The 71,313-nt window shown below is 47.3% G+C and overlaps 2 protein-coding genes across 4 annotated transcripts; both read left to right on the top strand.

Annotated features, from left to right (window-relative positions):
• Positions 1-30,229: 30,229 nt before the first annotated feature.
• Positions 30,230-35,832, top strand: LOC147105308 (uncharacterized). The gene is made up of 3 exons (XM_086011549.1): positions 30,230-30,350; positions 30,438-30,542; positions 33,309-35,832. The coding sequence occupies exons 2-3, from the start codon at positions 30,439-30,441 to the stop codon at positions 33,745-33,747; spliced, it is 543 nt and encodes a 180-aa protein (XP_085867675.1). The 5' UTR covers positions 30,230-30,350; position 30,438; the 3' UTR covers positions 33,748-35,832.
• A 12,121-nt stretch (positions 35,833-47,953) lies between these two features.
• LOC147105307 (uncharacterized) lies at positions 47,954-61,797 on the top strand. Of its 3 annotated transcripts, none has more exons than XM_086011548.1 (3): positions 47,954-48,103; positions 55,039-55,122; positions 56,959-61,797. In XM_086011548.1, exons 2-3 carry the CDS (start codon positions 55,052-55,054, stop codon positions 57,368-57,370), a joined length of 483 nt encoding a protein of 160 aa, XP_085867674.1. In that variant the 5' UTR covers positions 47,954-48,103; positions 55,039-55,051; the 3' UTR covers positions 57,371-61,797. The 3 variants fall into 3 exon arrangements, with proteins under 3 accessions (XP_085867674.1, XP_085867673.1, XP_085867672.1); XM_086011547.1 differs by lacking the exon at positions 47,954-48,103 and adding an exon at positions 48,130-48,352; XM_086011546.1 differs by lacking the exon at positions 47,954-48,103 and adding an exon at positions 53,401-53,745.
• Positions 61,798-71,313: the final 9,516 nt, after the last annotated feature.

The raw sequence follows: 71,313 nt of genomic DNA, 5'->3' as shown, positions 1-71,313 counted from the left end.
CTGGGTGGCTGGAATTTGCCACATTTGGCACCGATGTCATTTAAAGCAATGCTTAATACTCAAATCATTTTTTTCATTTTCCTGATTTTCTTTGAACACTTTAATTTATTAAAATGCTAGCTGGAGTGCCCGGCGGTGCCGAGGGTTTTTTGAGGGCATGTTGTTATGAAAAAGTAGAAATAATTTTTATATATATAAATGAGTTTGTCTGTCTGTCTGTCTGTGTGGGAAGGAGAGAGAGAGAGAGGGAAAGAGAGAGGGGGGAGGAGAGAGAGAGGGAGAGAGCGAGAGAGAGAGGGGAAGGAGAGAGAGAGAGAGAGAGACTGGGGGGAGAAGAGAGAGATGGGGAGAGAGAGACTGGGGGGGAGAGAGAGACTGGGGGAAAAGAGAGAGAGAGAGAGACTGGGGGGAAGAGAGAGACTGGGGGAAGAGAGAGAGAGAGCGACTGGGGAGAAGGATATATATAAATGAGTTTGTTTGTCTGTCTGTCTGTCTGTGTGGGAAGGAGAGAGAGAGAGTGAAAGAGAGAGAGAGAGAGGGAAAGAGAGAGGGGGAAGGAGAGAGAGAGAAAGGGGAAGGAGAGAGAGAGAGAGAGAGAGAGAGGGAAGGAGAGAGAGAAACAGAGAGAGAGAGAGAGAGGGAAGGAGAGAGAGGGGGGGAAGGAGAGAGAGAGAGAGAGGGGGAAGGAGAGATAGAGAGACAGAGAGAGGGGGGAGGGAGAGAGAGAGAGGGGGGAAGGAGAGAGAGAGAGTGGGAAGGAGAGAGAGAGAGAGAGGGAAGGAGAGAGAGACAGAGAGAGAGAGATGGAAGGAGAGAGAGAGAGAGAGAGGGAAGGAGAGAGAGACAGAGAGAGGGAAGGAGAGAGAGAGAGAGAGGGAAGGGGAGAGAGAGGGAAGGAGAGAGAGAGAGAGGGAAGGAGAGAGAGAGAGAAAGAAGGAGAGAGAGACAAAGAGAGAGAGGGAAGGAGAGAGAGAGCGAAAGAGAGAGACAGAGAGAGAGAGGGAAGGGGAGAGAGAGAGAGAGGGAAGGAGAGAGATTCAGAGAGGCCTTGGTGAACTGAAGCCCCCGTGCGCCGCCGCTCACCTGCTCGCTTCCCTCTCCCCCGGGCTCTCGGGCCGCGCGGTTGATACCGCGGGGAAGGGGTAGGCAGTTTATCTTGCGCTCACCTGCTCGCTCCCCTCTCCCCTGGGACCTCGGGTGTTTGATGGGACAGTAGAGGGAGCTTTACTCGGTATCTAACCCGTGCTGTCGCTGCCCTGGGAGCAACAACAACAAAACCCCTCTTCCACTCTTACCAGTCATCTGAGATGCCAATGTTTGTGTCAAAGGCTACCAGATTTGGAAATTGAACAAATGTGGATGAAACTTCAAATGAAAGGGGGGGGAAAAAACACCTTGGGCTTGTTTCAGACACTACTTCAGATTTTTGAAGGAGAAAGCCATTAAAAAAAAAAGTGCACTATTATTGCTGGAGAAGAAAAGTGACAGTTAATTCCAAAAATAAAAATACAAAGCGGAGAGAGCTTCAATGAGCTGCCACAGGAAAGATGGCGGCGGTTTGCCAACAGCCGGCCATTGGGGCGGGGAAGGCGGGAAAAAGCAAGAGCACGAGTGGGCGACGTGCGAGTAACAGGGAGCGCGCCAGAGTTTGAAATCAAACAAAACCATTGGAGAAAGCACGTGATCGCTTTCGCCCGCCCGCTCCCTCCCTCCCCGGGCTGGGACACTGAGAGCGGACCGAGTAGGGTGAACCTCATGGGCGGGGGTGGGGCAGGGTGTCACGTGGTTCTCGGAGCCGGGTTTGCCAGACTCCCTCCGGCAGTTGCTGGCCTGGGACACTGAGAGTGAACCGAGTAGGGTGAACCCCGTGGGCGGGGTGGGGTGTCACGTGGTTCTCGGCGCTGGGACACTGAGCCGAGCCCCGGGACCGGGCCGAGGGGGGGAAAGGCCAAGTCCCCGGCCCGCGGCCGCAAACGGAGCCTAGCCCCGGGTCCGGGCCGAGGGGGGGAAAGCCCGAGTCCCCGGCTACAAACGGAGCCGAGCCCCGGGACCGGGCCGAGGGGGGGAAAGCCCGAGTCCCCGGCCGCAAACGGAGCCGAGCCCCGGGACCGGGCCGAGGGGGGGAAAGCCCGAGTCCCCGGCCCGCGGCCACAAACGGAGCCGAGCCCCAGGACCGGGCCGAGGGGGGGAAAGCCTGAGTCCCCGGCTGGGGCCTCCAGCTCCACAAGGTGGGGAGACCTTCCCTGGAAGAAACTGAGTTCCTTCATACTTGAAATGGATCACTTCATTTCTAACTGTTCCTAAATACTATTTAAAACTGAATTAATTTGTTCTGTTCCTTTGTTCCCTGTATTAAAGTTCAGGTTTTTAAGCACCCCATAGCTAAGAAGACAACTGCACTACATGATCTGGCATTAAGCCATATAGAACAGGAAGGTGGCAGCTGTTAAAATGTGAATAAAACTAAAAGCTGAGGTAAAGATAGCCGAATTAACGGCAGTTTGAAAGATTAGGCCACGCCCACACACGTCATGAAAGGCCCCCCGTGATGCAGCACGCTCCCCCCGTAGGATTGGTCAACCTTCACATCACTCAACGCTAATGAGCGGTAGGATTGGTCAACCGCTAATGAGCGGAATTTTGCCGTTTTTTGAACGTTTTTTGTATACTGTCCGAACAATTTTTGTCTGACCAAAAAGTAAACATGCCTATGATGCTCCCCTAATCATAAGCTTTCTTTTGATATAACATATGTGTAGGTACGCTCTATAACTTTTGAGTGATGCCCGGACATACATACAGACAGACAGACAGACAGACAGATCGATCCTTTTATATATATAGATAGATAGATTGGAAATGGGAAAAGGTGTTCGACTGAGTGGGGCAATTGGAGGCAGGAGGTCGTGTGATAAAACAACAAGAACAGACTAAACACTAATGAGACACCATGGATAAATAATGCCATTAAGGAAAAATTGAGGGTAAGGAAAGAGGCATACATTAAATACATGGATGGCAGGGGAGAGCATGGCAAGGGAGAATACGAAGAGATTCAGAAAGAAGAGGATGAGTTCATTGAGTGTCTTAGGGATGGGTTTCTTGAGCAGTATGTAACTGAACCGACCAGGGGGCAAGCAACCTTAGATCTGGTCCTGTGTAACAAGACAGGATTAATTAAAAATGTCCTAGTAAAGGATCCCCTTGGAATGAGTGACCATAACATGGTTGAATTCCATATTCAATTAGAGGGTGAGAAGGTTGGATCTCAAACAAGCGTGCTAAGCTTGAATAAAGGAGACTATGAAGGTATGAGAGCAGAATTGAGTAGAGTGGGTTGGGAAACTAGATTAAAGGGTAAGACGATACATGATCAGTGGTGTACATTTAAGGAGTTATTTTACAACTTCCAAAAAATATATATTCCACTGAGAAGAAAAGGGTGTAAAAGAAAAGACAGCCATCCGTGGCTAAGTAAAGAAATTAAGGATAGTATTCGACTAAAAACAAGGGCATATAAGGTAGCCAAATCTAGTGGGAGGATAGAGGATTGGGAAAACTTTAAAATACAGCAAAAAATAACAAAAAGATTGATTAAGAAAGGGAAGATAGATTATGAAAGTAAATTAGCAAAAAATATAAAAACAGATAGTAAGAGTTTTTATAGTTATATAAAAAGACAAAGGGTGGCTTAGAGGATGAGACCGGGAAATTAATGGTGGGAAATATGGAGATGGCAAAAACACTGAATGAATATTTTGTATCAGTCTTTACAGTAGAAGACACTAAGAATATCCCAACACTGGACAAACAGGGGGTTATAGGGGGGGAGGAGCTAAACACGATCAAAATCACTAAGGAAGTGGTACTCGGTAAAATAGTGGGACTCAAGGCGGATAAATCACCTGGACCTGATGGCTTACATTCTAGGGTCTTGAGGGAAGTGGCGGTAGGGATTGTGGATGCATTGGTAATAATTTTCCAAAACTCCCTGGACTCAGCAAAGGTCCCGGCAGACTGGAAAACTGCTAATGTAACACCCTTATTTAAAAAGGGCTGGAAACTATAGACCGGTTAGCCTAACATCTGTGGTAGGTAAAATTTTGGAGTCCATTATTAAGCAGACAGTAACAGGACATTTGAATAATCATCATTTAATAGGACAAAGTCAGTATGGTTTTATGAAGAGGAAGTCATGTTTGACAAATTTGCTGGAGTTCTTTGAGGAAGTAACATATAGGGTGGATAAAGGGGAACCAGTGGACGTAGTGTATTTAGACTTCCAAAAGGCATTTGACAAGGTGCCACACAAAAGATTATTGCTTAAGATAAAAAATCACGGGATTGGGGGTAATATTCTGGCATAGATAGAGGATTGGCTATCTAACAGAAGGCAGAGAGTTGGGATAAATGGTTCATTCTCAGAATGGCAATCAGTAACTAGTGGTGTTCCGCAGGGGTCGGTGCTGGGTCCCCAACTCTTTACAATCTATATTAACGATTTGGAGGAGGGGACCGAGTGTAACATATCAAAGTTTGCAGATGATACTAAGATGGGAGGGAAAGTAGTGAGTGAGGAGGGCATAAAAAACCTGCAAGGGGACATCGACAGGCTAAGTAAGTGGGCAGAGATTTGGCAGATGGAATACAATACTGGAAAGTGTGAGGTTATGCACTTTGGCAGGAAAAATCGTAGAGCAAGTTATTATCTTAATGGCAAGAAACTGGAAAGTACTGAAGTACAAAGGGATCTGGGGGTCCTGGTGCACGAAACTCAAAAGGTTAGTATGCTGGTGCAGCAAGTGATTAAGAAGGCCAATGGAATGTTGGCTTTCATTGCTAGGGGGATAGAATATAAAAATAGGGATGTATTGCTTCAGTTGTACAAGGTATTGGTGAGACCGCACCTGGAATACTGCATACAGTTTTGGTGTCCATACTTAAGAAAAGACATACTTGCTCTCGAGTCAGTACAAAGAAGGTTCACTCGGTTAATCCCGGGGATGAGGGGATGGACATATGAGGAGAGGTTGAGTAGATTGGGACTCTACTCATTGGAGTTCAGAAGAATGAGAGGCGATCTTATTGAAACATATAAGATTGTGAAGGGGTTGGATTGGGTGGATGCAGGGAGGGTGTTCCCGATGATGGGTGAAACTAGAACTAGGGGACATAGGCCTGGAAATTCAGTGGCCTGCGCCACCAGTTTGCGCCCAAAGAGGGCTTTTGCGCCACTGTGCAAACCTACCGCGATATTTAGCGGGGCGCTAATGGCGGCGTTAGCCAGTAGCGCTGCGCCGCCACTGATGACGTCATCGGTGTGTGCAGCACCCCGCTATCGCCCCGCTGGCCATATTTGGTTGCTGCCGCCTCCCCCGTGCTGGCCGCAAACAGCGACCGGTACACGGGGCCTACCTGTGCCGGTAGTGGGGCGAGTTAAGGTGGAGGTGCGGCCGGCCGCTTTTTCGGCGGCTGCCTGCCCGCACCTCCTTCCCCGGCCTCCTACACCACCCCCCCCCCCCGCGGCATTGCCGGCTGTTTCCAGAGAGCCCGGCACTTCTCCTTGGTGCCGGGCTCATTTGCCGGCACTCGCGAGCGGGGATCGTGCTGTTGCAGGCACCTCCCCCTTAAGAATGAGAGGAAGGCCTGCAGTATCGCAGGCTGCCGTGCCGCAGCGGGTGGCACTGCGGCACTTTACACGCCGATATTCAGTTTCAGCGCCCCAAGCGGGGCGCCGGAACCCTTGTTTAGCGGACGGCTTCCACTTGGGGCGCTGAAACTGAATTTCCCGCTGGCGCAAGTGGCTCCGCGCGCAGCGGTAATTCCGGCGCCCAGGCGAGCTTAACGCCCCTAACTGAATTTCTAGGCCATAGTCTTAGAATAAGGGGCTGCGCTTTCAAAACTGAGATGAGGAGGAACTTCTTCACTCAGAGGGTGGTAGGTCCATGGAATATGCTGCCCCAAAAAGCTGTAGAAGCTACATCATTACATAAATTTAAAACAGAAATAGACAGTTTCCTAGAAGTAAAGGGAATTAAGGGTTACGAGGAGCGGGCAGGAATTTGGACATGAGTCTAGGTTCGGATCGGACATGGCCCTGTGGGTAGCGGAGCGGGCCCAGGGGCCGTGTAGCCTGATCCTGCTCCTAGTTCGTGTGTCTAATTATGTTAGATTCAGGAGATGGTTCTGTGATAGTAGATTGGCAGTAATGATCAGATCAGCCATGATCTTATTAAATGGCGGAGCAGGCTCGAGGGGCCGATTGGCCTACTCCTGCTCCTATTTCTTATGTTCTTATGTTCTTAAGTCAAAAGATCAGTTAGGAAGGCAAAGAGGAACTATCAAGGAACATAAAACACAATAGTAAAATATTTTACAGGCACATCAATAAAAAAAGGAACATAAAAGCAAAATACTGCAGATGCTGGAAATTTGATATAAAAACAGGAAATGCTGGGAATACTCAGCGGGTCAGCCCCTCTTTTATTTTTTTCAAATGGCAGCTGTTGATGATTCTGTCATTCCCATTTACACTTCATCTCGACTCATCTTTTGTTTCTTAACTTGTCCCATTACCATCTCCTTTTGCCTTGCACCATCATCCCTTTTGTCTTTTAATCTCTCCTGCCTTTCATCCTATCACGGACCTTTCCTTTTGTTCTTTCCTCCCCTCCCCTTTCCCTGCCCCTACACTTGCTTAAAAATCTGTTACATCTCTAACTTTTTCCAGTTCTGACGAAAGGTCATCGACCTGAAACGTTGACTCTGTTTCTCTCTCCACAGATGCTGCCTGACCTGCTGAGTATTTCCAGCATTTTCTGTTTTTTATTATTAATGAAAAAAGGAAGTTTGGGATGGGAATAGGGCCACTAAGTGATGGACAAGATAATACCACAGGCAGTGATAGATAGCATTTACCAGGGAGATAGAACAGGTGGACATGACATTGGATCATGAGATTAGTAATGAAATAACTGCATTTAAAATATATATAGATAAACTAATCAAACTCAAAGAGGAAAAAACCCAAATCCAGATGGATTACATCCAGGCATTTTAAAAGAATCTAGGGAAGAGATAGCAGAGGCATTACTACACATATTTAATAATTCATTAGAAAAAGGTGTAGTGCCAGAGGACTGGTGGATAGCTAACGTAATACTTATATTTAAGAAGAGAGATAGAACATGTCCGGGGAACTATAGACCAGTCAGATTAACATCGGTGGTAGGAAAAATAATGGAATCCCTCCTAAAGGAGAAAACAGAAGAACAGCTAGAAACCAAAAATATAGTAATGAATAGTCAGCATAGATTTCAAAAGGGAAAGTCTTGCTTGACCAACCTCATTGAATTTTTGGAAGAGTCAACAGAGAGAATAGGCAAGGGTAATGCAGTAGATGTAATTTATCTAGATTTTCAAAAGGCCTTCAATAAGGTACCCCATAATAGACTAATGAACAAGGTCAGAAAATGCAGAGTCTGGGGACAAGTAGCAGAGTGTCAGAAATGGGGATGTTCGCTGATGACTGCACAGTGTTCAGTGCCATTCGCAACTCCTCAGATAATGACGCAGTCCATGCCTGCATGCAACAAGACCTGGATGACATTCAGGCTTGGGCTGATAAATGGCAGGTAACATTCGCGCCACACAAGTGCCAGGCAATAATTATCTCCAACAAGTGAGAGTCTAATCACCGCACCTTGACATTCAACTGCATTACCATCACCGAATCCCACACCATCAACATCCTGGGGGTCACCATTGACCAGAAACTTAGCTGGGCCAGCCACATAAATATTGTGGCAACAAGAGCAGGTCAGAGGCTAGGGGCTTGATTTTAATAGCCCTGAGGAGGCGGGTTTGGAGGCGGTTCTGTAGCGAAAATTGGGAAAAAATAGCTTCAGACACCCAATCCGCCTTCATCCCGCCCCCGCCCGATTTTCGTGAGTGTCTGTTTAGCCGCTCCCAAACTGACCCGACTGGAACCTGTGGGACAGGTAGTTAAGGCAGTTAAGAGCCTGTTAACTGCCTTGCTAATCCTATTTTGATAGTGGTTTCCCATTTTCGTGCCTCTGGCTCCTGTTTCCTGTCTTATCAGAAACAGGCCAGCTGCAAGGAGACGAGTTGCTGGAGGACATGATTTGTATTCATTGGTGCATCACTTTAAAAGCGCCCCTGAAACATGGCTGACATTCAAATGCAACAACCTTGTTGTTGGAGGTTTGGGATAAGATTTTGCTAATCTACTGATTTTGACTGTTCAAGCTGACAGCCATCTGCAGTGTGACCTGATAGGAATAATTTCAGGCCACTTCTAACGTGCGCTTGACTCAAGTGAAATCTATAGCTACGGGATGGGAAACATTTACATCCTCTCACCTTGGTCGTCAGATTTGGAGGAAAAGCAGCCGCGGCAGCACCACAACCAGCCACAACAGCAGCACCAGCACCAGGAGCGCCAACCTGATGCTGCACAGGGCAGAGGGCCTCAGCGCAGGCCCACACCTCACCACAGGAGATACCCCCAACACAGGGTTTACAGGTAGAGCATGACTGAGCAGCAGTGCCTAAGGAGGCTGAGACTTTCAAGAGACGTAGTCGCTGACATCTGCACAATGCTGCACCAACACCTGGAGCCCAGAGGAGCGGGTGGACACCCCTTACCAGTGGCTGTCAAAGTCACCACCGCACTCAACTTCTTTGCTTCCGGCTCCTTCCGGGGATCAGCTGCAAACATAAGCAGCATCTCCCAGTAGGCCGCAAACACCTGCATCACGCAGGTCACTGATGCCCTCTTTGCAAAGGCCCACAATTATATCCACTTCTCCACGGATGGCCCAAGTGTGACAGCGTGTGGTAGGCTTGCCAATGGTGCAGGGCGTCATTGACTGCTCACATGCAGCCATTAGGGCACCCCATCACAACCCAGCTGTATTTGTCAACTGCAAGGGATTCCACTCCCTGAACGTCCAGCTGGTGTGTAACCACAGGAAGATTATCCTGCATGTTTGCGCAAAGTACCCTGGCAGTTACCATGACTCCTTCATCCTGCACCAGTCTACTGTGCCTCAGCTCTTCCATCTGCCAACCCAACTTTCCGGATGGCTTCTTGGTGACAAGGGCTATCCCCTGAAAAAGTAGCTTATGACCCCGATGAGGAGGCCATCAAATGATGCTGAGGAGCGGTACAATTTGAGCCACATATCCAACAGAAGCATCATCGAGCAAACCATCGGCTTGCTCAAAATGCGCTTCCGATGCCTGGACAGATCTGGAGGAGCCTTGCAGTATGCACCAGCCAGGGTGTCCAGAATTGTCGTGGTCTGCTGTGCTCTGCACAACATCGCACAGCAGTGCGGCTTAGCGCTGCCGCATGAACACGTGGCTCAGCACACAGCCTCCTCAGAGGAAGAGGATGAGGAAGAGAATGAGGAAAAGGATGAGGAAAAGGATGCGGATGAGGACGGGGAGCGACGCTTTGCGGGGCCGGATATGGCCAATCCAGCAGCAGGCGAACACATTGCTGGCCGTCAGGCAAGGGATGCACTCATCCATGCCAGATTCGCGTAAGTTTACACTTCAACCATTCATTTTGACAGTTGTTCTGTCAGTGTTTTACAGCATTGAGGTGATGCAAACACTGACAAGCACTGCACAAAGGTACAGGGCTGCACCCAGGCTCTCGCATGACTCCTGGACAGCACAGCACGCAGGGAGGTTCTCTTCTCTTCCCATGGGCGGAAGAGACCTCCCCAGGACACAACACAGCCTGGTTGCACATTGCACAGAAGGGAACAAGCAGGGATGTCATCAGGAGGGCCAGGCTGCAGTGGCGCAAGCCTTTCAATGACCCCAGTAGATCACGAAACGTTACTGCAAAGTCACACTCAACCTCAGCCTGCTGTGCCACTCATCACATCGCCATCACTCTGCCTTCCCTACCCTACCCCTGCACATCCTTACTCACACCAACTTACCTTGTACCTCCACCCATCCCTCTCTCTCTATCTACATTATCACTTCCCCATCTCAGTAGCCACCCCTCACACTCGCCCTCATTCTAGTGCAATCATATCAACTAACAACACACAAGGGTAGGCATTTGAGTGATTTATGCAATGTTCATATAAATTTTCTGTTAATGTGTTGTCAAACACTGAAATCTATATGTTCAACACTTTTCCTTATTGGACAGATCTGTGCTCACCTTTGGAAGTGTCTTCGTGAATTCCAGTGAATGTTGAGACATAACATCACCCACCAACCCCCACCCCCAATTGTGATGGGTATGAAAGGAATGACTTGGACATTGTAGGGATGCTTTATGGTGCTGGTGTTGGGTGGTGTCAACCTGGCACATCATGTGACAGCCAGGGTGTACAGCGTCAATGAAGTTAATCTGGCCATGGTGAGGCCATCCCTGGCCTCCCGGGTAGCAATGTTGTCGGGCGCTGATGCCCTGTGTCCTGTGCAGCATCAGGTGATTGCGGAGAAGGGTGGTGTTGTTGTTGGTGATGTTGGTGTGCCTGGTGATGTTGGTGTTGGGGCTGATCGTGGAGAGATTCAGAGGACCAAAGTGAGATTTTTTCAAGGGCACCGATGTTGCTGGAATAGATGGCAGCTGAAGTTAAGATGACAGAAGCGATCTATAAATGGTGAGAGAGCTTGCTCCAAGGAGGTGACAATGGATAGAGAGTTTACACCAAACATTTCCAAACTGCATACAGCTCAAAAGTGGCTTCCAAGTCCTGAAGGCTCAAGCTTCTGACATTGAAAAGTGAGCAGCTGTGAAATAGTAGCTTTCAGACCACTTTTGTAGCTGTCACCTATTCACAGCAATGGGGAGACATAGAGAACCCGACCTACTCACCTGATGTGATCTCTGAACGACGTGAACCCTGTTAAAAACGTGGTAAAATAGAAATAGGCTGGCAAAATAGTAGTTAACAAAGGTTTAACAAGCATTCAACTATTTTAAATTCCTCCTGCCTGCTTGGTGTCAGGTCTGTTCTGAAATCGCAGATACGACACTTTGGAAACTTACATGGAGGCGAATTCGGAGCGGTCTCCCAGCCCGCTGTCAATCATTTTGATTTTAACAGCGGACCCACCTCTAAACCCGCACTCTGAGCACTGGCAAAATTCAGCCCAGTGTTTCCACGTGGGGAAGAGCATAACTAGAGGCCATCAATATAAGATAGTCGCCAAGAAATCAAATAGGGAATTGAGAAGAAACTTCTTTACCCAGAGAATGGTGAGAGTGTGGAACTCGCTACCACAGAGAGTAGTTGAGGCAAATAGTACAGATGCATTTAAGGGGAGGCTAGATAAGCATATGAGGGAGAAGGGTTATGCTGACAGAATTAGATGAGGAAAGATGGGAGGAGGCTCGAGTGGTGCATAAACACCGGCATGGACTGATTGGGCCAAATGGCCTGTTTCCGTGTGGTATATCTGATGTAATCCTATATAAAATCTCCAGGAATACATCAAACAGGTGTATACAATGCTAACTGTGAGGTAGACTGGGACCTAGACATTCCAGATCCCAGCCTTCCCTGGAAAATTCCAAGGGGGAATTGCCTCTGCCCACTTCAAACAAGGCCAGTGGTGAAGGAGGGGACATTAGCTGGAGTTTGGAGTCCCAGGCTGGGAGTTCCCATGTCCCCATTTGGTAGGACAACAGCAGGTTGGTAGGCTGAGTGAAAGCAGGCCTATGCAACAGCAGAAGTAGGTGTAATGTATATACCTTTAAGGGGGGGAACTACTTTTTACAGCTCATGTATACTGTAGTACCGGCAGTGACCACACCTGTATATAGCACTGAGTAGTAATCTGTACAGTTCAGTTCCAGAGTGAGCCACGTTGAGTAAACACCTGTTGTACCGTTCTCCTGCAGTCTGTGTCTTACTACTGACGGACACAACATTGGCGACGAGGCAAATTCGATCCTACCTGCAACTCTGCATCACCTCCCAGGGATTCGTTCCTGGAGACCAGTAGATTGGAGGTCAAGGCCAGAGACACGGGCGTCGACCACGGGCAACCGCCCAGTCATCCAGCAGAGACTCGAGAATCGCGGGGGAGGCTGTTGAGAGCAAGGCTTGGCTTTCCAGTCGCAGTGGTACAGCGAAACGGGCTGGCAACAGGTAGTGCGCAGACCCTTCCCGGACAGCGGTGGGCTAGAGCCCGACCGAGCGGAACAGCAAAGGGCCGAGCAGCATCGACGGGAGAGAGAGAGAGAGGGCAGATTGCACAGGGCGCAGCCGGAGTTCAGGGGCTGAGCAGCGTCGAGGAGAGGGAGAGAGACATGCAGAAACTCGCGAGGCGCCACCATTGCCACGAGGACCGCCGAGAGCGGCATTGGCAGCAGCGCAGGAGAAGCGCGCGAAAGCTACAGGGCGCCGCCATTGCCACGAGGACTGCCGAGAACGGCGTTGGCAGCAGCGGGGGAGGAAAGAAAGCGCGGAAGACGCCATTTTAAGCCATTTTAAACCACACCCAAAATGCCGAAGAGTGGCAGTATCACCGCATTTAACAATGAAGTCAAAGATTGGACTACATATGTCGAAGGAATAGAGGTATACTGCAAGGCAAATGAGGTGTCAGATGACAAGAAAGCGCCGGTATTGTTAAATTTAATGGGTGCAAAGACGTATGGCTTATTACGAAATCTAGTAACCCCAGCGAAGCCAGTGGAAAAGAGTTTTGGAGACATAGTGACGATACTACAGGAACATTTAAACCCCACACCGCTGCTGATAGCAAAAAGATTCAAGTTTCACAAATGGAACCAGCAGAAGGATGAAAGCAATGCTGAATATTTGACAGAACTGCGCAAACTATCGAAACACTACCAGTTTGGAACGGGACTGGCAGATACCTTAAGGGACAAGTTTGTGTGTGGGCTTCAAAGTGAAGGAACCCAGAAACGGCTTTTATCTGAAAAGGACCTTACGCTGGACAAGGCTTTCAGCATTGCGGTATCATATGAAGCAGCAGCACGGGGCGCTGCAGAGATACAACAGAGACCGCAAGAATATGGCACAAACAAAATGTCATACAGAACAGAGAAGTGCTATCACTGCGGCAGAACAACACACGATCACAGTGATTGCTGGTTCAAAGACAAAGTGTGCAGACAGTGTGGAAAAGTAGGACACATAGCACGAGTCTGCTGGTTGGGAAAGAAAACCAGCAATAAGAAATCTCCAATAGAAAAGTACAAGAAGGTACATAAGGTGACGGAGAATAGTTCAGATGAACAAAAGAGTGATACCGACTCCGAAAGCAGGGAGCTGAGTTGTCTGAAATTACATAATGTGATCAAAACGGAGGATCACTGAACTATTTGGGTCACTCTCAAGATAGCAGGAGTCCAGGTAAAAATGGAATTGGACACAGGATCAGCCCTAACAGTCATAAACCGATGGGACTACGAGCGGCTATTCTCACACATACCCTTGAGAGACACAAAAATTATTTTGAAGACGTACACGGGGCAAAAAGTCTACTCCAAAGGAAAAATAAGGGTGACCGTTATATATAACGGTAAGGAAACACCAAAACTAAACCTGTATGTATTGCAAGATGGAGGACCACAATTACTGGGATGTGAATGGATCCGGAAAATACAGCTGGATTGGCATTCCATACAAGCACTGACTGTGGCTGCCAAAAAGGATGACGACGTCACATCTGGGCGACTGTCAAAGATCCTAACCGACGTGCAAGAAGTGTTCCAGCAAGGACTCGGAACACTAAAAGGCATGACAGCAACAATTAAAATTGAAGAAAACACAAGCCCAAAATGTTTTAATGCCAGACCGGTACCTTATGCGATCCGCCCAGCTGTCGAAGCAGAGCTGGAGAGTTTGGAACGTTCAGGAGTACTGTCCAAGGTAGACTGGAGCGAGTGGGCTGCACCCATCGTCCCTGTGATGAAAAAGTCGTTGAGCAGCACGCCTGGGGAACCAAGGAAGGTTCGCATCTGTGGGGACTTTAAGGTAACAGTGAACCCAGTCCTTCACACTGTGCAATATCCACTTCCGCGGAATGAAGATATTTTCGCCTCGCTATCTGGAGGGAAACGCTTCACTAAGATTGATCTGGCCCAGGCGTATCTGCAAATGGAGGTAGAAGAAGCATCAAAAAATACCTCACAATCAACACCCATAAAGGTCTCTACCAATACAACCGGCTGGTATTCGGGGTAGCATCAGCTCTGGCTATTTGGCAAAGGGCAATGGAACAAATCCTGCAAGGGATCCCAGGGACCCAGTGTTATTTGGACGACATCCTGGTCACGGGCGAAAATGACAGAGATCGCCTTGCCAACCTGGAGCACGTGCTCACTAGATTGAAGGAATATGGGCTCTGAGCTAACCGCCCCAAATGCGAGTTTTTTAAAAAACAGACCTCGTATTGTGGCCACGTTATCGATAAAGAGGGGTTACATAAGTCCCCAGAAAAGATTGAGGCAGTAGTCAAGGCTCCAGCACCGGAAAACGTGTCACAACTGAAGTCGTTCCTCGGGCTGGTAAACTACTACCATAAGTTCTTGCCAAATTTGTCTACAATACTACACCCACTGAACACCCTACTGCAAACTGGAGTGTCATGGAAGTGGAGTGACGAATGTAAACGAGCTTTCCAGAAGAGCAAAACACTAATCACATCGAAAGAGGTATTGGCCCATTTCAACCCAGCACTACCAATTCGGTTGGTGTGTGATGCGTCACCCTACGGCATTGGAGCGGTGCTGTCGCACAAATTCTCGGACGGCTCAGAGAGGCCAATAGCCTTTTCATCATGGTCACTAACCTCAGCCGAGCGTAACTACGCCCAGATTGACAGGGAGGCCCTCAGCCTAGTGTGGGGAATGAAAAAGTTCAATCACTATCTGCACGGGCAGAAATTCACCTTGCTGACTGATCGCCAGCCTCTTGTCTCCATTTTTAATCCGAAGAAGGGCGTTCCGGTGATGACTGCGCAACGACTACAAAGATGGTCACTCTTTCTAGGGGCGCACCACTATGAGATTGAATATAAGGGCACGAAACAGCATGGAAATGCTGATGGGCTATCACGCCTGCCGCTGCCTACTGCGGAGGAAGCACCAGCAGTGGATCCTGTCGAAATAGTTCATTCGACTATAGTTGAATACCTACCGGTAACTAATGCTCGTATAGAAAAGGAGACCCGAAATGACCCGACACTGTCTCGGGTATATGATTTGACGGTGAAGGGATGGCCAGCACATGGCGACTCACTGTTGCCAGCATTCTCGACAAGAAGAGAACAGCTGTCAGTGTGCCGGAAGACCTTGATGTGTGGATCCTGAGTGGTAATTCCACCCAAGTTAAGGGATAGAGTGCTCAATGAGCTTCACGAGGGTCATCTGGGAGGGGTAAAAATGAAAAGCCTTGCCAGGGCTTATGTGTGGTGGCCGGGAATCGAGAAAGAAATCGAGGACCTGACCAAGAGCTGCTCAGGATGCCAGAAAGTCCAAAATGCACCACCACATGCCCCTCTACACCCATGGGAGTGGCCCTCATCTCCATGGCAACGGGTGCATATTTGATTTTGCTGGTCCATTCATGGACTCAATGTTTTTAATAGCCGTGGATGCACACTCAAAATGGCCTGAGGTCATCAAAATGTCCTCCACCACCACGGAGAAAACTATTGCAGTCCTACGGACCATTTTTGCCAGGAACGGCTTGCCAGAACAGATTTGCTCCGATAATGGACCACAGTTTGTGTCCGAAGAGTTCCGGAGGTTTATGAAGAAGAATGGGGTAAGGCATTACACATCTGCCCCGTATCATCCAGCCACAAATGGATTGGCTGAGAGGTTCGTACAAACCTTTAAGAAGGCAATAAAGGCTATGTACAATGACAACATTCCACTGCAGCATAAGGTGGACAATTTCCTGTTCGCCTACCGGAATGTGACACATGCAGTCACCAACCAGGCCCCGGCCATGATGTTCTTTAACCGAAGGCTAAGATCTCGCCTGGATTTGCTCAGACCAAACGTACGAAGAGATGTTGAGAGTAAGCAATTCCAGCACCTCCATGAGAAGCCAACAAGGAGCTTCAATGTAGGGCAACCAGTCTTGGCCCCCGACTACTGAACAGAAAAATGGCAGCCAGGAACGATATGCACACGGCAGGGCCCACTAATGTACACAGTGGACGTTGGGGAGAACATCATGAGACGCCATGCTGACCAGATCCTAGAGTCACAGGAACAAGTCAACCCCATGCCTCGTCCATACGTACCTGGTGAGGAACCCGACGTACAGGTCGCATCTACCCCAGAAACAGTAGCATCGGAAGCTGATGACCCAACCGACGACAGGGTGCCAGAATCGCCTCCGCACCAAGAGCGAGACACTCGGGAAAGGCGCTATCCAGAAAGGATCAGAAAGCCTCCCCAAAGACTGAATATATAAATGGACTATTTTCAGCTAACGTTGTATGTTAAAAGTGTTAATTGTAATTAGTTTGATATTAATTGTTAAATGAGTGTTATGGTACTGTTAATCTAAAAGGGGAGGAATTGTAATGTATATACCTTTAAGGGGGAACTACTTTTTATAGCTCATGTATACTGTAGTACCGGCAGTGACCACACCTGTATATAGCACTGAGTAGTAATCTGTACAGTTCAGTTCCAGAGTGAGCCACGTTGAGTAAATACCTATTGTACCGTTCTCCTGCAGTCTGTGTCTTACTACTGACGGACACAACAGTAGGACCCACCTAAGAGGGGGGCGGGGGGTTGTGTCCAGATATGGTGAAAAAGATCTGCCAGGACTCTACGCACCCTGGGTTGAGTGGGAACCCATGATATGCTTCTAATGTTGCAGGTGCCCGCCCAGGGTATGCATATGTGGTGAGCTCTCCCGTACCCCATAACCTTTGGCAGGGTCAGTGCTGCAGGTCAACTGTGATGCGTCCTGGCATTCATACTCGAATCAAAGGCCCTTGTTTTTAGCCCTTGTTATGTGCAGTGATTGAAAATAAAAATCTACTTCGCTCCATCTGGGAGCTGTGCAACAGCCAGGTTAAGAATGGAAAAATAATTGTCATGTGGGAGCATGAGGTGGCTGCAAGGCACCAGAATTCAGGAATGAGGTTTGTGTGCTTGTTTAGTGACACCAATGTTCGTCTCAGATCAAGATGGGAGATCTTTCTCAACCACCGTAGAGGCTACATGAATTGGTTGAACTTAGACCATTATTGGATGATATTGGATTGTCATTTTTGTACTTTGACAAGATCACATTTTGCCAACAAATTAAAAATGTCCTATCACCCCTCAAATAATTAATCACAGTTCAAGGATATACAAAGGTCAGATTTAACAGATTCCTTAGTAATAATTAGCACTAGCTGTTTGTGTGTATGTGTTGATGTGTGTTTGTGTATTCTATTTTTGTCACTTTCCATATATCGTAGTGTCATTTTTACCACATAGTTATATTGCAGTGCCTTAGTGCAATGGGAAATACGGAAAGCCTGGCAGTAATTGAACCACCAATGGGACTTCTCAGATTTAAATATTTTGCTTTCCAGAATAAGCAGGTAGATTTCCCTTATGGCTTGTGCATGTACTGTTCACTGATCGTTAGAAAGCAATGTCAAATTTGGGTGGAGTAAGTATTTTATCATTTTGTGGGTTGGTGCTGTGGTGTCATCAGCACAAGGGTTGAAAAGAGGTTGACATCACGCTTTAGTACTAACTAACCCGCGTTGTTTAATTGAATTTTAGCCCCACCTGTTGTCTCCTTCATCATGAGCACAAATTAACAAACTATGTATCATTTAACGTGTTCTTCAAATGACAGCCAAATGATAAGTACAAGCAACAAATGTAATCAGTGTCGAATTCACTGAACACTCAGCTATAAGAAGTCCTGAGTTTGACAGTGGTAACAAATGTGTAAGATTGATATCAAAATGTTACTGACCACAGTAATAAATGACACTTCCTGAAAATAACTACAAGTCACAACAAGCCTATTTGATAAAACATCCTTGTATAGATTGGTCCTTTTGCTTCACTATAGATGCTCCTTTAAACTGGCATGTGGCATATTGTACATGGATCTGTCAAGTCTCAGTGCTCTGTAGTCCATTCTTCACCTCCACCCAATCACAACTGTCAGTGCCATCAAGTAACCAATTTCTTACCAAGTCAGGGAAAGTAGGAACATTATTAGTATCACATGAAACCCCTTTCTGATAAACACGAATTGTGGTCCTAAATTAGTCATAATCTTTTTCATCATTATACATCTTCCTCGACTCTTAATCTGTTCAAAGAAGGAGGAGTGCATACAGTAAAGACAAGAAAAAAGGACAGGAAGGAAGAACACCATAGTGGGCAACCATCCACTATTTGGTATGGACATCGTCACTTCCAGCAACCCCACATTCATGCTGTTCGCATGGATGGGCTGAAAATTCTGCTGAGTTCAGGGTCCTACCATTATGCACCTGACTCTTCTAAGGCATACCTGAACTTTCCAATGAGGTGGTAGCGTTACTAACACTGCCCAGCACTTGAAGCCACTGATGCCTTTAGAAACGGCCACCTCTGAAGGCATTGGATGGGAGAGCATCAAGTGAGCGGGGGATGGTGAAGCTGGAGGCTACCCTCAAGCTCATGGACAGTACCATAATGTTCATGTCATGTTGTCCAACTGAGTGGCTGCCACCCAGGCACACACTCACCTTCAGCAAGAGCACGGAGAGCATCATGCAATGAGAGGAGGGTTTGAAGGTGGTTATTTCAGCCAGCATGTTGACATAGTGTTCCTTTTCTGTTTCCTTAGGATTGGAAGAACAAACTCCAGCCACAGCCAGTGCCCCCAAGCAAGCCAACATCCTGTACCACTACCGCCACCTCTGCCAAGCACCAGCTCAGGTACATATACACCAGAGGATATAGATAGCAGGTTTGAGAAGGAAGTGCAGAATGAGTTACAATACACAGATGATGAGAAAGTAGTGTTCAAGGTCAAGTATATGCTAGTGGGAGGTCATTATTGTCTGCTATTGAGGACACGAAATTCCAGTGGCATCTGTAGCAGAGCTTTCAGTAGGTCATAGACACAATGAGAACATCTCCCATGAATGCTCATACTGCTGCTTTTGATGCCTAAAGGCTCTTGACCAGCTTCACCATGCTGGGAAATCAGAGGCAACCTTTGAGTGAGGGGTTGGCAGACCTCCTAGCTGCCCTAAGTTCTGCTCAGTGGCCTTGTTGAGAGAGTGCCCAGCAGCAGTAGCATGCCTCTTTGTAGTCACAGATACAGTAGCTGCTTGTCAAGACAATGGTGCCTCCAATTCATTAACCATCCCTGTGCAAGTGGCAGTAGAGAGGCCAGAATCCCAGGCAGGGAAAACATGCCTTGCAACATGCACCACAAGGTCTAAGGTCACCCAAATCCCTGCAACCATAAACATACTTAGTCCTTCAAGAAGGGGATCATTTAGAAGAAGTAGGTGTTTGATGTCACACACAAACCACCAACACACAGGAGAGGAACCTTCACAAAGCACTGTCAAACATCACACAGTGGATTAATGCAATGAATCCATGATTTGAATATTTTGTGCTGAGTATTTTTAGGCCACTGGTTAGAATACTACAGAAACACAGTAAGAAAGAGTTAGCTTTGGAAAATGGTGCACTTTCCACTCAAGTACCACTTATTCCATCAATAACAAACTCTTCAAGACAGCAGCACACAGGAACCACTCCTCATGCAGGACAGGCTTTGGCTAGGCACATGTGCGGCCGCAACATTGGGCGTGCAGGCGCAGCTGTGGGCAGTGTTGAGGCTCCCGAGGCGTGTGCATGTGCAGAAGTGGTGTAATATTATCATCTATTTCGGGGCAGAGGGCCTTCATAACTAATAATAAGAAATTTAATTAATTACATAGATATGGGTGAACAGGTGATGTGTTACTGTTGCGAAATGTGGGAGCTGGTGGACCCCATTGAGGCTCACGGTGATTACATTTGTGATAAGTGTTTGCTGCTAGAGGAACTCAGGCTCTGTGTTAAAGAGCTTGAGACCAAGCTTCAGACACTGCGACACATCAGGGAGCGGGAGAAGTTCCTGGACTCTATGTTTCATGCAGATGTAGTCCGTGGTCAGGGACAGGACAGTGTGACTACGAGTGAGGCAGGTACAGGGATCCAGGAGGTAGTGTTGACGGAGACGCAGCCCTTGTTCTTGTCAAGCAGGTTCGAGGTTCTTACTCCCTGTGAGGGCGGGAGCGGGGACTGCAGGGAGGATGAGCAACCTGGCCACAGCACTGTGGAACAGGGGGCCATTCAAGTGGAGGAAGTAAAAGGAAATGTTGTAGTGGTAGGGGATAGTATCATTAGGGGGATAGATAGGGTTCTCTGCAGTCAAGAGCGGGAGTCCCGAAGGCTGTGTTGCCTGCCCGGTGCCAGGGTTAAGGACATCTCTTCTGGGCTGGAAAGAAACTTGGAGTAGGAGGGGGAGGATCCAGTTGTCGTGGTCCATGTTGGTACAAATGACGTAGATAGGACAAGGAAGAAGGTTCTGTTAAAGGAGTATGAGCAGCTAGGGGTCAAATTAAAAAACAGAACCTCAAGGGTAATAATCTCTGGATTATTACCTGAGCCACGAGCGAATTTGGCTAGGATGAATAAAATTAAAGAGTTAAATGCGTGGCTCAAAGACTGGTGTGGGAAAAATGGGTTTTGCTTCTTGGGACACTGGCACCAGTACTGGGACAGGAGGAAACTGTTCCGTTGGGACGGACTTCACTTGGCCAGTGCTGGGACTAGAGTCCTGGCGAATCATATAACTAGGGCTGTAGAGAGGGCTTTAAACTAATTAGTGGGGGGGAGATTTCTAGAGAGCAAATAATAAAAATGACAACGGAGAAGGTCATAGACTTAGGTAGCAGTGGGGGAATTAAAAAACAGAACATGTCAGGAAGGGACAGAAGGTATGGAGTAAAAGGTAAAGTAGTAAAAGGGGAAAAAACAGGAACTAAGTGTCACAAAACATATTTGAAAGTTCTTTATCTGAATGCACGTAGCATTCGTAACAAAATGGATGAGTTAATGGCACAAATAGCTACATATGGGTATGATCTTGTGGCCATTACAGAAACATGGCTGCAGGGTGACCATGACTGGGAATTAAACATACCAGATTATTTAACAATCAGGAAGGACAGGCAGGAAGGAAGTGGAGGTGGGGTGGCTATGTTAATAAAGGAAGGAATCGCTATAATACAGAGAAATTATATTGGGTCAAAGGAGCAGGATAGTGAAACAGTTTGGGTGGAGATAAGGAATAATAAGGGGAAAAAAACACTAGTGGGCGTAGTCTATAGGCCTCCGAACAGTTGCAACTCTGTTGGACGAAGTATTAATCAGGAAATAGTTGAGGCTTGTAATAAGGGAACAGCTATAGTTATGGGGGATTTTAACTATCATATTAACTGGACAAATCAAATTGGGCAGGGCAGCCTTGAGGATGAGTTCATTGAGTGTATTAGGGATGAGTTTCTTGAGCAGTATGTAACTGAACCGACCAGGGGGCAAGCAACCTTAGATTTGGTCCTGTGTAATGAGACAGGATTAATTAAAAATGTCCTAGTAAAGGATCCCCTTGGAATGAGTGACCATAACATGGTTGAATTTCATATTCAATTAGAGGGTGAGAAGATTGGATCTCAAACAAGCGTGCTAAGCTTGAATAAAGGAGACTATGAAGGTATGAGAGTGGAATTGATTAGAGTGGACTGGGAAAATAGATTAAAGGGTAAGACGGTACATGATCAGTGGTGTACATTTAAGGAGTTATTTTACAACTTCCAAAAAATATATATTCCACTGAGGAAAAAAGGGTGTAAAAGAAAAGATAGCCATCCGTGGCTAAGTAAAGTAATTTAGGATAGTATCTGACTAAAAACAAGGGCGTATAAGGTAGCCAAATCTAGTGGGAGGATAGAAGATTGGGAAGTCTTTAAAAGACAGCAAAAAATAACTAAAAGATTGATTAAGAAAGGGAAGATAGATTATGAAAGTAAATTAGCAAAAAATATAAAAACAGATAGCAAAAGTTTCTATAGTTATATAAAAAGAAAAGGGTGGCTAAAGTAAATGTTGGTCCCTTAGAGGATGAGACCGGGAAATTAATGGTGGGAAACATGGGGATGGCAAAAACGCTGAACAAATATTTTGTATCAGTCTTTACGGTAGAGGATACTAAGAATATCCCAACACTGGACAAACAGGGGGCTCTAGGGGGGGAAGAGCTAAATACGATTAAAATCACTAAGGAAGTGGTACTTGGTAAAATAATGGGACTCAAGGTGGATAAATCCCCTGGACCTGATGGCTTACATCCTAGGGTCTTGAGGGAAGTGGCGGTAGGGATTGTGGATGCATTGGTAATAATTTTCCAAAACTCCCTGGACTCGGCAAAGGTCCCGGCAGATTGGAAAACTGCTAATGTAACACCCTTATTTAAAAAGGGTAGTAGGCAGAAGGCTGGAAACTATAGACCTGTTAGCCTAACATCTGTGGTTGGTAAAATTTTAGAGTCCATTATTAAGGAGACAGTAACGGGACATTTGGATAAACATAATTTAATAGGACAAACTCAGCATGGTTTCATGAAGGGAAAGTCATGTTTGACAAATTTGCTTGAGTTCTTTGAGGAAGTAACATACAGGGTGGATAAAGGGGAACCAATGGACGTAGTGTATTTAGACTCCCAAAAGGCATTTGACAAGGTGCCACACAAAAGATTATTGCTCAAGGTAAAAAATCACGGGATTGGGGGTAATATTCTGGCGTGGGTGGAGGATTGGCTCTCTAACAGAAAGCAGAGAGTTAGGATAAATGGTTTATTCTCAGACTGGCAATCAGTAACTAGTGGTGTTCCGCAGGGGTCAGTGCTGGGTCCGCAACTCTTTACAATCTATATTAACGATTTGGAGGAGGGGACCGAATGTAACATATCAAAGTTTGCAGATGATACTAAGATGGGAGGGAAAGTAGTGAGTGAGGAGGACATAAAAAACCTGCAAAGGGACATAGACAGGCTAAATAAGTGGGCAGAGATTTGGCAGATGGAATACAATACTGGAAAGTGTGAGGTTATGCACTTTGGCAGGAAAAATCATAGAGCAAGTTATTATCTTAATGGCAAGAAACTGGAAAGTACTGTAGTACAAAGGGATCTGGGGGTCCTGGTGCACGAAACTCAAAAAGTTAGTATGCAGGTGCAGCAAGTGATCAAGAAGGCCAATGGAATGTTGGCTTTTATTGCTAGGGGGATAGAATATAAAAACAGGGAGCTTTTGCTGCAGTTGTACAAGGTATTGGTGAGACCGCACCTGGAATACTGCATACAGTTTTGGTGTCCATACTTAAGAAAAGACATACTTGCGCTCGAGTCAGTACAAAGAAGGTTCACTCGGTTAATTCCGGGGATGAGGGGGTGGACATATGATGAGAGGTTGAGTAGATTGGGACTCTACTCATTGGAGTTCAGAAGAATGAGAGGCGATCTTATTGAAACATACAAGATTGTGAAGGGGCTTGATTGGGTGGATGCGGTGAGGATGTTCCCAATGATGGGTGAAACTAGAACTAGGGGGCATAATCTTAGAATAAGGGGCTGCTCCTTCAAAACTGAGATGAGGAGAAACTTCTTCACTCAGAGGGTGGTAGGTTTGTGGAATTTGTTGCCCCAGAAAGCTGTGGAAGCTACATCATTAAATAAATTTAAAACAGAAATAGATAGTTTCCTAGATGTAAAGGGAATTAAGGGTTACGGGGAGCGGGCAGGAATTTGGACATGAGTCTAGGTTCGGAATGGTCGTGGCCCTGTGGGTAGTGGAACAGGCCCAGGGGCCGTGTAGCCTGGTTCTGTTCCTACTTCTTGTGTTCTAATTCTGTTAGATTTCAGGAGATGGTTTTATTGCTGTTCTTGGCTGGGGTGGAGATCGCCTTTACAGAAGGCAAGTACTGTAGAAAATATAGGGACAGAGTCATCTCCTGGACGAGTTTCGATCGCCTAGATGGGTCGGAGAGGAATTTCCCAGATTTTTTCTCCCAAATTGGCCTTTGGGTTTTTTTTAATCTGGTTTTTCGCCTTTCGCGGGAGATCACATGGGTTCGGGTGGGATGGAGAGTGATAGTATATTTGAGGTTAGGGTCAGATCAGCCATGATCTTATTGAATGGTGGAGCAGGCTCGAGGGGCCGATTGGCCTACTCCTGCTCCTATTTCTTATGTTCTTATGTACTCATTCACCTTACAAAAGCAAAAAACTGCGGATGCTGGAAGTTTGAAATAAAAACAGAAAATGCTGGAAAGACGCAGCAGGTCAGGCAGCATCTGTGGAGAGAGAAACGGAGTTACTGGGCCAAAAATACCTTGAATCAGAGACTTCCTCTTCAGCGCTGCAGAGTTCTGCGCAGCGTTTGACGTCAGGAAGGTCTGGCGCGCAGTGTACAGCCTATACGTAAGGGAAGACATGCCCACAAAATCTATCAAAACTAAGCCACACCCACAGAAATTTCTCTCAGTCTTTTACATTGAAATTACATTTAAAAACCTTTTAAAAACCTTCTATAAACTTCTAAAAACTTCTAATTAAACTGGTATTTGGACTTATTTCATATATCAGCATTTTGTTTTATTTTTTTCATCTGAATTCACAATTTATTAGCCCCTATATATACGACTTCCTGTTTAGATAGTCGGTAAAGGTCTCACACTCCAACAAGTACTGTTGTTGAACTTCAGAAAGAGATTCCCAGCCATATATTCAATGTTAATTTTCAGGATTAAAATATTATTCAGACCTCCTTTAATATTTCTTGGGAAAATATAAGTAAATGGCCAAAATATATATACTCCTAAAACTGCTTTGTAGCATTGTTAAGAAAACATGTAAGGGCGGATTAATCATTTTCCAATGCATTTCCAATCAGAATCGATTGATAAGATTGTAAACGGTGCGAGCCTGTGTTTGTCTTGGTATCGGGGCAATGCAAATTGGTAATCTTTCAACAGCAGATCTTCTTTTACGATGTGGTTTGAGCGTTAAAAAATAATGTTGGCTCGATCACAGATTTCTTTTGCCTATCACCTAACCCCCAAAAGAGCTTCCACTATTTGCTCTTGGCATGTGTCTAGAAAAAAAATAGTCCATTACCATGGCTGCATTTGGGGTTAATAATTAATGAAGCGAAAGACAGCGGAGATTAACTAGGAAAAGCAGCTTCAGGATTTTAATGGCTTTAGATATTAAACTGTAAATTGATTTTCCTTATTGCTATTTTTATTTCACTGTACATTTACATGATGCATAATGCCTTGTGCATAATGCCATGAGTTACTCCAGCCAGTCCCGATACTGTTAAAGTGCTAATAGGGTGGTAGTCATTTCTTAAGTGAAGAGGAAATCAGGCTCCTATACTTGCTTTCAGCAACCGTAAGAGTTTCGTCTGTAATTTCTGGGCAGTTGGTTGGCAAATAGCCCAACTCTGCACCAGCAATTGTGAGTTCCTCAGCAATGTGGATGATTTGTCACGGCATACCTTGACAGATCACAAGTTCGGGATTCAGCGCAAGCGCATGTGGAAATCCCAAACTCCTGGTGTACTCTCGTACGCCGTCATACCCACTGCAAAATCTGGGCCAACGTTTCGGGTTGATGGCCTTTCATCAGAATAACCTTGTAGTAAAGGGGCCTTTAGGGAAGAGTGACCATAATATGATAGAATGTTAGATTGAGTTTGAAAGTGATTTAGTTAAATCCGAAACTAGGATCTTCAATCTAAACAAAGCAAACTACGTAGGGATGAGGGGTGAGTTGGCTACGGTAGATTGGGATACTACATTAAAAGGTATGATGGTAGACAAGCAATGGCTAGCATTTAAAGAATTAATACATAATTTACAACAAATATACATTCCTTTAAGGCACAAAAACCCCACAGGAAAAGAGGTCCAACGGTGGCTAACAAGAGATGTTAAAGAATATTAGATCAAAGGAAGAGGCTTACAATGTTGCCAAAAAGAGTAGTAATCCTGAGGATTGGGAAGATTTTAGAATTCAGCAAAGGAGGACCAAGAAGTTGATATGGAAAGAGAAAAAAAGAATATGAGAGTAAATTAGCAAGAGACATAAAAACAGATTGTAAACATTTCTATAGGTATGTAAATAGGAAGCGATTAGTGAAAGTAAACATGGGCCCATTAGAGGCAGAGACAGGAGAAATTATAATGGGCAATAAGGAAATGGCAGAGACATTAAACAAATACTTTGGCTGGAATTTTGCCAGTCCTCAGAGTGCAGGATTGGAGGCGGGACCACTGTCAAAATGGCAAAGATTGACAGCAGGCAGGAAACCCGCTGTCAACCCACCTCCAATCAAACTTCCCAAGTGTCAGGTCCCCGATTTGCACATGGACAAGACCTAGTGACCGGAAGAGGATTATAGCCAATTACCTGGCTGTTAACAGGTACTTGATACTTGTTAACAGGCTCTTTTTCAATTTTGGTGCTTCTGCCTCGGGTTACCCAACATTCAGACACCACGCCAGGTAAGTGTGGCGTGTTGTGAGTCTGCTCTAATGTTTGTGCATTGATGACAGCTGCAGAAGTGGTGTGAAGGATCCAATGGTACACTGGTGAGTTTCAGAGGTAAGGAAATGTTGGGAAAATTATTTTTAATGCATTTACATTTTTCTGTTGGTAAGAAGTTTTGAATTGGATGTCTAGTCCCACTTCATTGGGAGAACCTCTCTCACCAGTGACAGATCGCTTCTGTAACCTCACATGCAGCTGCCATCTGTTCTAGCCTAAGGAGGGAGTCAGTGGAGAGCCTGGGTGCAAGAGCTCACCTGTGAACAGTCATTGTCAGTGTTTGCAGCACCTCAATGCTGTCAAACACTGACAAATGAGCTGTCAAAGAAAAATTGTGCGTGGTCCCTTTAAGAAAACTGGCAGATGACATCATCTGACCGGCTTCTTCTTAATTATCCAGCAAGCCTGCAGGGCAGGCTTAACAAGGCCAATCGTTGTAACATCATGTCCGTTGGCCGGATGAAGTTGGAGGTGAGACTGGAACCCGGAAACCAACTGACCCTCTCCCAAGCCGCATCCATTTGCAAATTCGCAGCCTTTGGCCTCGATTTTAACTGACCCATGGAGTCGGGATTGGAGGCATGTGGGGGGTTAAAGTCCCGAATTCGGGGGTCCCGACACCATCCCGCCCCAAACCCGCCTCCATGTGAGTTTCAAAGGAGGCGGGTACCCGCCCCGCACTGGGACCCGCCGACCCGAGGCAGGAAGGGATTAGTGACAATTAACTGCCTGTCAACAGGTAGTTAACAGGCAGTTTTTAGCCTAATCCCAATTTTAAATCTTGAAGTGTGGGATTCCCGACAGCTCCAAACCACACCAAGTTAGAGGAGTCGGGTCATCGGAGGACTTGGAGGGGTTGAGATGTCAGTGTTCAGGTGAGTGATGGGTACATGAGTGCAAAGGTAAGTGTGTTTGGTGTGTCTAAAGTGTGTAAAGAAGTTTAAATTACCTGTACTTACCTTTACAGCCTTCCTTCCTCTAGGTTTCGGGAGTCCATCATCTAACCGGCACAGAAAGCAGAACGGCTGCGAACTGTCAAAAGTGACAGCCTGCAGCTTTCTGTGCTGGAGAGATTTCTAACTGAGTCTGTGTAGAAGGACTCAGGTTAGAAGTCAGACTGTCAGTGTTTGACAGCTTCAAACAGCTGTGAAACACTGATATTTCATCTGTCGAAACGTCTTGACAGATGAAATTTCAGTCTGTGATGTCACCTGTTGCCGGGTGGCCCTTAATTGGCCTGCTGAGCCTGCTGGGCGGGCTCAACAAGGTCAATCAAGGGAAAATCGCGTGGATTGGCCGCATCTCGATGGAGGCGGGACTACAACCCTGAAAGTTGTAGTCCCGCCTCCTTCCCGACTTCTGAGTGAAAATCACCCCCCTTGTGTCTGTCTTCACAGTAGAAGTCACAAAAAGCATTCTGGAAATAATGGGGAACCAAGGGTCTAGAGAGAATGAGGAACTTAAAGAAATCAGTATAAGTAAAGACATAGTACTGGAGAAATTAATGGGACTAAGTGGCGACAAATCCCCTGGACCTGACGACCTGCATCCTAGGGTTTTAAAAGAGGTCGCTGCAGAGATACTGCACTGGTATGAATCTTCCAGAATTCCTCAGATTCTAGAGCAGTCACCAAGGATTGGAAGGTAGCAAACATAACCCCGCTATTTAAGAAAGGAGGAAGAGGAAAAACGGGGAACTATAGACCAGTTAGCCTGATATCAGTAGTGGGCAAAATGCTAGAATCTATTATTAGGGATGTGGTAACAGGGCACTTAGAAAATCATAATCTGATTAGGCAGAGTCAGTATGGTCTTATGAAAGGAAAATCTGTTAGAGTTTTTTGAAGATGTACCTAGTAGGATGGATAAGGGGGAACCAGTGAATGTAGTGTATTTGGATTTTCAAAAAGAATTTGATAAGTTGCCACACAAGAGGTTATGACACAAAATTAGGACTCATGGGATTGGGGGTAATATATTAGCATGGATTGAGGATTGGTTAATGGACAGAAAGCAGAGAGTAGGAATAAACCAGACTTTTTGTGTTGGCAGACTGTAACTAGTGGGGTAGTGCAAGGACCAGTGCTTGGGCCTCAACTATTTACAATCTATATTAATGACTTAGATGAAGGGACTGAGTGTAACGTATCCAAGTTTGCTGATGATACAAAGTTAGGTGGGAAAGTAAACTGTGAGGAGGACGCAAAGAGGCTGCAGAGAGACATAAACAAGTTACTGAATGGACTTGAACATGGCAAATGGAACACAATGTGGGGAAGTATGAAGTTATCCACTTTGGTAGGAAAAATAAAAAAGTTCAATATTTTTTGAATGGTGAGAGACTGGGAAATGTTTGCACTCAGAGGGACCTGGGTGTCCTTGTATATGAATCAAAGAAAGTTAACATGCAGGTACAGCAAGCAATTAGGAAAGCAAATGATATGTTAGCTTTTGTTACAAAGGGATTAGAGTATAAGAGTAAAGAAGTCTTACTACAATTATACAGGGCATTGGTGAGGCCACACCTGGAGTGTTGTGTACAGTTCTGGTCTCCTTACCTAAGGAAAGACATACTTGCTTTAGAGGGAGTGCAGCGAAGGTTCACTAGACTAGTTCCTGGGACGAGTGGATTGCCCTATGAGGAGAGATTGAGTAGACTAGGCATCTATTACTTCGAGTTTAGAAGAATGAGAGGTGATCTCATTGAAACATATAAAATTCTTAAGGGGCTTGACAGGGTTAATGCTGAGAGGTTGTTTCCCCTGGCTGGGGAATCTAGAACACGAGGTCAGTCTCAGAATAAGGGGTCGGCCATTTAGGACTGAGATGAGGAGACATTTCTTCACTCAGAGGGTGGTGAATCTTTGGAATTCTCTACCCCAGAGAGCTGCGGAGGCTCAGTCGTTGAGTATATTCAAGACAAAGGTCAATAATTTTTTGGGAATTAAGGGATATGGGGATAGTGCGGGAAGGTGGAGTTGAGGTAGAAGATCAGCCACGATCTTATTGAATGGCGGAGCAGGCTCGAAGGGACAAATGGCCGACTCCTGCTCCTACTTCATATATGTTCATATGGCCTGAAACGTTGACTCTGTTTCTCTCTCCACAGGTGCTGCCTGACCTGCTGAGTATTTCCAGCATTTTCTGTTTTTTATTTTTACTCATGCATCTTGTCAGCAATCAGTAGAAAGCAGCAGCTACTGTGAGCTGCACCACACCCTCGGTACACCAATAGCACTTCCGCGACCGGTGGGCGCCGCGGGGACTGGAGTGCATCATCACCCCGGCCAACACAATTTTAATTTAATTTGTTAAGTTTTATTTAAAGTTTTATTAAGTTACAGACTATTTGTTTAATCAAAATCAGAAGAGTACACCAATAGCACCAACCGGAACCTGCAGATGGAGTCTCCCTTTGCAGAAAAAAATTGTCCATAAATAGGTGAGCAGCAGGCATGTGTTTTTCTTGATTGACAATCTGAAGTTGTCCTTCTGAGTATGAGGAGGGTGGGGGCACAGGGTGATTGGCAGCTGCTTTTGTTGAGAGTTTGCATTCTGCCGAGAGAGGAACAGGAAACACAAGAGGAGAGAAAACACAAGAGGAGAGAGGAACAGGAAGTGGACTCCAGACTCTGGGCTGTGTGAGATTGACCCTGGAATACAGGCTAGGTGAGCTGATGACATTTGCTGCTAATGTATATTATTTACATTTTCAACAGTGCCTTCAGCAGTCTCTGGTGTGTTATTTTTTAACAGAATGGCGACTCCGATTGAAGAAATGATAAAATCGGTTGACTCGAGCATTATAGTGGGGATTGAAATCACCAACAGCAGCAAACACTATGATCTAACCTCAGCCGCGTGAGTAACAGCCAGCTCGCTGATATTGCACTTCAGCCCAGCCCAGCCCAGATTAGTTCTTTATATAACTATTCTGTCCACCGAGTTATATGTGTCGATCTCCCCCACACCCACCCCGTCGCTGTTTCTTTTTAAAGGTTGTAACTCGAGAGGTTGGCTTTGCATCTACCGGTCCTGGGGAGTTTCAGCGGCCGCTTTTTGGGGTCGGACGGTGAAGATCAGGCCGCCTCCTCCCTGAGGAAAGCTGGCAGCAACTTCCAAACTCGAACTTCTTAAAAACCCCACAAATAAATAAAACCATGCTATCTGCCCGCCTGACGATGCGTCCATCTCCCTTCCACCTGCCTATTTAGTTGTTTTCCAATCTCCGTTTCTGTATTTACTGTTTCTATCAACATTTGACACCGTCCCAGCAGTCAGGGTTAAGTCAGCGGGGCTGGTGTGTGAGCTGGGAATGGGGTGGGGGCTGGTGTGTGAGTTGGGAATGGGGGGGGGGTGGTGGTGTGTGAGCTGGGAATGAGGGGGGTGATGAGTGTGAGCTGGGAATGAGGGGGGGTGAGTGTGAGCTGGGAATGGGGGGGCGGTGTGTGTGAGCTGGGAATGAGGGGGGCGGTGAGTGTGTGAGCTGGGAATGAGGGGGGCGGTGAGTGTGAGCTGGGAATGAGGGGAGTGGTGAGTGTGTGAGCTGGGAATGAGGGGGCGGTGAGTGAGCTGGGAATGAGGGGGGTGGTGTGTGAGCTGGGAATGAGGGGGAGGTGGTGTGTGTGAGCTGGGAATGGGGGGGCGGTGTGTGTGAGCTGGGAATGAGGGGGGGCGGTGTGTGTGAGCTGGGAATGAGGGGAGCTGGTGTGTGTGAGCTGGGAATGAGGGGGCGGTGAGTGTGTGAGCTGGGATTTAGGGGGCGGTGAGTGTGAGCTGGGAATGGGGGGGCGGTGAGTGTGAGCTGGGAATGAGGGGGGTTTGATGGGTTAAGTTAGCGGGGGTGGTGTGTGAGCTGGGAATGAAGGGACAGGATTCAGAATTGAAGCCTGTTGGCAATTTTTTGGCAGTCAGCCCTGAAATCTTCAATAACAAAAAGGAAAAAACAATCGAAATGCTGGTAATGTGATACAGTAAGAGAGAATCATGGAAATGTGCAGATCAGCGTGCCGTGTGGAGAGACCAAGCTTCCTTCAGAACTTTGCTGCCTTACAAATCAGCTCAACAACCCAGTGCCTCAGCCCACTTGCAGGCCAGGCTCATTGGCTGATGTAAGACCTGATAAATCGAAAGGAATTTGTATGTTTGTTTTGGCAGAAACTGACTGTTTACTGCCGTGACCTGGAAACAGCAGGATTCACAGCAGCTGGAGTCTTAAGTGTTCAAAAGAGGAGGGGGCAAATCTAAGAGGGAAAGTGTTTTATTAGATTTTTTTTTAAAGTCTCGGATACCTGGTTCTGGAAACATTCGCGTTAGGGTCAAAGTCAGCCTCTTAACAGGTGGATTGGCGTTGGTGCTGATAATTGGGGTGCAGCAGGAACACCCGGGGGTAGAAATTTGTCTTGAGGCAATAGCTCAAAATGGGAGGTAACCGATATTCGGTTCAGTTTGGCTTCAGTGCAGCTGAATATGGGGCGAGGCGTTTAGCAGACGGTGAAGTGGTGCTGCCCAAGACTAACCTCTACCCCTTGTAATGTGTACTCCCCCCAACCCCCCTCAGTGTTGTTGTGGCAGATGCAATCGGTGCAGTGACATTATCTCATTGTGCCACTTCCTGCCTTGTTAACAAATCTGTAAAAATGTACGCGAACAGTGTGGCACCAATACATGTTTACAAATGTGGCCAATTGACTACATTAATGCCATTGTTCACGTACAATAAGGAATCTAAACTTGACAGAAATTTCCATTCTGGTTATAAACTATAAAATGTACGTTTTCAGTTTTTTTAAATCCCTCTCAGATTTTCTCCCCTATCTTGAGCACCTTGACTCGAGCTGAGTTCCACACATGCCGACAGCTCTTTAGTACTTTGCTTAAGTGATTTTTCTTGTCACCTGAGCCTAGTCACTCAATGGCAGCAGGCTGATCGACAGTTTGTGTGGGGGGCGTCACAGTTCAGGTTAATTTCAACCAATTTTCCAGCAGGGAGTCACTAGAGAGCCATTAGGAGCAGGAAAATAAAATAAATTGCAACTTGTACCTCAAAGCTCTTAAGACCACTCTGGTTAGGTTGGCAAATGCAGCAGTCAATTGCGCACGATCGTCAAGAAATTCGGCTTGGCAATGGCTCGGTGCCAGCCTGAGCCAAGTTTGGTCTCGGGCCTGATTTGAATGCTGCTGCGGGTGTGAAATGAGTGCACAAAATGAGAACCTAAACATTTCTTGGGCTGTTTTTTTTGAGGGGCCTCCAGCAGTTCCTTTTTAAGGATTGCTGGTGAGGCCTCGTGAGGCCTGGTACAACTAGGCAGAGCTTGCACGGCACACGCTCTGCTGACATTTGTACCTGAATTGCGCACTTGGGGGGTTCCTACAACTGGTGTGGGATCTTGCTGTGCACAAATTGGCTGTCAAGTTTCTCTACATTACATCAGTGACTGCATTTCAAGTAAGTACTTCATTGGCTGTGAAGCGCTTTGGGACATCCGGAGGATGTGAAAGGCACTATACAAATGCAAGTCGTTCCTTCTATTTTCTTTGAGAGAAGGTGCAAAAGTGAAATTTTATCTTTTTTACTGGTTTATAATATTCACGCATATATTGCATGTGTATCATCCCATTTTGCAGGACATATGCTGAATGCGGTGTTGTACAAAGTCCACCACCGCCCGCTATACAGAAGGAAAAGAAAGGAACGTGTTTGTTCATCAAGACCCCATTCTCGTTCTATGGCACTGTTGGGGTCCTCAGCTACGCCTTTGGCAGTCAGCAGATCTCCCTTCTGTTTTCCAACCCGCTTGACTGCATCAAATACGACACAGAGTTCGCTCTGCACATTCCTGAGGCAAAAACAATGACTGATCGAAATTTGTATAATAAGATGTACTCACAGCTCCATGAATCTGATTCCTTCACAAAAACTGCTATCGGTAGAGGAAATGCAGCTCTGCACCTTAGCAAAGAGGGAATGGTGGTTTCAGCTACAATGTCAAATGTGAACTACAAAGCTATAATCAAACTGGAGGTTCAAGATCATTCCTCATCTCCATACAGGCCTAATAATTAAAAATATCTCCAGTGGAAAAATATCTGAAAATTCAGTCACTCACGTTAATTGAATATCTTTCTTTTCATATTTTCTTGCACTGACATTCACATCGAGACTGATCAGTTGTTCAAACAAAACACACTTGCGCTGTCTCCTATTGTAACTCATTCTTTCTCAGTACCGCAAAAATGTGGAACTCTTATCTCCCTCCGTCTACACGCCCTGCCTTCTATAATCTAAAGGCTTCTAAAACCTAAGACTGGCATTGTATAACCACTTTTATTGAACTTACCTTGGGGGAAATTGTGACTTTGGGCGGTTGTGCAAAATGCATGATATTAGATCAGCCATACGTTATACCTCTCTTCCCAAATGGAAATCGGGAGATTGATCCGATATGGTGCGTTTTACACTATCGCCCGTTTACCCCCTCCTTGCCTCTTCTACTCTTTCAACAATGGGAATGTCTTACACCATGGCTCTTGGCCACTCACCTAGTTTCCTTAATGAATTTTCTTTTACATTTTGCAATATTGTAACCTCCGACCTCTTCAGCTATGTAGTTAAAAGTTTGGATCGCGTATTAAAAAAAATAATTGATCGCCATAGCTTAGTGAATGGTGTCCAAGATCAGATGGGAATAGCATCTGAGCTGACCAGATCCTTTTTGATTTACTGAAAGAAATTGGGGAATGAATCCACAACGGTAGTCTTAACCTGCAGTTATACTGTCACTTTTGTGTTAATGGGCAATGGTTTGTAAGATTAGAAATTTTCATTAATAATCACGCAGTAAAATCGGGTTAATAAGACAGTTTTATTGACCAAAAGAAGCTTGTACAGAGAAACCTTTGATAAAAGGGCACACAAAATGGCCGCCGGACCTCATGACCAGCTTCTGGGACCATTTGAATTTCTGTTACTGCAAGTCAGACAGGCTTGTGGATTGAGGACATTAAGCCCGCGAAAACCAGTTTTGGGAAACCGAAACTCAGGGAACTGAGCATACATATTGATTAGATTGTAAGTACAGGACAGTTTTGGGTAGCAGGATGAGGCCCATCAAGGAATGGGCGGACAATTGAACGAACACTTAAACCCATTTACTGTACAAAGAAAAGCCGTTTAACAGCCATCAAGGGCAATCTCCAGACCGATCAATATACAAACCAAGTTACGGTGACAAAGCAAAGACATTATCGGCCCAGGAAGGCCAGTTAAACTATCACCGGCTCCCATTATGAAGACAAAACACCCCTGCAGAGAATTCTGCCCGCCAAAATTATTACAAAGACAGGACTATGATCTGGCGGGAGATAAGAATGTTCCAAAAAGGTATAACTATGGATTGAAAAAGTCCATCAGTACGCTCAACGCTTGGGAGTAGCTTCGGAACTTCTAAGGGGCTTCACTTCGGTTTTCATTTTCTTCAACGCTTCAGGACAGACTCTTCGGTTAAGGCAGCACTTCGGTCTCGGAATGTGGTCGATGTTCGGCCAGGCAAGGCTCGGCCACGACGGGAAGACGACGAGGATGGCCCGGGTACTTTTGTCGGGAGATCATCGACGACCCAGGCTGAAGGAGAAGACACCCTCGGGGAAAACGACGATCCAGGTCGGAGAAAAAGGACACTCCGGGCCCAGCACTCCAGTGCCTCAACATCCCATCGGTAACGGATTCTCACAGGTGAATTCAGTGCTTCAACATCACATCGGTAACGGATTCATCCGTGGCGAGCGCTCACCAAGGCTGTACCGGCTGCCTACATCGCAGGAGAACCAAGAGGAAAACAAGCTGCGCCAGAAGTTTCCAAATCCACGTGACGACGGAAAGCTGTGCCAAAAAGGCTGCGAGACCCTTTTCGCAATTCTGAAAGTGGTGAGCATGATCCCGAGTTCCTCAAATCGAAACTTAGTTAGGTCTAGGGGAGGGGGTTAAGGGTAGTTGTAATGTGTTACCCCTTTTACGATGTGCCGTGTGTTCCCCATTTCCATAGAGTTAAGTTCATAGATGTGTGCATGCTTGTAGTTGCTTTAATCTGTGCTTATAACATGTATTTTATAATGCTGCAAACTGTTTAATAAAAGCATCCATTTCGTGCTATTCAACCTGGTCTATTGAGTTTTTCTCTGCACTACAGTTCCCTGCACCTAAGTCCAAGGTCTAGAACCGTAGGGGCGAGTGGGTCGAACCACTCAAGGGTAATTATTGCAAGAAGCCTGGCAGGAGACCAGAGCAAGCAAGAGAAACCCCCTACAGGTTTTGGGCATGCAAATGTGAAAGCAACAATATGGCTCAGTAGTCCGGTTTTCATCTGACTCCACTAAAAGCAGGTGGTGCGAGATTCCCTCTGGCAGCCTCACACGGCTTTGAGTTTTCAGTGGGTGCGGATTAACTCTGACTCGGTCTGAAGCCACATTTCTGCTGGTTCTTCTGGGGCCATTCATACATTTACTGGAAAAAGTGGACCCTGCACCTGCATTGTACTAACATTAAAAACTCAATTCTACCCGCTGCACAGCCTGACAGGTAGCTGCCATATTAACTGCAAGCATAATGGAAAAGTTCAAAATACATCATGAACCACGAGAGCCAAACTTGAGTAATATTCCAACCTTGAAAAATAAATGTGAAGAGGCTGCATGCAAAGTTTGAGAGTCAAATGCTAAAGGGGTTATTTTCTGACTTTCCAGTTCTGAGCGGAAGCCTTGCCCACTGGGAGCATGTATCGGGAATGTAGGTGTGTGCTGAACACAGCTTCCTGACCAGAATGGCTGGAAAATCGTGCACAGAGGACTTCTAAATTTCCGATATACACTCCGTGCAGGCAAACCATACCCCCCCTTTCCTCTGAGAGCGCACCTTGTATAGGTATTGTAGTGAGGGTCGGGGTTTACATATTTAAGACCAACTTGTGAGGTACCACTTCCTGCATAGAGCCTCATCAGATGGGCGAACAGGTTGCACAATCGGGGCTGCAGTGTTGCCACCCTTCCTCTGACCTGCGCTCACAACACGCTGGCAGTGGAGCCTGGCAATTTCAGCACTATATCATTTTTTTAAACATGCATCAACTAAATGAGGCATTCTGGAAGTAGAACGTTTTGATGCAGAGCCTGGTGAATTTTAATGATTGATCATTAGAATGTGAATTAGACGAACAAAAAAGATACCACTCAATATGGAATTGAAAGCATGTGTTGCTGGAGAGTTTTGCCATGTTTAGGAATCTAGTTTGATTATAGCTTCCATTTAAAGGTGTTTAAACTCTTTTTAGATAAAGTTCTTTACTTTTTCTCTGCCTGCTCCTTTCAGCTGAGAAGACGAGGCAAAATATATTCAAATCATGTCCTCTTTGGGTTCCCTGATATTGGTGCCTGGTTTTACAGGTGATTCTGTTCAACTCTTGCAGCCATTTATTAGGAACTTGGCTACAACATTCCGCTTATGTAACCCAATCATCGGGTATGTCTGCAACCCTGCTGCATCACTGTATTTTTGTAAAGTAAGAAATGCTGGAAATCAGGAATAAAAACAGCTGTTGATTGGTATAAGGAAAAAATAGGTTAACATTTTGAGATGGGCCTTTCAATTAGAGTTCTGTACTCTTAAGCGGGTAAACAATCTCAACCTGAAACACTTAAATTTGGTTTTACATTGGCCTGCTATGTACTTGCAACATTTTTGGTTTAATATTTTTGCAATAACAACATTTATGGTGAAGATGGTATGTTTTTGCAGTCACTAATAGAACATTCCAGGCTGGTTATTATTAAGCACTCACTCTGCCATTTTTGTGACTCGTTACCTTGTATGTAAACCAAGTAAAACCATTAGTGTTGGTTCAGGACTGACCACATGGAGCAATTGAGAGCTCTTCAAAACCTAAAACCAACAACCTGCTATTGTTTAATATAAATGAGTACATTTAGCTTTGCTCTATTTTATACAAAGATTTCTCGCATCGTTACCCTGTATCCAGTCCGGATAGGGTGTGCAGTTGGGAAAAATGGAAATGCAACACCTCAGTACAAGATTAACAGTTGTATTTGTACAGGAATATTGTTCTGTATATAGCAAGAAAAGTTACACCTAGAAAGGACACGTCAGGTGTGTGACTTCTAATACTATCCTTCTGGATTGGGGTCGGAGCAAAGGTTGAGAATCTAATTTACATATGGTGGCAGATGTATTCAGCAAATGCACATGAATGCTTGGTGAGTTCTCTGAATAGAAGTGCACAACACTTGTCAGAGAACTGACTGTACCATGGCATTGGGCTGAGCATAGCGGATTGCTGGTTCATTTAGTCACCCGTGTACCACTTCATCCCAAGTCCTACATTGGCTCCAGCAACCCCAATATCCAATTAGCTAGCAGCTGCTAACTCAGGCTTGTTTCACATTAAGAGGCATTCAATAAGTCTTGTGACTGCCCCAGTGTTATTGCAGCTAAGAATGCATAACTCGGACTTCAAATTATTTCATTCTGCACTGTGAAAACTTCATAGTAGAACTCCCGTTGATCTGTTCTTTGTAAGACACATTGCCTGGATCTAGCTCGACCCAGGTTGAATTTGATTCCACCTGCATGTCCTGCTTTTGGAGGCAATTGGATACTGTGTAGTTTTAAGAATCAGTCAGAACTAGATTCAATCTGTGTAAATGGGGTGGTGCTTGGTATATAAGGTATAGGCTAGATCTTGTTAACCATTGCACTACTTTCCTGTTAAATACCTACCTATGTATGATGACAGTTTGAGATTTATCTTCAGAGCATTTTAAAATAAAGATATATTCAATGCATCTTTTGCGTAATGTCTGCGTTGTAAATGATGACATTCTACAGCACTGGTAAGATGGTGTCCAGTGGTATTGGGAGAGGGGCCACTGGTTGCCCACCTCCCCATCAGCAGAATTCCTGCGCTATGTGTCTGAGTCTCTGTCAGAGCCAAGATCTGTGCGTTGTTGCCTAAACCAGGTCATAAAGAAAAACAGCTGATTAACCCCAAAGTTGTTCATCACTCCAACATATGTGGTTGGACCAAGGCACTGGACCAAAGGAGATTGCTCTCTTGGCATTTGATACCCAAGTACCATTTGCTCTAATTCTTCCTGAGACCTCAGCAACCAACAGAATGAAGTACATGAGACAATGGCATAATATAACTGCCATGAGACTTTTAGATGCTATACAAATTATATTTTAAGTACCAGTCCTGCCACATCCAGTCGTGAATGGTAGTGGACAATTAAACAACTAACGGGAGGAGGAGGCTCCATGAATATCCCCATCCTAAATGACGATGGAGCCCAGCATGCGAGTACAAAAGACAAGGCTGAAGCGTTTGCAACTATCTTCAGCCAGAAGGGCCGAGTGGATGATCCATCTCTGCCTCCTCTTGAGGTCCCCAGCATCACAGAAGCCAGTCTTCAGCCGATTCAATTCACTCCAGAAACAGCTGGGTGCACTGGATACAGCAAAGGCTATGGGCCCTGACAACATCCCGGCTGTCGTGCTGAAGACTTGTGCTCCAGAACTAGCCGCGCCTCTAGCCAAGCTGTTCCAGTACAGCTACAACACTGGCATCTATCTGACAATGTGGAAATCTGCCCAGGTATGTCCTGTCCACAAAAATCTGGACAAATCCAATCCAGCCAATTACCGTCCCATCAATCTAATCAATCACCAGCAAAGTGATGGAAGGTGTCATCAACAGTGCTATCAAGCGGCACTTACCAATAACCTACACACCAATGCTCAGTTTGGGTTCCGTCAGGACCACTCGACTCCCGTCCTCATTACAGCCTTGGTCCAAACATGGGCAAAAGGAGCTGAATTCCAGAGGTGAGGTGAGAGTGACTGCCCTTGGCATCAAGGCAGCATTTGACCGAGTGTGGCATCAAGGAGCCTGAGTAAAACTGGTGACAATGGGAATCGGGGGGAAAACGCTCCACTGGCTGGAGTCATACCTAGCACAAGGGAAGATGGTTGTGGTGATTGAAGGTCAATCATCACAGCCCCAGGACATCGCTGCAGGAGTTCCTCAAGGCAGTGTCCTAGGCCCAAATATCTTCAGCTGCTTCATCAATGACCTTCCCTCCAACATAAGGTCAGAAATGGGGATGTTCATTGATGACTGCACAGTGTTCAGCGCCATTCACAACTCCACAGATAATGAAGCAGTCCATGCCCGCATGCAACAAAACCTGGACGACCTTCAAGCTTGGGCTGATAAGTGGCAGGTAACATATGCGCCACACAAGTTCCAGGCAATGACTATCTCCGACAAGTGAGAGTCTAACCACTGCCCCTTGACATTCAACGGCAATACCATTACCGAGTCCCCCACCATCAACGTCCTGGTGGCCACCATTGACCAGAAACTTAACTGGACCAGCCACATAAATACTGTGGCAACAAGAGCAGATCAGAGGCTAGGTATTCTGCAGCAAGTGTCTCACCTCCTGACTCCCCAAAGCCTTTCCACCATCTACAAGACACAAGTAAGGAGTGTGATGGAATATTCTCCACTTGCCTGGATGACTGCAGCTCCAACAACACTCAAGAAGCTCGACACCATCCAGGAGAAAGCAGCCCGCTTGATTGGCACCCCATCCACCACCTTAAACATTCACTCCCTCCACCACCAGCGTACCGTGTCTGCAGTGTGTACCATCTACAAGATGCACTGCAGCAAGCCACCATGGCTTCTTCGACAGCACCTTCCAAACCCGCGACCTCTACCACCCAGAAGGACGAGGGCAGCAGGCGCATGGGAACACCACCACCTGCAAGTTCCCCATTAAGTCACACACCATCCTGACTTGGAAATATATAATCGTTCCTTCATTGTCGCTGGGTCAAAATCCTGGAACTCCCTCCCTAACAACAATGTGGGAGTACCTTCACCTCACGGACTGCAGCGGTTCAAGAAGGCAGTTCACCACCACCTTGTCAAGGGCAATTTGGGATGGGCAATAAATGCTGGCCTTGCCAGTGACGTCCACATCCCATGAATGAATTAAAAAAAAACTTTCCAGAGGAATTGTCTTCTTTCTTTAAAATCTCACAATATCACTCCTCATTTTAGACTTTAGCTAAAAAGTGAATTTAGTTACTGGAAGATGAACAAGCAAATATATACCACTAATATAATACAGTAAAATACCATATAATCTATATGCTAAGCTATTCTTTTGTAGATAACAGTTTTTTCTTCTTGTAGTGTCTTCTACTTGCAGATGCTAGATAGTCAAACCTATCTTCCTCTAAAGAGTCCAACTGACTCGACTGAACTGAAGTCAGCTCAACTGAGATGAACTCTACTCAGCTTGTCTAAAAGCTTCAGCTCATTAAATCCCCCCGAAAACAGTTGCTGGTGCTTTCCTCGATTTGAACAATAGTCACCTGTATCCATAAGAAACTGACTGCCATACACATAAGTGAGCAAAACACGCTGTATGTATTTGCTGGAATGCCACTCTGCTCCTCCCTCCCTCCAGCCTTTCAGTTAGGAAGCCAGAGCAGGCTGTGCTGTGGCATCTGTATTGAGTTGAGCTGGGACATGGAGTTGAACTGCAGCTGTTTCTTTCCCGATGCACACTTTTGTCAGACTTCTGCCTGATCATTGAACCTGCCACTTGACCTCAGTAGTTTTCTTGAGGTCAGCTAATTTGCATAAAAATCAGCAGTCTCAAAAATATTTGATGGTTTTCCTGATTCACAGTTTCTTAGAATTGTAGTGTATGTGCCTTTAAGTCAGAACTACTTTTTACAGCTCCTGTATACTGCAGTACCGGCAGTGACCACACCGGTATATAAGCTTTGCGCATGCCTCTGTACCCCAGTCTGGAGATTACCCTCCTCCAGTAAAGACCTGTTATTTGTTAATGTACAGCATCCGTGTGATTATTTATCCACTGAACCACGGATCTAACAGTGGCGACGAGTGTCGATTCGAATCTACCTGCAACATAAATTTTTTTTTTTTTTTAAATAGTCGAGTCCAGGAACACGGGCGTCGACCGTGAGCAACCGCCCAGCAGTCAGGCAGAAATCCAACTTCGCTGGGGAGGCTGTGGAGAGCCGGGCTTGGTTCCCCAGCCACAACGAGCAGTAAGAGACCGACGACAGGTCCAGAGCAGACCCTTCCCGAGCAACGGCGGCTGGAGCCGACCGACGGCAGAGAGAGAGACGAGCAGCGTCGACGGGGTAAGAAAGAGGGTGAAGAGCGCAGGGCGCAGCCGGGGGTTGAACACCGAGTGGCGTCGAGGAAAAATACTGCAAACCGGAGAGAGAGAGGGTAAGAAACAGCCGGGTTCTAGACTGAGCGGCCTCGACAAATATCAAGAGAAGAACGCGCAGAGCACAGCCAGGGATCACGGGCTGATCAGGGTCCACGGGGCGAAGCAAGGGGAGACGCCATTGAGCCGCGGAGAAGCAGGGAGAGCGCGGGAGACGCCATTGAGCCGCGGAGAAGCAGGGAGAGCGCGGGAGACATCATTGAGCCGCGGAGAAGAAGGAAGAGCGCGGGAGACGCCATTTTGCGAAGCCGCAGCGGAGAAGAAGGGCGAGCGTGGGAAGGAAGGAAAGCACGGGAGACACCATTTTGTGCCAGCGGAGAAGAAGGGGAAGCGCGGGAGGCGCCATTGGTGATAGTTAATGCACAACCAAGGATGCCAAAGAGTGGCAGTATCTCTACGTTCGACAATGAAGTCGAAGGTTGGGCGACATATGTGGAACGTATTGAGGTGTACTGCAGGGCGAATGAAGTGCCAGATGCTAATAAAGCACTGGTTCTGTTAAATTCCATGGGTGCAAAAACCTATGGGTTACTGCGAAATCTAATAACCCCAGAGAAGCCGGTAAACAAGAATTTTGAAAGCATAGTAGAAATCCTACAGGACCACTTAAACCCCACACCGCTGCTGATAGCAGAACGATTTAAGTTCCATAAAAAGAACCAACACAAAGATGAAAGCAATGCTGAGTACCTAACGGAACTGCGCAAGCTATCGAAATACTGCCAGTTTGGAGCGGGACTAGCAGACACGTTAAGGGACAAGTTTGTGTGTGGACTACAAAGTGAAGGAACCCAGAAAAAGCTTCTATCAGAAAAGAACCTTACGCTGGACAAAGCTTTCAGTATAGCAGTATCACACGAAGCAGCCGCAAGGGGCGCTGCAGACATACAACGGAGACCGCAAGAATATGGCACCAACGAAATGACCGATGGAACAGGGAAGTGCTATCGCTGCGGCAGAACAACACATGACCAGAAAGATTGTTGGTTCAAGGACCAAGTGTGCAGACAGTGTGGGAAAGCAGGACACATAGCAAGAGTCTGCAGGTCTGGGAAGAAAACCAACAGTAAGAAATCTCCACAGGAGAAGTACAAAAAGGTACACCAGGTGATGGACAGTGGTTCAGACGAACAGAAAAGTGACACAGACTCCGGAAGCAAGGAGCTGGGTTGTCTGAAACTACATAATGTAACCGAAATGGAGGATCACCAGACTATCTGGGTTACACTCAAGATAGACGGAGTCCAAGTGGAAATGGAATTGGACACAGGGTCAGCTCTAACAGTCATAAATCAAAGAGACTACAAGCGGCTATTTTCACACATACCCTTGAAAGCTACAGAGATTGTCTTGAAGACGTATACGGGGCAAAAAGTCTACCCCAAAGGGAAAATAAGGGTGAAAGTGACATGTAAAGGCCAGGAAATACCTAAAATGGATATATATGTATTGCCAAATGGAGGACCACCACTGCTAGGATGTGAATGGATCCGAAAGATACAATTAGATTGGCATTCCATACAGGCACTGAAGGTTGAGGCCAAAAAGGATGACGACGTCACACCTGGACGACTGTCAAAAATGCTAACTGACACAAAAGAAGTGTTCCAGGAGGGACTAGGAACACTAAAAGAAATAACAGCAACAATTAAAATAGAGGAAAATGCAAGCCCAAAATTTCTGAAGGCCAGACCAGTGCCTTATGCGATCAGACCAGCGGTTGAAGCAGAGCTGGAAGGGTTGGAACGTTCAGGAGTACTGTCCAAAGTGGACTGGAGTGAGTGGGCTACACCCATCATTCCTGTAATGAAGAGGTCGTTGAGTAATACGCCTGGGGAACCAAAGAAGGTTCGCATCTGTGGGGATTTTAAGGTGACGGTGAACCCAGTCCTTCACACGGTGCAATATCCGCTTCCACGAATTGAGAATATTTTTGCCTCGCTATCTGGTGGTAAACGCTTCACCAAAATTGATCTAGCCCAGGCGTACTTGCAAATGGAGGTAGAAGAAGCTTCGAAACATTACCTTACGATCAACACTCATAAAGGTCTCTATCAATACAACCGGCTGGTGTTTGGAGTAGCCTCGGCTCCGGCTATCTGGCAAAGGGCGATGGATCAGGTCCTGCAAGGGATTCCAGGGACCCAGTGTTATTTGGACGACATCGTGGTCACGGGCGAAAAAGACGGTGATTACCTCGCTAACTTGGAGAAGGTGCTCGCCAGATTAAAGGAGTATGGGCTACGAGCTAATCGCCACAAGTGCGAGTTTTTCCTGAAACAGATCTCGTATTGCGGCCACGTCATCGATGAAGAGGGGTTACATAAATCCCCTGACAAGATTGAGGCAGTAGTCAAGGCTCCAGCACCGGAAAATGTGCCACAACTGAGGTCGTTCCTCGGGCTGGTAAACTATTACCACAAGTTCTTAGCAAATTTGTCTACGGTATTACACCCGCTGAACACCCTACTGCAAACAGGGGTACCATGGAAGTGGGATGACGAACGTAGACAAGCTTTCCAGAAGTGTAAAGAATTGATCACATCAAAAGAGGTGTTGGCCCATTTCAACCCAGCACTACCAATTCGTTTGGCATGTGATGCATCACCCTACGGCATTGGAGCGGTGCTGTCGCACAAATTCCCAGATGGGTTGGAGAGGCCAGTAGCCTTTGCGTCTCGGTCACTAACCTCAGCCGAGCGCAACTATGCCCAGATTGACAGGGAGGCCCTCAGCCTAGTATGGGGAGTAAAAAAATTCAACCACTATCTGCATGGGCAGAAGTTCACCTTGCTGACTGACCACCAACCACTTGTCTCCACCTTTAATCCTAAGAAGGGCGTGCCAGTAATGACTGCACAGCGGTTACAAAGATGGTCCCTGTTTCTAGGGCGAATCAATATGAAATAGAATATAAAGGCACGAAACAGCATGGGAACGCTGATGGGCTATCGCGCCTGCCACTGCCTACTGTGGAGGAAGCACCAGCAGTGGACCCTATCGAGATATTTTATTCGTCGGTAATTGAATGATTGCCAGTAACAAACGCGGATATAGAGAAGGAGACCCGCAATGATCCGACGCTTTCACGGGTATATGAATTGACGGTGAGGGGATGGCCAACACATGGCGACTCACTGTTGCCAGCATTCTCATCCAGAAGAGAACAGCTGTCAGTATGCCAGGGGACAGTGATGTGTGGATCCAGAATTGTGATTCCACCCAAGTTAAGGGAGAGAGTGCTAAATGAGCTACATGAAGGTCATCTGGGGGGAGTAAAAATGAAAAGCCTTGCTAGGGCTTATGTGTGGGGGCCGGGAATCGATCAACAAATCGAAGACCTAACTAAGAGCTGCTTAGGATGCCAGAAGGTCCAAAATGCACCACCACATGCCCCTCTACACCCATGGAAGTGGCCCTCCTCTCCATGGCAATGGGTGCACATTGATTTTGCTGGTCCATTCATGGACTCAATGTTCTTAATAGCAGTGGATGCTCATTCAAAGTGGCCTGAGGTGATAAAGATGTCTTCAACCACTACAGAGAAAATGATTGCAGTCCTACGGACCATATTTGCCAGAAACTGTTTGCCAGAGCAGATCTGCTCTGATAATGGACCACAGTTTGTGTCCGACGAGTTCCAAAAATTCATGAAAAGGAATGGGGTAAGGCATTACACATCTGCCCCGTATCATCCAGCCACCAATGGATTGGCTGAGAGGTTCGTACAAACCTTTAAGAAGGCGATAAAGGCCATGTGCGATGAGGAAATTCCACTACAGCATAAGATGGACAATTTCTTATTAGCCTACCGAAACGCGACACATGCAGTTACCAACCAGACCCCGGCCATGATGTTCTTTAACCGAAGGTTGAGATCTCGTCTGGACTTGCTCAGACCAAATGTGCGAAGAAATGTTGAGGACAAACAATTCCAGCACATCAACGAGAAGCCGACAAGGAGCTTCAATGTAGGGCAACCAGTCTTGGCCCGTGACTATCGAACAGAGAAGTGGCAACCCGGAACGATATGTACAAGGCAGGGGCCATTAATGTACACAGTGGATGTCGGGGAGAACATTGTGAGACGCCACGTCGATCAGATCTTAGCGTCACAGGAATGCGTCAACCCCATGTCTCGAGTACCTGGGGATGAACCCGACATACCGGTAGCATCTACTTCAGACCCAGTAGCAGTGGAACCCGATGAACTACCCGATGAAAAGGGGTCAGAATCGCCTCTGCACCAAGAACAAGAACCTCTGGAAAGGCGCTATCCCGAAAGGGTCAGGAAGCCGCCCCAAAGACTGAATCTATAAATGGACTTTTGTTATTTAATGTACATGTAAAAATGTAATTGTTATTTGAATATTAAGGGGGTATTATTAATCTAAAAAGGGAGGAATTGTAGTGTATGTGCCTTTAAGTCAGAACTACTTTTTACAGCTCTTGTATACTGTAGTACCGGCAGTGACCACACCGGTATATAAGCTTTGCGCATGCCTCTGTACCCCAGTCTAGAGATTACCCCCCTCCAATAAAGACCTGTTATTTGTTAATGTACAGCATCCGTGTGATTATTTATCCACTGAACCACGGATCTAACAAGTGCGATGCCTGTTTTATCGCAGAATATGGAGATAATATTGTGGATATAAATAAACACAGCAAATACACATTACGATAACCTTCAGTAAAATTAAGCAATGGAACTGGTTCAAACACAGAGCACTGGGGCCAAACCCTCTCAGGTTACTTCTAAAGAGAACTGACTGGGAAGTTAAACTAAACCAGTCCTCAAACTTCACACAATTTGGCTTCACTCAATCAGGGTTCTGAGATGCTATTGTCATTCTATAGATTAAAAAAAAATTCACTCTTGAGATGTGGGCATTGCTGGCAAGGCTGACATTTATTGCCCATCCCTGGTTGTCCTTGAGAAGGTGGTAGTGAAGTTTCTTCTTGAACCCCTGCAGTCCATGAGCTGAAGGTGCTCCCACAGTGCTGTTAGGGAGGGAGGTCCAGGATTTTGACCCAGCAACCATGAATGAATGGCGAATTATGTCCGAGTTGGGATGGTGTGTGACTTGGAGGGGATCTTGGAGGTGATGGTATTCCCATGCGCCTGCTGCCCTTGTCCTTCTAGGTGATGGAGGTCACAGGTTTGGGCGGTGCTTCTGAAGAAGCCTTGGCGAGTTGCTGCAGTGCATCTTGTCAATAGTACACACTGCAGCCACGGTGCGCCGGTGGTGGAGGGAGTGGATGTTTAAGGTGGTGGATGGGGTGCCAATCAAGCGGGCTGCTTTGTCCTGGATGGTGTCGAGCTTCTTGAGTGTTGTTGGAGCTGCACTCATCCAGGCAAGTGGAGAGTATTCCACCACACTCCTTACTTGTGCCTTGTAGATGGTGGAAAGGCTTTGGGGAGTCAGGAAATGATCCATCCAATGTAATAGTGATAAAGCATCTGCTCCCTTGCATTGGTAACAAGCCCCAGAAGAAGAAAAAAAAGCGCCTTCAGACTTGCAATGAGGCTGGGAAGGAGAAAGCAGTTTACAATTTCAAAGGAAAGCAGCATTGATGCAACATTTGGGGAGGGGCAAATGGGGAAGGAGGTGAGAGGGCACTGAATCTTTCCCCCTCTTAGCCCCTACTCCAAATAGTGGAATTGCCCCTGTTGTCTCCTCCAGCCCTTTATATCTGATTGAAATGTCATAAGTTTTACAGGCGATATAAAGTCAGCATTAGGATAGAGGGGGGTTGTCTTGCTTTATACTTTCAGTGGCTATTTTCACTAACATTAGCAGAGGAAAATATACCCGACAAGTTGTTCTAATTAAAAAAATCCAGAGAGTACCATATTTGAATGAGTATGACACCTAGCCTGTCTCTGAAACACTACAGGTGAGTGTAGTCCACATACACACAGAGTGCTGTTCAACTGCAGAAGCAGCACGTGGTCCAGCAGCCTGTGTAACTGTAGATGCTTCTCTATTATGGCGGTGATACTCAGAGTAGAGGATTCATTGCCGAATTGGAAAAGGCCACAAAAATAGGAATGACATTGGAAAGTGAGTATCACAGGCTGAACAAATTACCCACTAGTGTGTGGTTTCACAAGCTTTTTTTTTGGGTGTGACAGAAAATGGCAAATTGAGCCATTCACAACTACTGCGATGTTTTAGTTAAAAAAAATTCCAGTAAAACTGGAAGGGCGCTAGGACCATGGGGAATCCTTCTCTGCAAAGTAGGAGTGGAGCCTGGGCCTTCTCAGCACAGGATCACCTGGCTCTGAGTGTCTGAGACACCGGGCGTTGCAGGTAATGGAAAGGAGAGAAAATCAATGTGAATGAAATGGGGGATGATTGCAAAATGCTGTGTGACTGAGGTGGGCCCAAACTGCTGACTCTGACCTCAGCATGGCCCTGAAATAAATAGAGAGACAGAGGGAGGGAAGGGAAGGGGAGATAGAGAGAGATAGACAGGGAGGGAGGAGAGAGAGACATAGGGAGGGAAGGATTGAGAAATAGAGGGAGGGGAGGAGAGAGAGATAGAGGGAGGGAAGGAGAGAGAGAGAGAGACATAGGGAGGGAAGGAGAGAGAGATAGAGGGAGGGAAGGAGAGAGAGATAGAGGGAGGGAAGGAGAGAGGGAGGGAAGGAGAGAGAGAGATAGAGGGAAGGAGAGAGAGAGAGGGAGGGAAGGAGAGAGGGAGAGATAGAGGGAAGGAGAGAGGGAGAGATAGAGGGAGGGAAGGAGAGAGAGAGAGAGGGAAGGAGAGAGAGAGGGAGGGAAGGAGAGAGGGAGAGATAGAGGGAAGGAGAGAGAGAGATAGAGGGAAGGAGAGAGAGAGATAGAGGGAAGGAGAGAGAGAGATAGAGGGAAGGAGAGAGAGAGATAGAGGGAAGGAGAGAGAGAGAGATAGAGGGAAGGAGAGAGGGAGAGATAGGGAAGGAGAGAGGGAGAGATAGAGGGAAGGAGAGAGGGAGAGATAGAGGGAAGGAGAGAGGGCGAGGTAGAGGGAAGGAGAGAGGGCGAGGTAGAGGGAAGGAGAGAGGGCGAGGTAGAGGGAAGGAGAGAGGGCGAGGTAGAGGGAAGGAGAGAGGGCGAGGTAGAGGGAAGGAGAGAGGGCGAGGTAGAGGGAAGGGGAGAGGTAGAGGGAAGGAGAGAGGGAGAGGTAGAGGGAAGGAGAGAGGGAGAGGTAGAGGGAAGGAGAGAGGGAGAGGTAGAGGGAAGGAGAGAGGGAGAGGTAGAGGGAAGGAGAGAGGGAGAGGTAGAGGGAAGGAGAGAGGGAGAGGTAGAGGGAAGGAGAGAGGGAGAGGTAGAGGGAAGGAGAGAGGTAGAGGGAGGTAGAGGGAAGGAGAGAGGGAGAGGTAGAGGGAAGGAGAGAGGGAGAGGTAGAGGGAAGGAGAGAGGGAGAGGTAGAGGGAAGGAGAGAGGGAGAGGTAGAGGGAAGGAGAGAGAGAGAGGGAAGGAGAGAGGGAGAGCGAGGGAAGGAGAGCGGGAGAGAGCGAGGGAAGGAGAGCGGGAGAGAGCGAGGGAAGGAGAGCGGGAGAGAGAGAGGGAAGGAGAGCGGGAGAGAGAGGGAAGGAGAGCGGGAGAGAGAGGGAAGGAGAGCGGGAGAGAGAGAGGGAAGGAGAGCGGGAGAGAGAGAGGGAAGGAGAGCGGGAGAGAGAGCGGGAGGGAGAGGGAAGGAGAGAGGGAGGGAGAGGGAAGGAGAGCGGGAGGGAGAGGGAAGGAGAGCGGGAGGGAGAGAGGGCGAGGTAGAGGGAAGGAGAGAGGGCGAGGTAGAGGGAAGGAGAGAGGGCGAGGTAGAGGGAAGGAGAGAGGGCGAGGTAGAGGGAAGGAGAGAGGGCGAGGTAGAGGGAAGGAGAGAGGGAGAGGTAGAGGGAAGGAGAGAGGGAGAGGTAGAGGGAAGGAGAGAGGGAGAGGTAGAGGGAAGGAGAGAGGGAGAGGTAGAGGGAAGGAGAGAGGGAGAGGTAGAGGGAAGGAGAGAGGGAGAGGTAGAGGGAAGGAGAGAGGTAGAGGGAGGTAGAGGGAAGGAGAGAGGGAGAGGTAGAGGGAAGGAGAGAGGGAGAGGTAGAGGGAAGGAGAGAGGGAGAGGTAGAGGGAAGGAGAGAGAGCGAGGGAAGGAGAGCGGGAGAGAGCGAGGGAAGGAGAGCGGGAGAGAGAGAGGGAAGGAGAGCGGGAGAGAGAGGGAAGGAGAGCGGGAGAGAGAGGGAAGGAGAGCGGGAGAGAGAGAGGGAAGGAGAGCGGGAGAGAGAGAGGGAAGGAGAGCGGGAGAGAGAGCGGGAGGGAGAGGGAAGGAGAGAGGGAGGGAGAGGGAAGGAGAGCGGGAGGGAGAGGGAAGGAGAGCGGGAGGGAGAGAGGGCGAGGTAGAGGGAAGGAGAGAGGGCGAGGTAGAGGGAAGGAGAGAGGGCGAGGTAGAGGGAAGGAGAGAGGGCGAGGTAGAGGGAAGGAGAGAGGGCGAGGTAGAGGGAAGGAGAGAGGGCGAGGTAGAGGGAAGGAGAGAGGGCGAGGTAGAGGGAAGGAGAGAGGGCGAGGTAGAGGGAAGGAGAGAGGGCGAGGTAGAGGGAAGGAGAGAGGGCGAGGTAGAGGGAAGGAGAGAGGGCGAGGTAGAGGGAAGGAGAGAGGGCGAGGTAGAGGGAAGGAGAGAGGGCGAGGTAGAGGGAAGGAGAGAGGGCGAGGTAGAGGGAAGGAGAGAGGGCGAGGTAGAGGGAAGGAGAGAGGGCGAGGTAGAGGGAAGGAGAGAGGGCGAGGTAGAGGGAAGGAGAGAGGGCGGGGTAGAGGGAAGGAGAGAGGGCGAGGTAGAGGGAAGGAGAGAGGGCGAGGTAGAGGGAAGGAGAGAGGGCGAGGTAGAGGGAAGGAGAGAGGGCGAGGTAGAGGGAAGGAGAGAGGGCGAGGTAGAGGGAAGGAGAGAGGGCGAGGTAGAGGGAAGGAGAGAGGGCGAGGTAGAGGGAAGGAGAGAGGGCGAGGTAGAGGGAAGGAGAGAGGGCGAGGTAGAGGGAAGGAGAGAGGGCGAGGTAGAGGGAAGGAGAGAGGGCGAGGTAGAGGGAAGGAGAGAGGGCGAGGTAGAGGGAAGGAGAGAGGGCGAGGTAGAGGGAAGGAGAGAGGGCGAGGTAGAGGGAAGGAGAGAGGGCGAGGTAGAGGGAAGGAGAGAGGGCGAGGTAGAGGGAAGGAGAGAGGGCGAGGGAAGGAGAGAGGTAGAGGGAAGGAGAGAGGGAGAGGTAGAGGGAAGGAGAGAGGTAGAGGGAAGGGGAGAGGTAGAGGGAAGGGGAGAGGTAGAGGGAAGGAGAGAGGTAGAGGGAAGGAGAGAGGGAGAGGTAGAGGGAAGGAGAGAGGTAGAGGGAAGGAGAGAGGGAGAGGTAGAGGGAGGGAGAGGTAGAGGGAAGGAGAGAGGGAGAGGTAGAGGGAAGGAGAGAGGGAGAGGTAGAGGGAAGGAGAGAGAGAGAGGGAAGGAGAGAGGGAAGGAGAGAGGGAGAGAGAGAGGGAAGGAGAGCGGGAGAGAGCGAGGGAAGGAGAGCGGGAGAGAGCGAGGGAAGGAGAGCGGGAGAGAGAGAGGGAAGGAGAGCGGGAGAGAGAGAGGGAAGGAGAGCGGGAGAGAGAGAGGGAAGGAGAGCGGGAGAGAGAGGGAAGGAGAGCGGGAGAGAGAGAGGGAAGGAGAGCGGGAGAGAGAGAGGGAAGGAGAGCGGGAGAGAGAGCGGGAGGGAGAGGGAAGGAGAGAGGGAGGGAGAGGGAAGGAGAGCGGGAGGGAGAGAGGGAGAGATAGAGGGAAGGAGAGAGGGCGAGGTAGAGGGAAGGAGAGAGGGCGAGGTAGAGGGAAGGAGAGAGGGCGAGGTAGAGGGAAGGAGAGAGGGCGAGGTAGAGGGAAGGAGAGAGGGCGAGGTAGAGGGAAGGAGAGAGGGCGAGGTAGAGGGAAGGAGAGAGGTAGAGGGAAGGGGAGAGGTAGAGGGAAGGGGAGAGGTAGAGGTAGAGGGAAGGAGAGAGGGAGAGGGAGAGGGAAGGAGAGAGGGAGAGGTAGAGGGAGGGAGAGGTAGAGGGAAGGAGAGAGGGAGAGGTAGAGGGAAGGAGCGAGGGAAGGAGAGCGGGAGAGAGCGAGGGAAGGAGAGCGGGAGAGAGCGAGGGAAGGAGAGCGGGAGAGAGCGAGGGAAGGAGAGCGGGAGAGAGAGAGGGAAGGAGAGCGGGAGAGAGAGAGAGGGAAGGAGAGCGGGAGAGAGAGAGGGAAGGAGAGCGGGAGAGAGAGAGGGAAGGAGAGCGGGAGAGAGAGCGGGAGGGAGAGGGAAGGAGAGCGGGAGGGAGAGGGAAGGAGAGCGGGAGGGAGAGGGAAGGAGAGCGGGAGGGAGAGAGGGAAGGAGAGCGGGAGGGAGAGAGGGAAGGAGAGCGGGAGAGAGAGAGGGAAGGAGAGGGAGAGATAGAGGGAAGGAAAGGGAGAGATAGAGGGAAGGGGAGATGAGTGAGAGAGGGAAGGAAAGGGGAGGGAGGGAGAGATAGAGGGAAGGAGGGAGGGAGAGATAGAGGGAAGGAGAGCGGGAGAGAGGGAAGGAGAGCGGGAGAGAGGGAAGGAGAGCGGGAGAGAGGGAAGGAGAGCGGGAGAGGGAAGGAGAGCGGGAGGGAGAGGGAAGGAGAGCGGGAGGGAGAGGGAAGGAGAGCAGGAGGGAGAGGGAAGGAGAGCGGGAGGGAGAGAGGGAAGGAGAGCAGGAGAGAGAGAGGGAAGGAGAGCGGGAGAGAGAGCGGGAGGGAGAGGGAAGGAGAGCGGGAGGGAGAGGGAAGGAGAGCGGGAGGGAGAGGGAAGGAGAGCGGGAGGGAGAGAGGGAAGGAGAGCGGGAGAGAGAGAGGGAAGGAGAGGGAGAGATAGAGGGAAGGAAAGGGAGAGATAGAGGGAAGGGGAGATGAGTGAGAGAGGGAAGGAAAGGGGAGGGAGGGAGAGATAGAGGGAAGGAGGGAGGGAGAGATAGAGGGAAGGAGAGCGGGAGAGAGGGAAGGAGAGCGGGAGAGAGGGAAGGAGAGCGGGAGAGAGGGAAGGAGAGCGGGAGAGGGAAGGAGAGCGGGAGGGAGAGGGAAGGAGAGCGGGAGGGAGAGGGAAGGAGAGCAGGAGGGAGAGGGAAGGAGAGCGGGAGGGAGAGAGGGAAGGAGAGCAGGAGAGAGAGAGGGAAGGAGAGCAGGAGAGAGAGAGGGAAGGAGAGCGGGAGAGAGAGAGAGGGAAGGAGAGGGAAGGAAAGGGAGAGATAGAGGGAAGGGGAGGGAGGGAGAGATAGAGGGAAGGAAAGGGGAGGGAGGGAGGGAGAGAGAGAGGGAGGGAGAGGGAAGGGGAGGGAAGGAGAGGGAGGGAAGCGGAACAAAGGACTAAGTGATTTATTTCACTCATAAAACTCTTTGGGGAATTACTTGCAGGGATCTGTTTGTTTATTAGAACCAACTGCAGGGAGAGACTGTACAGCACAAAGAGCCAACTCTAAAAATGAGTCGAAATGTCTTTCTCTTGATCCGGGGAATATGGTTGTTCCAAAAAGAAAAAAAAACACATCTTCTAGACATGGACTAGAAACACTGAAAATATTGCTTCAGCAAACAAAAAATATGGCCCAGCAGCAATCGAAACTTTCACTGTGAAACCCTGAATCTCGAGGTGGGGGAGCGAGGGAGTCAGAGTTCTGTTAGCCTGGAGTTTTGGCAGCTGTAAGACACGAGTCTAGACTTGTTTAGATGGGAATAAGGTGAGCAGCTGATGACTTGTGAAATAGAAGTTTAATTATTGTGTATGAAAGCATAGAAAATGCATTCTACTCTTTTATATGAATTGTTGAATTCCTGCTCCATTTTTCTCCCTCCCTTCTGTCTGGGCAAACTTGCTGGAGTACAGCCTGCAGCCATCTTCATGGCTATTCTTCATGTTAAAGCTTAGAGAGTGAACACTGGCAGGCTTTTCGACCATGGTGGGATCACAGCCAGCCCAATCCTGATGTCCGCGCACGGCGACTCTCCAGCAGAAGTCACTGGATAACAGTCTGGAGCAGGAGCCCTGGCTGACCTTTGTTTTTCCTTCCTAGGTTAAGGTGCAGAGGTTGCTCGCTGAGATCAGCTACCTCAGCACAGACTAAAAATCAAACCTAGGCCATCCCTGGCAATGTATTTACCCACTAAACCATTCATGGAGCTTGTAAAGGTGTGAATGTTGACAGTGCCAATCTAAGATGGCGTGATGGCACCGACTCTCTCCGTACTAATGTACTGGTGATAGTGCCAATCTAAGATGGCGTGATGGCACCGACTCTCCGTACTAATGTACTGGTGATAGTGCCAATCTAAGATGGCGTGATGGCACCAACTCTCTCCGTACTAATGTACTGGTGATAGTGCCAATCTAAGATGGTGTGTTGGCACCAAATCTCCCCATACTGATGCACTGTTGGCGTTGCCAATCTATGATGGTGTGAATTTCACAGTACTGATGGACTGTGCCACATGCTGGTAGGATGTGGGGTTCTGACTCCCATCTAGGGGCGGTACCGAGCACCGCCTGTGTACAGATGAGGCACGGTAGAGTTTGAAAAGACAGAAACTGAAAGTTCTGGGAACATATAAAAATGGTGATGGGTAAAAGACCATATCGTCATGGTGCAACTGGGCACCGTGACCCTCATAATCACCCTCACCCACTAGCTGCTACCCTCACCCACTAGCTGCTACACTATCTCCTGGGAGAGGCAAAGAAACAGGGAAAAAATACTTTCTCTGTCGTTCCTCCTAAGCTGCGAATGCATGATGCTATGCACTCTTCTGCATCCTCTGTGTTGAAATCAAGACTCACTCATTCATGCCCAGGAGCCCAAAAGTACAGCACTCCTCACCTGCCTCAGTTATCCCTGCCTCCTACAATCTGTAAGATTTTAAAGCTTGGTGTTTCCTAAAGAGGGCTTGTTGGTTTTTATCTTCTTTCCAACCTTGGTGTTGCTGCATTCTTGTGTAGAACTGGAACTGAGTGAAATGTGTCTGCTTGTTTTATTCAGAGTTTGGAATTTCATGATGCCTGCCAGACACCTGACACTGACCTTGAGCAATCGATCAGAAGTATTTGATCTGAAGTATTGCGAGTAAGTACAGTAATACAGCAAATTGCAGAAAGAACTTGCATTTACATAGCACCTTTTACATCCTCAGGACGTCCCAAAGAGCTTTACAGCCAGTGAAGTACTTTTTGAAGTGTAGTCACTGTTACAACGTAGAGAAACGCGGCAACCAGTTTGTGGGCAGCAAGGTCCCACAAACAGAAATGAGATAATGGCCAGAGAATCTGTTTTTCAATTGTGTTCATTTAAGGATAAATGTTGCTTTTCTTCAAATAGTGCTGTGGCATCTTTTATGTCCACTTGAGAGGGCAAATTATTTTTGACAGTTAACAAAACGTGCAAGTTCTAAAAGACACTCCGTGCTCAAAAGGGTTAATCTGCGCCGTTTCATGTCAGTGATGTGTGCCAGTGGCAAAACACTTTGGTTTAACAACAGAAAATGCTGGAAAAACTCAGCAGGCCAGGCAACATCCGTGGAGAGAAAATAGAGTCGACGTTTCGGGTCAAACCCTTTATCAACACTAAAGAGGCACAGGGAATTAAACAGATTAAGAGGCTGGGCTGGGCGAGAACAAAAGAGAAGAGACATTAAGAGGTATTCAAAACAAGACGAGATGGTGATAGGACTGGTGGAGACAAAAGACGGCTCTAGATTAGGTGTGAAATGTGCTGGCAGAATGGGAGACAGCTGCCATGTGGGAGAGAGAGGAAAAAGAAGGAAAGGGGGGGGGGGGGGAGGGAAAAACCAAAACAAAGGTGTGGATAAAACATATAAGTAAAAATGTAATAGGGGCCGAGGTTATGATCTGAGGTTATTGCCTGGCCTGCTGAGTTTTGCCAGCATTTTCTGTTGTTATTTCGGATTTCCAGCATCTGCAGTATTTTGCTAACTTACTTTGGTTTAACGGCTGATCTGAAAGATGGAACCTCTGACAGTGCGGCACTCCCTCAGTACTGCCCTGGAGTGTCAGCCCAGATTATGGGCTCAAGTCTCTGGAGTGGGTTTGAACCCATCACCTCTGACTCAGAGACAACAATGTTACCATTGAGCCAAGGCCACTGGTGAGATAGTGAACTGGGGAAAGCATCTCACCCATGCCTGATCCTGATCCTGTCTTTACCCAACTACCACTGGATAGCTGATTTGCCCCCTATCACCATCCCAAACGTACTGAGGCCAATGTAGCATCACAATTGTGATAAGCTAACTCAGCAGAGACCAGGGATTGAACCTGGTGCCTTCATGGTTAGATGGCTCAGTAACATACAGGGCGGTGTATTTAAGAAGAGAAAGACTTGCATTTATATAGTGCCTTTCACGACCACCGGACATCTCAAAGCGCTTTACAGCCAATGAAGTACTTTTGAAGTGGCGTCACTGTTGTAATGTGGGAAAACGCGGCAGCCAATTTGCGCACAGCAAGGTCCCACAAACAGCAATGTGATAATGACCAGATAATCTGTTTTTGTTATGTTGGTTGAGGGATAAATATTGGCCAGGACACCGGGGATAACTTCCCTGCTCTTCTTCGAAATAGTGCCGTGGGATCTTTTATGTCCACCTGAGAGAGCAGACGGGGCCTCGGTTTAATGTCTCATCTGAAAGACGGCACCTCTGACAATGCAGCACTCCCTCAGCACTGCACTGGAGTGTCAGCCGAGCATTTATGTGCTCAAGTCCCTGGAGTGGGACTTGAACCCACAACCTTCTAACTCAGAGGCGAGTGTGCTGCCAACTGAGCCACAGCTGACATTTATCCTCGGAGCCACGGGATGGGTGTCCTGACAACTTTTATTAAACTATTTTAGGGCCAGTAACAATGTGCCAATTCTTGAGAAGTATTTTAATTTTTTTTGCAGTTTATATATGAAGGAGGGTGCACCCGAAAATCCATTAATAAAACCACAGGACTTGCCTCATGGAAAAGATGCAACGCTGGAGTTCTCCAATTCCCCAAACCCCAACCTCGGCATCACTGGGATCTTGACTTACCGCTACGGGGAAACGGACACTGGCTTTGCCATTTCTTTCCTAGTTCCCGTCTATCATCGGGACATTCCGGAAATCTCCGTCTTCTGTTTGCGATTCCTGCCCACCCTCCAGAAGCCAGATTTTAATCCGGATTCTTTCAAGCATCCGGATGCCGACCTTTACTCGGATATGATCAGACATCCGACCAATTCTGCCGGTGGGAACGGTCTCCGTGTTACTGGCGGTTCAATGACCCCCATTCCCGACTGCAGACTTACAGTAACCATCACCGATGCCTAATCGCCAGAACCCCCCCCCCTCCATATAAAGTTCCACTGCCCTGTGGTCCAATGTCAAATAGCTGGACCTACTTTTAAATGTAAAGCCTTACAGTTACTGCAGCTATACATGGGTAGGCTGCTACTTGCTGCCAAGTCCACCCCCAGGTAGGACAGAGGTGGGGCGGGAGGGGGATCAAGCCTTGAGTTTGAGGTTTGTTGTGCTGCTGATGGGAATGATTGAAAACATTAATTAATTTGCGTTACCAGACACAGATTAACTGGGTGAAAGTGGATTTCTATATATTTTTTTTTTATTAACAGACTTTTGGTGTCCAGTTTACATTTAAACAGCGGCCCAAAAAGCAGCCTGTTGGAGACAGGTCGCCTATACAGGGAGGAGCTATAAGCGCGACCTGTGTCTTCCTTGCAGTGCTTTATTGATTGGCTTCTGTTTAGTGTGAGATTTTACTACAGGCATCAACTTCAGGTACACGTGGTTTACACACTTTCGCCACTAGCTCCTGGGTCATTCCCTCCCACTCCCGCTCCAAATTCCTGTCAACCGTGGATTCGTAATCCTGGAGTCAAGAGTTCGCGGTATAAGCAGAATTGGAGTAAAATGCTGACATGCTCCTCTGCTAGGATGGGTTTGGGAAATATAACTTTAATATATTCATAAATGGTATTAGAAATGTTATTTGTGAATATTTAAGGCTTGCTTTACCCAATGTCTTTTGGGGGGAAATGACTGATCAAGTTAGTGTTGACAAATCACATTCACCAAAACTGGTAAATATTTATGCTCGGTTTACAACGATTGATTTCTTTCAGAAGAAGAGTTAGCAAACAGTAATGTTCTTTAATTGATTTAAGTCACGGGGACGCGAATTTACTTTGAGAGAAGATGTGACATTTGACCAGTGGAAAATGAACGTCACCCTCTTGAGTCGTCTTCCTTTATTTCCTTCCTTGGCATGAGCCTGTGCACTTCACAACTCGAGGAGTCCCTTGTGCCTTCATTGAAGCGAATTAATTAGAGGTTTGATTCCCCCACTCTCTGGTGACAAACATTGGAAAGCTTTAGAGATGTGGCTGCAGCTAAAACTAGAACCCATTTCCAAAGCGGGAGTGGACAGAACCTGATGTACTCTTTGAAAATTCTGGGAACTGTAATCTTCCTATCCAAGATGGCTGTGACACAATGAGGAATGATCACCCACGTCCTCAGTGAGCTGTTGAAAATATTGTACAAGATAGAATTTGAATTAACATTCCAGTGGGGGATGTGTGGACTGGGATTGCCAAGTCCGGTACTGGACAAGGCCACGGGTGAGGAGGTAGTGAGAGGTCTTGTGTTCCGAGGTTTGGTTTGGTTTGCTGTTGATGAAAATTAATTGCACACTTTTAATAACATCCATAATGAATACATGAGAGACATGAGAGAAAATTATTTCTTATTTAAAAAAAATAATAACTTTTGTGCCTGGTTCACATTGGAGATATTTCTGGACAACCTACTCCAAAACTGGACTGTCTAGGAGATGGTAACCCTGGTGTGAACTGTGACTATCTAGGAGATGGTAACCCTGGTGTGGACTGTGACTGTCCAGGAGATGGTAACCCTGGTGTGGACTGTGACTGTCTAGGAGATGGTAACTTGGTGGGGACTGTGACTGTCTAGATGGTAACCCTGTTGTGGACTGTGACTGTCTAGGAGATGGTAACCCTGGTGTGGACTGTGACTGTCTAGGAGATGGTAACCCTGGTGTGGACTGTGACTGTCTAGGAGATGGTAACCTGGTGTGTACTGTGAATGTCTAGGGGATGGTAACCCTGGTGTGGACTGTGACGGTCTAGGAGATGGTAACCCTGGTGTGGACTGTTGACGGTCTAGGAGATGGTAACCCTGGTGTGGACTGTGACTGTCTAGGAGATTGTAACCCTGGTGTGGACTGTGACTGTCTAGGAGATGGTAACCTTGGTGTGGACTGACTGTCTAGGAGATGGTAACCCTGGTGTGGACTGTGACTCTAGGGGATGGTAACCCTGGTGTGTACTGTGACTCTAGGAGATGGTAACCCTGGTGTGTACTGTGACTCTAGGGGATGGTAACCTGGTGTGGACTGTGACTGTCTAGGAGATGGTAACCCTGGTGTGGACTGTTGACGGTCTAGGAGATGGTAACCCTGGTGTGGACTGTGACTGTCTAGGAGATGGTAACCCTGGTGTGGACTGTGACTGTCTAGGAGATGGTAACCCTGGTGTGGACTGTGACTGTCCAGGAGATGGTAACCCTGGTGTGGACTGTGACTGCCTAGGAGATGGTAACTTGGTGGGGACTGTGACTGTCTAGATGGTAACCCTGTTGTGGACTGTGACTGTCTAGGAGATGGTAACCCTGGTGTGGACTGTGACTGTCTAGGAGATGGTAACCTGATGTGGACTGTGACTCTAGGAGATGGTAACCCTGGTGTGGACTGTGACTGTCTAGGAGATGGTAACCCTGATGTGGACTGTGACTGTCTAGGAGATGGTAACCCTGGTGTGTACTGTGAATGTCTAGGAGATGGTAACCCTGGTGTGTACTGTGAATGTCTAGGGGATGGTAACCTGGTGTGGACTGTGACTGTCTAGGGGATGGTAACCTGGTGTGGACTGTGACTGTCTAGGAGATGGTAACCTGGTGTGTACTGTGAATGTCTAGGGGATGGTAACCTGGTGTGGACTGTGACTGTCTAGGGGATGGTAACCTGGTGTGGACTGTGACTGTCTAGGGGATGGTAACCTGGTGTGGACTGTGACTGTCTAGGGGATGGTAACCTGGTGTGGACTGTGACTGTCTAGGGGCTGGTAACCTGGTGTGGACTGTGAATGTCTAGGAGATGGTAACCCTGGTGTGGACTGTGACTGTCTAGGAGATGGTAACCCTGGTGTGGACTGTGACTGTCTAGGAGATGGTAACCCTGGTGTGGACTGTGACTGTCTAGGAGATGGTAACCCTGGTGTGGACTGTGACTGTCCAGGAGATGGTAACCCTGGTGTGGACTGTGACTGTCTAGGAGATGGTAACCTGGTGTGTACTGTGAATGTCTAGGGGATGGTAACCTGGTGTGGACTGTGACTGTCTAGGGGATGGTAACCTGGTGTGGACTGTGACTGTCTAGGAGATGGTAACCTGGTGTGGACTGTGACTGTCTAGGGGATGGTAACCTGGTGTGGACTGTGACTGTCTAGGAGATGGTAACCTGGTGTGTACTGTGAATGTCTAGGGGATGGTAACCTGGTGTGGACTGTGACTGTCTAGGGGATGGTAACCTGGTGTGGACTGTGACTGTCTAGGGGATGGTAACCTGGTGTGGACTGTGACTGTCTAGGGGATGGTAACCTGGTGTGGACTGTGACTGTCTAGGGGATGGTAACCTGGTGTGGACTGTGACTGTCTAGGGGATGGTAACCCTGGTGTGGACTGTGACTGTCTAGGGGATGGTAACCTGGTGTGGACTGTGACTGTCTAGGGGATGGTAACCCTGGTGTGGACTGCAATTTATTTTTCTAATTGACAAAATGGATTCTATTGAACAGAGGAATGTTGTTGTGATTGGTCTTGGCGCCTTTGCACTAAATTATTTAAAATTCCATAACCCTTCTGCTGTGCTGCCTTTTTTTATATTTCTAATCAAATTAATATGAAATTTGTCTGAAATTACAGCTGCTTGGGAGTGAGTCATAAACTGTCATTTATTCCAGTGATTAAAGCGTCATAGGATCCGAGAGTGAAGTCTGAGTGGTTTACGAATATCATCTCAACATTGACCGTGTTAGACAGTGCTTTAGTGGCACGTGAAGCTTTCATGGCTGCATTAGCTTGAACGGAGAGAAAAAACCCCCAACAGCACATTTCCAATCTTTAGCTGGGTCAGGGGAGCTATACAACACTCGGGTGAAGTAATGGTGGGTACAGATCTGATATTACCACTTCTGACCATCGTGGGAGCAATGAAAGGTGAAGTGGATGGTACAGTGCTAAAGAGTTGGTTTTAGTGTGTTGTATTTTTCCCCCTGTAGTATGTTGGTATCAATGCGCTAAACAGACTGCCTGACATTAAGCGGCAGACTTACACTGAAGTTTTGTCAGGTACAAGAGGGCTACCAGCACCTGCAAAAGTCAGAGCCCAGCAAGAGCTTGTGCCTTCAGGAGAGAAGAGGAGTGGAGATTACATATGGGAGTGAATGAAATCATAGGTTGGAACTCTGTACTTGGAATCAGTGTGGGCTTATGTAGATTTCACACTGTGAAACATTAACTCCCGTTTTGATTCTGAACGTAAAGTGGAAATGGACTCGAGATCAGATGTTGGGAAATACAAAACTCAGGTTTTTTGATTTGTGATTGTGAACTGATTTGTGACAAAGGAGTGTTGAATAAAGAAAAGCTTTATGATTTTTTCCCTGCCTAATATACATGGAAACAATGAGAATGATGTCTTGGAACATGCAGTGCAACCTTAAAACCAATCACAAATTCTAAATAAATACATTGTTTGCTTTGGGCCTATTCCCAAATTTAATCAACATGAATGCAGACGTTCGGGGTTGTAGTCCCGCCTCCATCGAGATGCGGCCAATCCACGCGATTTTAACTTGAGTGACCTTGTTGAGCCCGCCTAGCGAGCTCAGCAGGCCAATTAAGGGCCACCCGGCAACAGGTGATGTCACAGACTGAAATTTCATCTGTCAAGACCTTTTGACAGATGAAATATCAGCATTCGACAGCTGTTTGAAGCTGTCCCAATGCTGACAATCTGTACTCCAAGTCAATTCCTTCCTCTCAGGATGATTTAGAGATCTCTGCGGAACAGAAAGCTGAATGCTGCAATTTTTGACAGCTCGCGGCCATTCTGCTTTCTGTGCCGGTGAGATGAGGGACTCCCGAGACCTGAAGGAAGGAAGGTTGTAAAGGTAAGTAAAACTTCTTTAAACACTTTACACACACCAAACACTTACCTCTGCAGTAATGCACCCATCACTCACCTGAACACCGGACATTTCGACCCCTCCAAGCCCTTCATCCCGACGGCCCGCCTCGTTAACTTGACGTGGTTTGGAGCCGTCGGGAATCCCACATTTCACCAATGAAAATAGGGATTAGGCTAAAAACTACCTGTTAACTACCTGTTAACAGGCAGTTAATTGGCACTAATCCCCTTCCCGCATCGGGGAGGCGGGTCCCAGTGCGGGGCGGGTACCCGCCTCCTTTGAAACTGGCGTGGAGGCGGGATGGGTTCGTGCCCCCCGATTTCGGGATTTTAACCCCACACACGCCCCCAATCCCCCCTCCACGGCCCAATGAAAATCCTGCCCTGTGACTCAAACACTAACGTTACAGGAAAACCCTTATTACTGGAATATTAACTCGATTGCAAAATAGCATCCAATGGGGAATTTTAATTAAAGGAAGGGCTTCTCATCCTGTCCTCATCCAGTCTTCTCCTTTCCTCCTGCTCATCCTGTCCTTCTCGCCTGTCCTGCTCATCCCACCCTCCTAGTTGTTCTTTCCCTCATTCTTATTTCTATTTATTTGACTAATTTTATTATTTGTGTTTACTCTGTTCTAGCTTTTCAAAACCTTTTACTTTCTTGCCCTTGGCTTGCCCTGTCCATTTTGACGGGAGTGCCGCACTGTCGGAGGTGCCGTCTTTCTGATGAGACGTTAAACCAAGGCCCCCTCAAGTGGGTTAAATAAGATCCAATGGCATTATTTCGAAGAAGAGCAGGGGATTTCTCACCGGTGGCCTGGCCAATATTTATCCCTCATCCAACACTTAGGAACAGATTATCTGGTCATTTATTTCATTGCTGTTTGTGGGACCTTGCTGTGTGCAAAATTGGTGTTTCCTACACTTCGGAAAGTATGTCAATGGCTGTGAAGTACTTTGCGATGTCTTGAGGTTGTGTTCTATAAATACAAGCTCTTTCTTTGCTTTTGCATTCAATAATTTGTGGGCTAGCATTAGAATATAACCATGAATGCTGCAGGATTGTTGTAAAATACCAACTGGGTCACTATTGTCGGAAACACTGCAGGTCAGGCAGCATCTGTGGAGAGAGAAAAAAAAGTTAATGGGCAGTAACTTGCGGCTCCTGTGGGCGCATACGAGGTGTGTACGCGCCCGTAGGGCCCTCGCAAGCTCCGGGTTTAGGCATGCGCTGTAACTCAGAACTTACGATCTGTCAACAATTTTCTTGACATCATCTGCATCCCTGGGAAAAGGGCATCCGCAGTTGGCAAGTTGGGCCACTTGCCTAACTTCTGTCCGGCGAGTGCCTGTGAAATTTTTACGCCTGACATATGGCCTGCTTTTATCAGCGTAAGAGTTTTAAAAAAACAAAAATAAAATTTTATCAATAATTTATACATTTAAAAACTTGGTAAGTAAATAAGGTAAGTTTATTTTAGCCCCTTTAAAACGTACTTTTTTAAAATTAAATTTTTGTTTTAAATATTTAATTAAATGCAATTTTAATTCATTTTAAATGTGTGATGGTTTTTTAAAACATTTATTCGATGTGTAGATGTATTTTTTGGGGTATTCCCATTCATGCTTATGGGAGTTCCGTACTTACAGAATCCCCATAAGTATGAAAGTGTTAAGTCTGTGTGTTATAGTGAAAATTACTACACAGACCACGAGTAAATTTAACAGGTCTTTACTAGTCGAAGGTCAGGGCGGAACTGCCCAATAAATCATTACACAGCACTTATATACCAGTGTGGTCACCACCGGTATTACAGTATACAGCAGCCAAGATAAAGTAGTGCAACTCTTAAAATAGTTCTCTTAAAGGTGGAACGGTTACATACACCACAATCCTCCCTTTTTAGCTTAACAGTATATATTCTCCATTAACATAAAATAATAACATATATACACAACTTCATGTAAAAACAGTTCACAGATTCAGTCTCTCTGGAGGCTTCCTGACTCGGTCTGGATAACGCCTCGGTGGTGTAGTAGTTTTCGGTGTTGTATTAGGTTCTTTTGGCAAGGTCGATTCGTCTTGAATGCCAGTGTCGGGTTCATCTGATTCCAGTATCACCGGATCGGAGGTAGATACTATGGGTATCTCTGCTTCATCATTAGGCGTATAGAGTTGTGGAGTAGGTTGTCCCTTTTCGGATGACTCTATGATCTGGTCAACATGGCGCCTTATTATGCTTTCACCAATGTCCACGGTATACATCAGCGGTCCTAGTCGTGTGCAAATAGTTCCAGGCTGCCATTTCTCAGTACGGTAGTCCCGGGCCAAAACTTGTTGACCTATCTGGAAGGTTCTAGTTGGCCTTTCATTCATGCCTTGAAATTGCCGGTTCTCTACGTCCCTTCTGATGTTTGGCTTGATCAAATCCAGCCGGCATCTTAGTCTTCTATTGAAAAACATCATGGCGGGAGTTTGGTTTGTGACTGCATGTGTTGCATTCCTGTACGCCAACAAGAAGTTATCTACCTTATGTTGTAGATTTATGTCTTCATTACCCATGGCCTTTATGGCCTTCTTGAAGGTCTGGACAAACCTTTCAGCTAATCCATTGGTGGCGGGATGGTATGGGGTGGACGTGTAGTGCTTAACCCCATTGTTTTTTAAGAACTTCCTGAATTCTTCAGACACAAATTGTGGTCCATTATCAGAACAGATCTGTTCTGGCAGCCCATTCCTGGCAAATATGGTCCTTAATACTGTGATGGCTTTTTCCGTGGTGGTGGAGGACATCTTTATTACCTCCGGCCACTTGGAGTGTGCATCCACCGCGATTAAGAACATTGAGTCCATAAATGGACCAGCAAAGTCGATATGTACCCTTTGCCATGGAGATGATGGCCACTCCCATGGATGTAGAGGGGCTTGTGGTGGGGCGTTTTGGACCTTCTGGCATCCTAGACAGCTCTTGGTCATTTCTTCGATGTCTCCATCGATACCTGGCCACCACACAAACGCTCTGGCTAGGTTCTTCATTTTCACTCCACCCAGATGCCCCTCATGAAGCTCCTTTAGCACTTTATGCTGAAGTTTGGGTGGAATCACCACTCTGGATCCACACATCAAGGTTCCTCGGCACACTGACAGCTGTTCTCTTCTTTGTGAGAATGCTGGCAACAGTGGTTCGCCATGTGCTGGCCATCCCTTCACCGTTAAATAGTAGACTCGTGAGAGAGTCGGATCATTTCTCGTTTCCTTTTCAATGGTAGAATTTGTTACTGGTAGACATTCCACTATGGTTGAGTGGAACATCTCCACTGGGTCCACTGTAGGCGCCTCTTCTACCGTTGGCAACGGTAGGCGCGATAAACCGTCAGCATTCCCATGCTGTTTTGATCCTTTGTATTCTATGTCATATTGGTGTGCCCCTAGGAAAAGGGACCACCTCTGTAGCCTTTGCGCTGTCATAATGGAAATGCCCTTTTTAGGGTTGAATATGGATACCAACGGCTGGTGGTCTGTCAGCAGTGTAAACTTCTGGCCCTGCAGGTAATGATTAAACTTCTTTACTCCCCACACCAGGCTGAGAGCCTCTCTATCTATCTGAGCATAGTTGCGCTCAGCGGAGGTCAATGATCTGGATGCAAATGCGACTGGCCTTTCCAGGCCATTTGGCAACTTGTGTGAGAGTACTGCTCCAATACCATAAGGAGAAGCATCACAAGCTAAACGAATAGGTAGCGTTGGGTTGAAATGAGCCAACACTTCCTCTGAGGTGATCAATGCCTTGCTTTTGCGAAAGGCCTTCTTACAGTCCTCGCTCCACTTCCATGGTACTTCTTTCTGCAAAAGAGCATTCAGCGGGTGCAGCACCATGGATAGATTTGGCAGAAACTTATGGTAATAGTTAATCAACCCTAGGAACGACCTCAACTGGGACACATTTTCCAGAACGGGAGCCTTCACAACAGCTTCGATCTTATCAGGTGACTTGTGCAGCTCCTCCTGGTCAATGACATGACCACAGTACGAGATCCGTTTCTGAAAGAACTCACATTTCTGGCGATTAACTCGAAGTCCATATTCCTTCAATCTGGTGAGCACCAGTTTCAAATTTGCAAGGTGTTCCTCATCGTCATCTCCTGTAATCAGGATATCGTCCAAGTAACATTGAGTGTTTGGAATTCCCTGTAATACCTGCTCCATGGCCCTCTGCCAAATTGCTGGAGCCAAAGCCACTCCAAAAACCAGTCTATTATATCGATACAAGCCTCTGTGCGTGTTGATTGTGAGATACTGGCGCGACTCTTCCTCAACTTCCATCTGTAAGTACGCTTGCGCCAGGTCTATCTTGGTGAAGTGTTTCCCGCCAGACAATGAAGCAAAGATATCCTCAATCCGCGGAAGCGGATATTGCACCGTGTGAAGCACCGGATTAACTGTGATCTTGAAGTCTCCACAGATGCGGACCTTCCCCGGTTCCCCTGGGCTTGTTACTCAATGAACGCTTCATGACGGGAACAATGGGCGTGGCCCACTCACTCCAGTCCACCTTAGACAGTACTCCTGAACGTTCTAGCCCTTCCAGCTCAGCTTCCACAGCAGGTCGTATCGCATAAGGTACCGGTCTGGCTTTGAAAAATTTTGGGTTTGCATGTTCTGCAATCTTGATTTTTGCCTTAATTCCTCTCAGTGTTCCCAGTCCCTGTTGGAACACCTCTTTAGCCTCATCCAATATTCTGGATAATCGTTCAGGTTTGACATCTTTTTTTCTGGAATCTACCGTTATTGCTTTTAGGGAGTGCCAGTCCATATTTATTTTCCTGATCCACTCCCGTCCCAGAAGTGGTGGACCTCCCTCAGGTAGTACATATATGTCCATTCCTTGGTGTTCTTTGCCCTTGTGTATCACCTTGACTTTTATCTTTCCGATGGGGTATACTCCTTGCCCTGTGTATGTCTGCAATACTATCTCCGTATCCCGTAGGGGAATATGTGTGAATAACCTTTTGTAATCTTGCTTATTCATGACCGTCAACGCCGATCCGGTGTCCAATTCCATCTTCACTTGGACTCCTGCTATCCGCAGTGTGACCCAGATAGTTTGTCGGTCAGCTTCCTTACTCACATTGTGAATTCTCAGACTACCCAGTTCCTTGCTGTTGGAGTCTGAATCCGAATTCTGTTCATCCGAACTCTTCTCAGCCACCTTATGTACCTTTCTGCACTTTTCCTGCGGTGACTTTTTGTTGCTGGTCTTCTTTCCCGACCGGCATACTTTAGCTATGTGACCAAGCTTGCCACAGTTTCTACATTCCTGGTTTTTAAACCAGCATTGGTTCTGATCGTGTGTTGTCTTCCCACAACGATAACATTTCGTTGTACCCAAAGCCATTTGATCTACGCTGAGTACCGCTGCCTTCAGCTGCATTTCCGCAGTGCCTCTCGCTGCGGCTTCGTGCGATGCTGCAATAGTGACAGCCTTATCAAGTGTAAGATCATTCTCTTCAAGCAGCCGCTTTTATGTTCCTTCTTTCGACAATCCACACACGAATTTGTCTCTCAGTGCCTCTGTCAGGCTTTCCCCAAACTGACAGTATTTCGCTAGCTTACGCAGTTCAATTAAATACTCCGCGTTGCTTTCCTCTTTCAGTTGCGTTCTCGCATAAAATTTAAATTGTTCCGCTAACATCAGCGGTGTGGGGTTCAAATGATTCTTCAGGACAGCAACAATATTAGCGAAAGTCTGATCCGCCGGTTTAGCTGGTGATAGAAGATGCTTCAATAGCCCGTATGTCTTCGCACCCATTGAGTTTAGTAAGGTTAGTGCTTTATCTTCATCTGATATTTTATTTGCCTTACAATATATCTCTATGCGTTCTACATACGTGGCCCAATCTTCAACATCGGGATCGAAATCGTTGATGTTACCACGCTTAGGCATCCTCGCAATCTTCTTGAGAAACAAAAAGAAATTTTTCTTTTATTTTTTTTTTCAAAATGGCGGTTTCCCGCGCTTGTCTTCTTCCCCCGCCTACAAAAATGGCGGCTTCCCGCGTTTGCCTTTCTCCCCCGCTGGCTGTAATGGCGATTGCCGTATTGCTGCGTTCGCCCTCCCCAGCGGTTTTCAAATCATGCCTCCCAGCCCCTCTTGCAGTCCGGTCCTTTCCCCCAGCTGCGGCTGAGTTCTCCGCGGTTTTTAAAAAAAAAAATTTTCTCCCGCGCCTTACGCTGACCCGGTCACTGCGCCTCGTGGCCTCGGTAGCTGCCCGGCCTTTTTCACCGGTCGCGGTCGAGCTCCCTCTCGACGCTGTTGCGTCTCCCAGCCCGCTTGCAGCCCGGTCTTTTACACCGGCTGCGTTTGCATTCACCGCGGCTCCCGTGCCTTACGCTGCCCCAGTCTCAGCGCCTTTGGCCCCGACTTCTGTCCGGCTCTTTTCCCCGGCCGTGGTCGAGTTCTCCGCCCTTATATCCTCCGTTTTTCCCTCCCCTACTTCACAGCCAACGTGGCCGACTTGCTGCCCGTCGCTGATCGGCTTACCCACCACCGTGATAGAAGGGATGATCACTGCCTGTTGCTGATGGAAGACTTCGTGTCAGGATTCTTCCTTTGCTCTTCAGACCTGCGTCTTTTCTCCGCAGGATGATGAGGGCGGATGCCTCCTCTCAACGCCCTTCAACTGCCTTGGATGTATCTCTGCCGCAGGGTAAGATCGTACTCGTCGCCACTGTTAAGTCTGTGTGTTATAGTGAAAATTACTACACAGACCACAAGAGTAAATTTAACAGGTCTTTACTAGTCGAAGGTCAGGGCGGAACTGCCCAATAAATCATTACACAGCACTTATATAGCGGTGTGGTCACCACCGGTATTACAGTATACAGCAGCCAAGATAAAGTAGTGCAACTCTTAAAATAGTTCTCTTAAAGGTGGAACGGTTACATACACCACAGAAAGGGGATCCCCTTCTTTCATTGGTTGGGCCGGTTGGGCTGGCCCACCTGATCCCAGGGGTGCCTACGAACCGCCTGGGCCCCTGCGCTATGTGGGCCTCTGCCCGCGGGTACCCGGAGAGTCCCAGGACTGCGAGTCTCCGTGGATCCCAAGGCCCCAGGTACGCGGGCATTTTATTTGCGGATCGGAAGTAATTCCCCGCGGGAAGCCTCCAACCACAAATTCAGGGCCAATGGTTCAGGTCGATTATTGCCCATTGGATCTTTCACCTGATGAAAGGTGCCTGGCCGCTGAGTGTTTCCAGCATTTTCTGTTTTTATTTCAGATTTCCAGCATCCGCAGTATTCTGCTTTTGGGTCACTATTGTCCTTCAGGGAAGTGAACCTGCCACCCCTACCAGGTCTGGCCTACACATCCCTCCACCCCCACGCTACATGGTTGACTCTCGATGCTCTCAGAGGGATGGGCAATAAAAGCATCACCCACATCCCAAGATTTTTAGCTTGTGTTGAATTGAGCTAATCCAAGCCAACAAGCCCTACCTGGAACACTACGAGACCTGAAACTCTGAACTGCCTATTACTGCAGTGAGAGCTTGCACCAGGTGTAGCAGACTCTGCACAGGCTGTTGCCATCTGCCCTAAATACACTAATTCTTACCGGTGATTGGGTACCAGCTGAACCTCACCAAATGGACCATTCTTCATGCATGAGCATAGACTCAGTCAAGATGCTATTTGAGACCATCACAGCTAAGCACAATCTTGTCATCTCCCGATGTCCACATAGTCTCACCTTGCAACAGACATTACTGGATAGTCATCAGAAGCAGAAAGCCTAGCTGATTGCCTGGTCCATGCCTAGTCCTTGGCAATGAGGTAGTTGTGGCACTACTACCAACAGCTACTTGCATTTATACATCATGTTTTTCACAGAGGTATAATCAAAGAGGGGGTTGCACAGAGGCCAGAGTCAGAGCAACGGAGAGTTTGGTGGGGGGACATTGTAGGGCTGTAAGTGCCTCCAGAGATAGGGAGGGGTCAGGCCATGAAATAATTTAAACAGGTGGATGAGAATTTTAAAGTGGTGGTAATTAAGTGTTAGCCATGGCTCAGCGCATAGCTCTCACCTCTGAATCAGAAGGTTGTGGATTCAAGTCCCACTCCAGAGACCTAAGAGCACAAAAATCTAGGCTGCCACTCCAGAGATGTACCGAGGGAGTGCTGCACTGTCGGAGGTGCCGTTTTTTGGATGAGACATTAAAACAAGTCCCCATCTGCTCTCAGGTGGATGTAAAGTATCCCAAACCCATTAATTCAAGCAGAGGATTTCTTCCTGGTGCCCTGGCCAATATTTATCCCACAATCAACATAACAAAAACAGATTATCTGGTCATTATCATATTGCTGTTTGTGGGAGCTTGCTGTGCACAAATTGGCTGCTGCGTTTCCTATATTACAACAGTGACTACACTTGAAAAAGTACTTTATTGGCTGTAAAGCAGTTTGGGACGTGTGAGGTCATGAAAGGCGCTATAGAAATGCAAGTCTTTCTTTCTTTTGGTATTGGGGGACCAGGTGCTAATGTAGGTCTGCAAAGGCAGGGGTGATTAGTGAGCATGATTTGGTGTGGGATAGGATACAGATAGAGTTTTAAATGAGTTGAAGTTTACAGAGTGGAGGAATGGAGGTCGGCTAGGAGAGCTTTGGAACAGTCGAGTCTAGATGACAACGGCATGGATGTGAGGTTGAGCAGCAAATGGGCTAAGATGGGGCATAAATGGCTGATGTTACACAGTTGGAAGTATATGGTATTTGTGATAGAGCAGATATGGGATTGGAAGCTTAGCTCAGGATTGAATAGGATGCTGAGGTTGCAAACAGTCTGGATCAACTTGAGACAGTGGCTGGGGAGCGGGATGGAATCGGTGGCAAAGATATGCAGTTTGTGGCAATGGCTTCGGTCTTCCAAGACTGAATGTTGGACAAGCAGTCTGACAACACAAAGGCAGTGGAGGGATCGAGAGAGGC

The sequence above is a fragment of the Somniosus microcephalus genome, chromosome 18, assembly GCF_052327205.1.
Source record: "Somniosus microcephalus isolate GS21.2 chromosome 18, FLI_Smic_1.0, whole genome shotgun sequence".
Lineage (NCBI taxonomy): Eukaryota > Metazoa > Chordata > Chondrichthyes > Squaliformes > Somniosidae > Somniosus > Somniosus microcephalus.
The sequence above is the reverse complement of the archived record's forward strand: the minus strand, read 5'-3'. Positions and strand labels throughout refer to the sequence as shown.

Bases quoted from the DNA above. Each gene is read 5' to 3' on its own strand.
- LOC147105308 (XM_086011549.1), top strand. From the start codon at position 30,439: ATGGCGACTCCGATTGAAGAAATGATAAAATCGGTTGACTCGAGCATT. The intron at 30,543-33,308 runs GTGAGTAACAGC...CCCATTTTGCAG, and splicing joins TATGATCTAACCTCAGCCGC to GACATATGCTGAATGCGGTG.
- LOC147105307 (XM_086011546.1), top strand. The intron at 55,123-56,958 runs GTAAGTACAGTA...TTTTTTTTGCAG, and splicing joins TTTGATCTGAAGTATTGCGA to TTTATATATGAAGGAGGGTG.